Source organism: Drosophila obscura, unplaced genomic scaffold (genome assembly GCF_018151105.1).
Source record: "Drosophila obscura isolate BZ-5 IFL unplaced genomic scaffold, ASM1815110v1 contig_58, whole genome shotgun sequence".
NCBI lineage: Eukaryota > Metazoa > Arthropoda > Insecta > Diptera > Drosophilidae > Drosophila > Drosophila obscura.
Genome location: NW_024542848.1, coordinates 1,266,457 through 1,338,545, shown reverse-complemented (window position 1 = coordinate 1,338,545; position 72,089 = coordinate 1,266,457). Strand labels below are relative to the sequence as shown.

General features: G+C 39.6%; 2 protein-coding genes and 1 long non-coding RNA gene across 3 annotated transcripts; 2 read left to right on the top strand and 1 right to left on the bottom strand.

Moving 5' to 3' along the window:
- The first annotated feature begins 15,526 nt into the window (after positions 1 to 15,526).
- Positions 15,527 to 16,726, top strand: LOC121404938 (myb-like protein P). Its single transcript, XM_041595355.1, has one exon. The coding sequence runs from the start codon at positions 15,527 to 15,529 to the stop codon at positions 16,724 to 16,726; it is 1,200 nt and encodes a 399-aa protein (XP_041451289.1).
- A 6,409-nt stretch (positions 16,727 to 23,135) lies between these two features.
- LOC111082059 (DNA-directed RNA polymerase III subunit RPC1) lies at positions 23,136 to 65,725 on the bottom strand. Its single transcript, XM_041595400.1, has 7 exons — positions 65,615 to 65,725; positions 63,705 to 65,563; positions 63,483 to 63,628; positions 29,390 to 29,807; positions 28,890 to 29,325; positions 23,496 to 24,531; positions 23,136 to 23,429 (listed from the first exon to the last, which is right to left on the bottom strand). The coding sequence occupies exons 1-7, from the start codon at positions 65,656 to 65,658 to the stop codon at positions 23,223 to 23,225; spliced, it is 4,146 nt and encodes a 1,381-aa protein (XP_041451334.1). The 5' UTR covers positions 65,659 to 65,725; the 3' UTR covers positions 23,136 to 23,222.
- Positions 46,979 to 47,988, top strand: LOC121404968. Its single transcript, XR_005968296.1, has 2 exons — positions 46,979 to 47,099; positions 47,908 to 47,988. It is a non-coding gene; the product is annotated as an uncharacterized LOC121404968 (long non-coding RNA).
- Positions 65,726 to 72,089: the final 6,364 nt, after the last annotated feature.

Genomic DNA, 72,089 nt, shown 5'->3' with positions numbered 1-72,089 from the left:
TAGAAACTAAACTCTTAATTAAGCTCCAGAATCTCCAACTTCCTGTTCTCTTAAACATAAGTTTAAAGCGCTTTTACTCTTGCACTCGCTCACAGTCTCGAGCAACCCACCACGAACCCTAATATTGAAACGCTCTAGAATAGCTTGAATAAATTGCTGTAGTTACTCTTGTATTAGAAATCAAAGTGTGCAGAAGCGTTTTCGTTCCGCCCGTCCAACCAATTATGTTCCCGAAAGTTAAACGGAATAATTAAAAATTAAAGTTGCCTGTGCCTGTACCGGCACGTTCTCATGTTTATGATTTGCCAAAACAGTCACTACTCGAATCAAAAGATAACTGCGTTGCCGCAGCAAATAAGGGTGAGCTTGAAGAGTCCCTTCCTCAAGTATTTATTTACTAACATTGTCTAGAATATGAGAAATGCAAAAGCTTTTAATTTCGTTAATTTCATTTGGCTGCATACTTAAAGCTGGTGGGTATACAAAAAATGCAGATTTATGATACAAACCCAAATTAGTATTCCATATAACGTCAATGTTTGCAACAATAGTTTCCTTTATTGCAGCTATATCTACAGTGTTTGGGATACAAAGGCTTTTAGTTTTAAGAATATATGGGAAAACATAGCACAGCAATAGAGATTCATTTATAAAAATACTTTACCATATTTTTTCACCACTCTAAAAACATCTAATAGCAAACGATTTTTTCAATACGTTCAAAATAAATGTCTGCTACAATTAAGTCGTGTGTTCCCTTCTAATGTTTTAATCATTTTAGATCCCCGGTCAGTAATAAAACTGATTTTTCAATATTATGCGCTCCAAACTCATTAAAAACCCCTTTTAATTTTTCAGAAATGTTTGTACCTGTATACCTTGTAAAATCCATTGATTTCATTACCAAAACTACATCAACAAATTTTCCGTATTTTTGGTAGGGGAATGTAACTCCTAAGAAGTTTCGCTTGACATAGTTTTGCGTCCACATTTTGTAGCTGATGCTCCTCTGCTGCTCACTGTTCAGGTCAGCAGCTAGAAACAGTATCTAAATCATCATAATTATCATAAATAAACAACTTTTTCTGAAAGATTTGGGGCTTAGAAATTGTTTGATGTTTTTCTTTTCTATGGCAGAACTTTTTTTAAAGAGTTTTTAAAAGCTCATTTTTATTTGTATTTTTCGTTTTTGACTTTGCGGGAAATTGTCGTTGGATCAGGTAGCAAATCTTCCACATAAATTTGTTCTCAAAAGTTTCCCCAATCTTGATAAAAAAAACATCACCATTTAAATAAAGCCAGAACAATGAACAGACAATTCCATTAAAATTTCCATTATGAATCGTATAAATTTTGATAAAATCGACCTACGAATTTTGATGCAGGTGTTGATACAAAAAATGTTCACTCAAAAGCCAAGTGGAGCCGTATATGAACCCGCATCCGAAGCGTTGATTTGGCTGGCCGAACCCAACGTTGGGTGGCCGTGCACAAACGTACTAAAAGGTATACAAACAAAATCTATCATAAAATGTTCTGTTCTTGAGGAATGCCATAAACTGAAATGAAATAGGCTTTCAAACACACATTTTTAGGCAAAATTTGAGATTTTTTTAAAATTTATTTTTGAGGAACCTATTTATAGAAAAGTAATATAAAAGTAAAATAATATAGAAAAGTTATATAATATATAGAATAGAATATAGAATAAAAAAAATGCCACATTCTCTGGCTATCATTTAAAAAACCGCATCCAATTTGGTGCAAGCGTTGTGGAGAAATGAAATGAAATAGGCGTTCAAACACACACCTTTGGGACCAAATTTAAGATTTTTTTGATTAATTTTTCATTTCTGAGGAACCTATTTATAGAAAAGTACAAATTTGTTTGTGCAAACCATGCCACATTCTATGGCTATCATTTAAAAAAAACGAGAAGGAACGTGTGAGTCGCTTCTGGGGACGCGACTCTACTTATACCCGTACTCAGTCAGTATATACATTTTTGAGCTTATGATTTTTAAGAATTTTAGAAAAAAAAAAAATTTTACATTTTACATTTTTTTGCTACATATGATGTCTACATCTACATCTACAATGTCTATTCTACATCTAACATGTAGTTTGTACAAGTACCATTTAGATTCTACATCTCCTCCGCTAGGGGTTGCTCGCGCACTGAACGCGGCAGAATGTGCGAGCGAGAAGGAAAATGAGATGCGTTGTCGTGGGCGGGAGGGGGAGGGGAAGCAACTGAAAATTAATTTCTTCATTCTGGCTATAATTATGATCCGATCTGATTCAGATTCGGCAATCTGGTAGATATGGGCATTTTCTACGATACTGCGTTTTTAGTTTTATCGTATCTTTAAAACTGTGCCTGCCACAGATTTTCGTCCTTTGTGTGGGCGGAAGGGGGCGGGGCGAAATTTTGAAATACACTTGTAGCAGTGTGATATCACATGAGTCTGGAAACCAAATTTGGTTTCGCTAGCTCTTATAGTCTCTGAGATCCAGGCGCTCATCAAGACGGACAGACGGACAGACGGACATGGCTATATAGACTCGGCTATTGATGCTGATCAAGAATATATATACTTTATGGGGTCGGAAACGTTTCCTTCTCTGCGTTGCACACATCCACTTTTACCACAAATCTAATATACCCCTTAACTCTTTTTTGAGTACGGGTATAAAAACAGCATGCAATTTGGTGCACGCGCTGCGGAAATAGCCGCCTACACACAGATATTATTCTATTATAAGGTCCAGGGTTCCTCTAAAAAAAATTTGCAGATTTGCTGGAACTTAAGGTTCGGGACTGGCCTTGTATGACGGAAAGAGTGGTGTGCAAGGGGGAACGTTGGCTTACCAAAGAAATGACTCGATAACTTCAGTTTTGTATTTTGTTCTGGATTTATTTAGTTATCTTTATTCGTGTTACTTGTTTATTTACACTTTGATGATGTACTGCCTAGTTTTGTATATTGCGTTTGGTCTGGTGAACTGCCTAGTACATCCTCTTGGGTTCGGGCTGATTTACTGCCTAGTGCAGTGTCTTGCGTTCGGGCTGATGGACTGCCTGCTTCTTTGGCCGATCTTGGCCCTTTTAAGCAGCTGGCGATCGCACCAGAGACCGTGATTTTCCATGGTGTGTCTTTGACCCGGAAATAATTAATTACACTACTCGTCAAAATTGAACTTTTTATTTAGGCTGTGAACCAAAATGACTTTTTCTGATTTTTCAATTGCCTAATTGGCCTCAAGCAAGCTTGTCGTGTTTCTGCATCGCTCTCGCATTTTTCGCCTAATAAAAAAAAAATAAATAAAAAAAAATGAACTTATAAACTGTAATTAATTCAATTTGGTCTTAAGTATCGGAGTTACACACATATTCATATTTTATAAAGCTTGTGTATACGCAGTGTTTTAAATTGATTTATTAACTTATAATTTTTCTGTGGCTGCCGAACAAACATACATACATCTAACAGTGGAGCGTTGCATTGCATGGTTTTTGTTTAGACAATTGTTATTGCTATTCGATCGGTTGCTTTGCTTTGACTCATCGACTCATTGCTCTTTGGCGTTCACCGTTCTCGCGCATAATCCGTTGCACTGCCTACTCACTCTCTGGATTTCACGCGAGCTGCACTCTGGCTCTCACTCTCACCATACGACGCCTGCATTCTTCGTTTATGGACTAATATCTCGGCGCCTCTGCTTTGCTTTATTGGAGTTCGCCGTTAGCTTTCGTCACTTCGCTGCGCCGTCTGCCCGTTATATATGTACATACATACGTACATACATAACTGCTGATCATCGTGCTCTTTCTGCTGCTGCTGCCTGGTCTCTCATCTAGCTTGTCTTCTCAGTGCGTCTTTTTTCTCGCTGTGCACAGTGACCCAACAGCTGTTGAAAATGGCTCTTATCTGCAGTGCAAAGAAATGTGAATTTGGTGGCACCATTAACGGTGATTCCTACCTCAGCTGCTGGCTTTGTGATAATTACGCTCATATAAAATGTGCTGGAGGTGGTCACTTTGGACGTCTTAATGACTTAATATCGAAACGCATGGGTCTTACTTGGTATGTTTGGCCTGCAGGGAGATTGAGGCGGAAATGCGTACCTTTATGAGACAAACGAGGAATGGTTTCCAAGATGTTCGGAAGCAATTCAATGCTCTCAACGAGAAGCTCCTTACGTTGGAATCGCAATTTCTGGGCCTCAAACTCTTGAGCGAGTCACCAAGGAGGAAAATACCGAACAACAACCTACTGCTGGTCTTACCTAGTGGAACGCCTGCCTCTCACCTACAACCGATGGACTCATTTTCTACTCCTAGTGGCCAACCTTCACCGATGGATGTCCATCCGCCATCGGAGGATCCAGCCTTTCTCACGCCTAACAACATAGTAGTTGCCTCAAAAATCCATACCCATGTAAATTTAACTTCGGACTCAGTTGCCAGTGATGGAATCCCTAACAGTAACCAGCTTCCAGTTGCAAATGATTTGCCGGTCTCTGTTACATTGAATGGTGATGGATCGGCAGCCTCTTCTAGCTCCTCAGCTCCCGCCCTGAGACTTTTAGGAGTAGCTCCACTAGCTCGCTTTTCCGGTGTTCCACTCAGCGCGGTGGTCCCCCGCAAAGCAATCTTTGTCTCTCGTCTTATTCCCGAAGCCATACCGGATGATGTCAAACTACATCAAAGCTCTTATCTTCAATCGCCGCCGGATAACTTTATTATAACTAAATTTAATTTTACACATAAGCGTAATATCTCATCTTTCAAAATTCTTCTTCCCGATTCTCTTGTATCCAAAGCTTTGGAACCGGCTGCATGGCCTGAGCACACTATTATGCATGAATTTGTGCCTAGAGACTCTACCCAGAATCCTCGAGTTACTCTCCCTAAGATTTCAAAAAACTAAGGAACCATTTCTCCATCCAATATCAGAACGTACGCAGTCTTTTAGGTAAATTGTCTAAAATACATACGGACAGTGCCTCTTTTGAATTCGACGCTATCGCCATAACTGAAACCTGGCTTAACTCCTCTGTCTCCGATCACGAAATTCTCGTCCACAAGTTCACCACTTATAGAATGGATCGTCCATCATTCGCTGGTGGGGTTCTTATTGCAGTGAAAACGGCATTTGCATCCGAGCTGTTTCCATTCAACAACATCCATGGTTTCGAATTCGTTGCAGTCAAAATCCGTATTGGAACAGCATATATATTTTTGACCTGTTCTTATATCCCACCCAGATCTGATGCCGTTGTTTATGTGAACCACCTTTCTGCAATTCGATCTGTAGTTTCTGCTTTAGGCTGTGCTGATCAGATACTAGTTATGGGTGACTTCAACATCCCATCTCTATCTTCGCAACAGGATGATTCAAACATGTTGCTACCTGGAAGTCAACATGACGTCTCGCTTGCCCAAATTAACTCTGTCAGAAATAATAGAGATAGACTGTTAGATCTCATCTTTGTCAGCGATGCGTCTCGTACAACGATTTTAAGAGGCAATCCGATATCTTTTGCTGAAGATCCGCATCATCCTACTTTATCTATATTTTTCGAGGTCTCTATTACTAACACCATTTTACCTTCAAAAAGTCGTATAAAATGTTTTCGCAAAACTAATTTGATCGATCTTTGTCTACATCTCTCGCAAGTTGATTGGTCCTTTCTTCAGTCCTCATCTCATATAGAGCCTACTGTCAATCTGTTTTACGAAACATTATACTCTGCCCTCGATACCTACGTCCCTGAAGTCACCGTATTTGTTTCCTCTAAGCCTCCGTGGTTTTCCAGTTACAGTCTAAAACAGAAACTTCAGATCAAGGAATTGCAAATTTATTTGCCACCTTTTTTCAATCGACGTACTCCTCGGATACTTATGACTCCTCCACCCCTTATCCATATCATCTACCTCATGTTATTAACGTGTTTCTTCCCTTCCTTGATGAAAGTACAGTCTTCGAAGGGTTGTCATCAATTGACATCTGTTTCTCTGCGGGTCCAGATAAAGTTCCGAGCTGTATTTTAAAATACTGCGCTCAAGCCCTATCTCATCCTTTGACCTTCTTATCTAATTTATCCCTGGAGCATTCTTGCCTCCCCATGATCTGGAATGAATCCTACCTTATTCCTCTTCACAAGAAAGGGTCCAGATCTAATATCGAAAATTATCGTGGTATTGCTAAACTATCTGCCATTCCGAAGTTGCTCGAGCACCTTGTTACTCGTCAATTGCAACACGCATGTTCTAGCATTATATCCCCGACGCAACATGTTTTTTTAGATATCGATCAACATCTACTAACCTTTTAGAATTCTCGTCTCTAATCAACCGAGGATTTCAAAGTGGCTTGCAGACTGACGTCATTTTTACAGATTTCAGTAAAGCTTTTGATTCTGTTAATCATACTTTGCTGATCCATAAACTCTCTTTATTAGGTTTTCCCACAAATCTTGTAAATTGGATATCATCGTACCTGTCGAATCGCACACAGCGTGTTTTGTTTAACAATGTCTTGTCGAATGTTGTGAAAGTAACCTCTGGAGTTCCTCAAGGAAGTCATTTAGGTCCGCTTCTTTTCAATTTGTTTGTGAACGACCTGCCCCAAGTTATTTTGCACTCAGTTACTTTAATGTATGCTGATGACGTTAGAATTTGTTTTTCCTTTTCCGACTGGTACTTGCATACTCGCCTACAACTTGACCTTGATGAATTAAGCATTTGGTGTTCAAATAACCTACTTTTCTTGAACCATTCTAAGTGCAAACTTATGACTTTTCACCGCCGTGCACCACATTTGGTCTCCTATTTTCCAGGACACCATGTTCTGGATTGAATCTCCACATCAAATGACTTAGGAGTCCTTTTCGATCACAAGCTATGTTTTAATAGCCATATTGCTTCAACTGTTAACAAAGCTAAGGGAGTTCTAGCGTTTATTAAGCGTTGGTCAAAAGAGTTTGACGATCCGTATATAACTAAAGCACTGTACGTCTCGTTGGTTCGCCCGATATTGGAGTATTGTTCTTGTGTGTGGAGTCCACAATACAAGGAGCAACAAATTATTATTGAATCCGTTCAAAAACAATTTTTAATATTCGCCCTTAGACATCTAAACTGGGACTCTAACAGACTCCTTCCACCATACCTATCTAGGCTAAAACTAATGAACCTACCCACTTTTCACCATCGCAAAATTTGCAATGGCGTGGTATTCATGCATAAGCTCATTCTCGGGATTGTGAACTCCCAAACGCTTTTGGGACGAATCGATTTTTTTAATTAATTTAATTTAATTTTAATTTAATTTTTTTTTAAAGAACTTTTTAAATCTTGTTTTTTTTTTCAATGGTTTTTTTCAGAAGTTGTGCTTTTTATTTTTCACATAACTTAAGTATCTTACATCTGGTTGTATAGAACTGCTTTGCAGTTCTGAAAAGGTGCCCAATGCAACTATAAATCATATCCAGACACTTTGTATCTGCAGCTTAACGCCTGGAAGATATTAAGCTTTCAAATTTAAATTTCATCATTTTTTTGCGGTATTTTTCCAAAAATTTTGACTTTAATAACTCGGGAAAAGTCGAAAGAAAAACATTTCTTGGCATGCATTTTAAGTTTTAGATAGACGCATTAATTAAACGGTGTAGCTAAAATTCGTTAACCAAACCTCAAAAGTGAAAAAATAGACAAAAAATACTTTTTGGAAGGTTGCGGGCCCAACTGCCAATTGGAAACATAGCAAACGAAAAGGGGTTGAATTTTTGGTAAGAAGTATTTTTTGTCTATTTTTTCAGTTTTGAGGATTGGTTAACGAATTCGGAGCTGCAAAGTTCTATGCAAGCAGATATAAAATACTTAAGTTATGTGAAAAATAGAAGTACTACCTCTAAAAAGAAACAAAAAAATACCAGATTTTAAAAAATTCTTAAAAAAAAACTACATCATAAAAAAAAACCATAATTCGTTAAAAAATTTTAAGCCCCGAAATCTATAAGTATCTAAATTTTGGGCCAAATTTTGTGAATTTGGTTATTTTGTAATTGTGCTAAAGTGAAGTGACAGCAAGACGCAAGGGGGCAAAGTATAAACATGAGTCAAGTGGTATGTGTTGCGCATCAGGAAAAGTACAACTACCTGAAACTGGGACACCACCGGATTCATTGAACATCTTGGCACGGCACGGCTCCAGATTCAAACATCTTCCTGAAGTCAATTCGAAAGTTCAATTCATGCTTCCAAACGACATGGTTTGGAGCAACAAAAATATAAAACAATACTGCTGCAAATGGTCAACAATACAATTCCACATATAAAATCTAAGGACAAGTGTACCACAAAGTAGGCTCATTGCTGCCAATGCCAAACGAAGCACATCAGTTTTTACAAATACACCTGGCCCTCGCTTAACACGAACTCTTTTAATACAAACTTGGTCTTACACGGCTGCCTTTTCCTTTTTAACACCCTTAAAAGCTCGTTCTTACACGATTGCAAAATATCGAAATTAATTTTTGTATGCCTTAGTGTGTTTTTGTACGCATGGGGAGCGCGTGGTGAAGGAAAGCTCTCACGGAGCTCACGGAGATGTAGGTTAGGTTAGGTTGAGGCGGCTGTCGGGATTGTCAGAGACCCGACACACCTAGGCCGGTTTCGGCCCATTGTGATACCGCATATATCGTTCCCTTCTCCCTCGTGAGACCCTATGTTATCCATTATCCCATCCGGATGCCCTTATGAAGCCTGCGATCCGTCTGGGACTGATTGTAGACATGTCCGAAATGTCAATTAGAAAAGGAGCGCCCAAGTATTGAAGTCTCCTTCTACTGAGAGCCGGACAGGAGCAGAACAGGTGTTCCACAGTCTCCTCCTCGTCCTCATTTCTACAGCTTCGACAGAAGTCGTTATATGGGGCGCCCAGCCTGTTTGCATGTGTGCCTATTAGCCAGTGTCCCGTAAGGGAGCGTATGACTGAGCTGCACCTACTCCTACTGAGTTTGCAAAGCTCATCGGTGCGCTTCCTAATAATGTTATGCCATGTTTGCCGAGTTATGCGACATAGTGACACAGTTTGCCATCTGTCATTTATTAATCGCTTAAAATGTTCTTTTATTTTGAGCTTGCAGGTGGCCATTGGCATACGAATATCCTCCTTATCGTGGAGAAGAGGGATTGTTGTAATAAGGAGATGTAATAACGGTAGGAAAAAATCTTTAATTTTTGTTCCGCAATGAATCAAAATAAATTGTTCTAATAGATTTGTTGCCTTACAAATTTTTAAGGAATTTTGTGTTTTTTTTCATTGTTTATTTTCTGTTTTTAACTGAACCTTTAGTTTCGGCTCGATAAAAAACGAGAAGGAACGTGTGAGTCGCTTCTGGGGACGCGACTCTACTTATACCCGTACTCAGTCAGCATTTACATTTTTGAGCATATAATTATTTAGAATTAAAAAAAAAAAAACATTTGACATTTTACATTTTTTTGCTACATCTTTTATCTACATCTACATATACTATGTATATTCTACATCTAACATGTATATTCTACATGTACCATTCATATTCTACATCTCCTCCGCTAGGGGTTGCTCGCGCACTGAACGCGGCACAGTGTGCGAGCGAGAAGGATGGCGTGGGGCGGGAGGGGGAGGGGAAGCAACTGAAAATGAATTTCTTCATTCTGGCTATAATTATGATCCGATCTGATTCAGATTCGGCAGTCTGGTAGATATGGTCATTCTCTACGATACTGCGTTATTAGTTTTATCGTATCTTTAAAAATGTGCCTGCTACAGATTTTCGTCCTTTGTGTGGGCGGAAGGGGGCGGGGCGAAATTCTGAAATACACTTGTAGCAGTGTGATATCGCATAAGTCTGGAAACCTAGCTCTTATAGTCTCTGAGATCTAGGCGCTCAACAAGACGGACAGACAGACAGACAGACAGACGGACAGACAGACAGACGGACAGACAGACATGGCTATATCGACTCGGCTATTGATGCTGATCAAGAATATATATACTTTATGGGGTCGGAAACGTTTCCTTCTCTGCGTTACACACATCCACTTTTACCACAAATCTAATATACCCCTTAACTCTTTTTTGAGTACGGGTATAAAAACGAAACGGACTTATAATTTTGGTTTTACCGAAAAGTTTTAGTGCTTTATAAATTGTGATACGCTCATCGAAAGACGACTTGAGGGAGTTGGAAAAAATACTTATACCTTATAAAGAGCGTTACAAAGAAGTATCTTTTAACCACTAAACAATCTAAAATTACTGATTTCTTTGAAAAGCCAGAAGAGCCACTAAAAAAAAACATTTTGGTTAATTAAAAACAAATTTAAATAAAAAATGAAATCATTTTTTTTGCCTACAATTCTAGGAACGTTACCCCTTATTTTGTACTGAATCCATATATCAAAACCAGCTCAAAGGTAAATCTGGCCACCTAGTTTTTCTGACAATTTAATTTTTTCGGAGTGCTAAATTCGAATGATATTATGCATTTAATGGTTTTAAATTAGAGATAAAAAAAATAACTTAAGTTTACATCATTTAAATTTTCAGCCGTGCCAAAATTCTGCCGCTCCAATTATTTATATTAGGTGGCAACCCCAAGTGTGTTATCGTGTGCTAACATCAATGTCAAAAAGAAAAATAGTTCGTAGAGTAAGCGACAACATATTCACACGCACTATACTTTAATTATGTACATAACCACATTCAGATCTGGAAGGACTGGAAAAAAGGATTAAAAAGGAAATTGGCCGAGAACAAAAAAGAAACCAGGGCCACGGGCGGCGGCCCATACAAGCAGGAGACATTGACGCCCACAGAGGATGCGCTTGCAACGGCCATCCAGCCGAAGCAGGCCAAAAATCGAAGAGCAGTTGCCAACTGCAGGATCGGTGAAATGGTTGATGATGGGATGTCTTACCTTATCAAATTAAAAACCATCATGGAAGTTTCTTTGTCCACACGATAGTTATAACCAAAATAAGAAAATAAATAATCATTTTTTTACATGTTGCTTAAAAAACAAAAACCAACATGGAGTCAGAAGTAGACAACGGCTCTGACTTCGTTCATAACATCCTGCGTTCTATTCGTTCCTCTTGTATTTTCTTCCTTCTATGAAGATCCCTTGCTATTAATCCGGCGACTGGCATTTTTCTATAAAATTTGTTCAATTTAGAATGCAAGTAATTGACGTTTGCCAGGCCATTTACAGACAGCCGCAAAAAAAAAAACTTTATCAGGATTGTCATTCAACACTTTAATTGAGCGGGCAAAAAATTTAGATTTTATTGTTCAGAAAATGCTCAAAGATTATTAGCGAAGAGTGGCCAAATGCAAAAGTTGTTTTGGGTAACTTTATACAAAAAATTCCTTCTCAGATCCCTAATAAAAAACAATAAAATAAACAAAGACCAGCATTTCACAAAATTATTTTTGAAACACTACAACTCTGAGCTACAGTTCTCATTGTTGCCCGTGAACTCCGAAAAAAGTGTCCGAAAAATGAAATCTCTAGATATCCTGTGGCACCCACGGATTTTTCGGTTGATTTGACAAATCTTTCGAGTCAAAATCTCTAGAGATTTCTGTGGCAGCCCTGATATTGATTTTTTGTTAAATTGGCATCCATCATAAGTGCAACAGTCTCCTGAGCATCAGCTTCAGGGAAAGTTTGATTGGCATCTTGGGATATATTTCGTAAAGCATTTGCAGTCGACCTCATCGAACTCAGAAATTTTTCCTACTATCCGTTGCCTCGTTTTTTTAGACGATTCGATGAATTCTGACTTCGGACGACCGCGATGTTTAGCTTCATTCAATTTTTCGGAATTTTTCAATACGTTGAAGCTCTCCACTGTCTGAAGCCAATCCGAATGCCTCTGCAGAACTGCCTTCTTTGTACGGTTGCAGTTTTGCCACAGTTTGCATATTTTGTTGCAAACAGCATCGGCAAAAGCTAATAATTTTTCTTGGTCTGCAACATACCCTTTAGTTTCCAATTCTAGCTGTATCAAATCTACAACTAATCGAACTTTTTCAGCATTACTGCATTATTGAGCACCACGCAAAAAAAAAACCTATGCAGGATGGTACATTGACAAGAAAATCCTATAACAGTTACCAGAAGAAATAGTGTTAATTATAAATAAAACATATAAATTTGACATTTAAAACACAAATAAACAATAACAAACACATAAAAGAGTAATTAGTAAAAAAAAAAACAAAAATAACACAAACATATACCAGTTGCGCTCCGATCGACATATGGTACCGAAAAGGCGGCTAAAGGCAGATAGTTCTGGTTTTATTTTGATCTTAAAATATGCATCTATGATCAAAAATAATATGAACCTGGGAATCGGTGCGGAACACAACTAAAAGCTTAAGAGAAGCTATAACTGGAAATCGAAAAACACTCACAAGACATTTTGGTTTTTTTCGATTTTTTTACGACACAAAACAATCTAAAAATAGTTGTTTGATTTAAATTAAGCTTTATACCTGTATGAACGATATCCATATTACTTCAAAGTTATTGGCGTTTATTTTAAAAACATTTTTAATGTTAAAAGATGGGTTTTGTTTTCTAAAAAATCAAAACGCAATGAACTGCCGAGCACGTGGCCAAACTTTAAGTGGTTTGTTTTTGCAAAGAGCGAATAACAAACACTGGAAGAATTATTGGATTCAAAAAGAGATGAGATGATCAAAATGATTAAAATTGTAAAATTTCGATTTGGTTTTTTCTATTTTTGTCGTATGGGAGCTCGCCCACTGTGCGCTGTACCTTTAACGACATACAATTTTCATCGCCTACAAACTTCGCATTATAATAAACTGTAAATATTTCAAATCGAACCCGCTCGATTCGTTCATTTTCAATAGCGACTTAAAAAGCTCAGGTGATTGGTGATCCCAACGTAAATATAAGAAAACAATTAAATCACAAGAAACAAAAACTTTCTCGTTTAAAAATTCGTGTGAGCCCACGGAACACAAGTAACAAAACCGGTACTTGCGTCGTTTGGCTTGTGTTCTACTTTCGGTTCATGGTGCTTTTAGCACATGCGTTCCACTTTGCAGTCTTCTTTCTGATAGAAACCTTTCTAAAGCTTCTGCTATGGAAATTAGCTGGAAACAGGTCCTTTCCACATGAAAGGACGAAGAAGTCGAAAATTCGACTCCCGTTCCGCTTCTCGCCCGTGACTCTAAATCTTACGCTTGCTGAGGGAATCACACTTGGAAGTTCTCGTATGGATTCTGATAAGATTTTGGGCCATTCGATATAAGTAAATTCTCACCAGAGCGTTTGATTTTTTTGCCCAGGGAATGTTATTTGAAGTTGGATGGAGGCCTCGATGACATCGCAAAGATGGACTTGCGTCGGTTCCTGTTGATGTTCAGCCTGCGTTCCCGTTTTCGGCTCTTTAAACATTGCGGAGTTCCTTAATGCGCCACGATCCGCCCGATATTCGTTTTCGGGGGAACGAGCTAAACTAGTCTCTGCCAATAGACATAAATCTGGACATCGCGCTGGAACACGAGCTCTGCTGGACCTTCATCCCAATATTGGCCTTTTGGAGGAAGGGCGGCAAATTCGAATCATACAGTGATGGAAGGAGGAATGGCCCCAACAACAACAATCTGAGTTTGCTGAACCCCGTTTTAAGCTGTTAAATGTCAAGCTTTCAATGGGGGAGTATGTTTAGTCACCCAGCCTAATATTAGAGAGTAGTACATATACCATAGCCAGTGGAGCAGCATTAAAATAAATTCTATTATAAATACATTAAATAGAACCCGCTCGATTAGTTTACTTACTGAAAAGCTCAGTAGTTCAACAGTATTTTTGCCACACTTAAACGGTAGTCGACCCACACTGCCGCGCGAGTTACCGCACACATTGCTGCGGCCACACCGCCGCCCCCCAAACCTCAGCGACACAGTTGAATGGTCATTAACCCATTCACTGTATACAAAAACGCTGAGTTCGGACACCAGCGGAAGCGGAGCCAACCGCTTACCCAGCGGATCGTCAACCACGCGAGATCTGCCGATTAAGCAGATTCTCATTCTCATTCCATTCCATTTCATTTTCTGATTGTATTCCATTTATTCCATAAGTCGCTTCTTAGCTTGTAAACCAATAAACGAGCATTATAATTCTGACCAGAAAGGAAGAAGGTTGTCAATCTTTAAACGGAAAATCACCCTAGAACTGTAATTACATAGCTACTGCAACTGGATTCACTGGACAAAGTTCACCTTAGAACCGTAATTGGCGCAGCCGGCATCGGACCTGGAGATTCTAAAATGCTCCGACTCCTCATCATAATATATCTGTAAGACAGGTGAGTGAACGAATGGTTGCTAAATAAAGGAAAAAGAAGAAATGGAGTGACGAATAACAAAAAAAACACAACAACAAACAAGTTCATAAAAAATAGATATATAAAATATATATTTGCAAACAAAAATACAATGAAAAAAAAAAAAAACTAAATAAATTAAACACAAATAATAATAATGCATATTTTTGATATAAACCAATCCGTGAAAGTGTACAAGTGCTGGTGTTTGCCCAAGTTGCGACCGAATATGTGCACATCGAACTCCGATAAGGCACCGGGCTCGCATTTTTGGCAAAAAGTGACAGATCCAACACTAATACTCATATACAATATAAGATGCGTGACCGAAAATGTGCACATCAAACGCTGATATTGCACCGGGACCACGTAGTCAAAAGATTTACTCAAATTAAAACAAAAAAAAAATGCATACATATACATTATTTTGTGACCGAATATGTGCACATCAAACGCTGATAGTGCACCGGGACCACATATTAGAAATATTTACAAAAAAAGTGCATACATATACATTCTTTTGTGACCGAATATGTGCACATCAAACGCTGATAGTGCACCGGGACCACATATTAAAAATATTTACAAAAAAAAAAGGGCACACATATACATTCCTTCTGTGGCCGAATATGTGCACGTCAAACGCTGATAAGGCACCGGGACCACAGACCGCAAAGAGTCGGAAAAATAGAAATGTTTACAAAACTGAAACCGAAGCGAAAACTGCTGATGCAACACTTCGAGTGCAGATACAAACTCTGTCTGTACACTGAACAAAATCGGATCCAATAATTACGTCATACTTTTTCTTCGTCACATATACTCCTTCCTGTAGTAGCCACAAGTTCACTTACCTATGAAATATATATATTACCAAAATTTTAAACATATCACTAATCCCATAATTGTATACATACATTACAGTTAACACAACACAGAGAAGGGATACCACAAAAAAAAAAAAAAAACACACAACAACCAACCAACCTCTTTAAGAAAAAAGACATCTACGCAAGTTAATACGTACTAATAATAATCAATAATAACATACATTAAATTACAATAACACCCTTATAAAATAAGTTAGATCACTAGATGTTAAAAAAAGTTAACGCGGCAGGCAGAAGATTAGGCTTGAGAAGTGGAGCTAGCCTCCCAGACATAAGGGAACAAGAAGAACAGTACGACCAGGAAGCGCAAGAACCTCAAACCTCAAGCACCAACATGAACCATTTAGACTCTGGTAACGCTTCGGGCTCCATCAGCCCCACGGTTAGCAACTCGTTGACTATCGTCAACACTAACCTAAGCCCTAAAGATATATTGGCATTTGTTCAACATTTGCCAACCTACGAGGGCCCCTCCGACAACCTGGAAAATTTCATAACCAGTGTCGAGGAATTATTAATACTTATTCGGTCCGTGGACCAGACGCCGTACGGCCAAATGATCCTCAGGGCCATCCGGAATAGGGTAAAGGGCAAGGCACATGAAGCATTGACCCTTTGTGGTACACCACTCATCTGGGACGAAATCAAAGCAAACCTTAAACGATTGTACACTAGCAAGAAGACAGAGGCTATATTGATTCGCGAAATTCAAACCTTACCAACCGGACTCTCCATTAACAAACTATTCTTCGCGATAGCAAAGTTGAGAGGGCAACTGGTGTCATTGACTAATGATCCAAACCGTGATGCCCAAAACCCCACGGCAAAACACGCCTTATACTCCGACATCTGCCTCAACGCATTTATTGTCGGACTAAACGGTCCACTAAAAACAATAATTAGATCCCGAAATCCGGAATCCATAGAAAAAGCTTACGAAATGGCACAAATAGAACAGAATTTTTACTACCAAAACTCTAACGGTCAGCAGAATAATCATCACCACGAGAATTCTAACGACCTACGTAATAATCATCGCCGTGATAATTCTAATGATCAACAAAATTATCGCCACCGCGAAAGTTCGGGCGACCGAAACCGCCCGTATCAACGTAACCAGCAGAATCAGAGACAATCAAGCAACAACAACAACAATAGGAGAAACGACACGCGACAACAATCCCAAAACCGACAAGAGACCCATTCGTCTAGGACCCAGAACCCATTCCGAAATAATTCTGGATCAAACGACAATACCCCTACTGCCTCTTGCAACATCAACGATGGCGCAAATTTTTACAAGAAGCCTCGGACAACCAGTCGGCTTCTTAAACAAAAAATCCCATGGAAAATCTTTACCTTATGTCCTGTTATCTTCAAAATCCTTGACAACAAACCCGCATAAATTCCTCATAGACACCGGTTCCACTTACTCCTTTATAAAACCGACATTGGTCACAAAAGACCACATTAAAAAATTAAAAACTCATGTTAGCATTCATACCGTTCTTAATAAGTTTCAAATTCAGGAATATACAGACTCAATTATCTTCGAACAATTCAATACGACAGAAAAGCCAAAATTCTTTTTGTTTGACTTCCACCCACATTTCAATGGCCTTTTGGGCATGGATTTCTTAAGCAGCTTAGATGCAAAAATAAACATAGCTGACTCTGTCCTAGAAATGACGAAGTCTTCTCTACCGACACGACACACACCGTACCACTAAACACGAAGGTCAGATTGCCACTTCCCGTAAATGTAATGAAGGGGGATTTCTTACTCGAAACTACAACTTTAAATAATGACTTATCAATCACGGGTGGACTATATACCGCAATTGCGGGTTTTGCACACTTCGAAGTCTGCAACATGTCAGACTACGACCAAACATTGTACCTAGAGGAACTATTACAAGCGGAGACGGCCTCTATACAGGATTACGAGTATCTGAACTGCATGTTCGCGGGAGAAGCTCCACAGCCCACAGATGCACAGTCGAAATTAGATATTCAAACAGGACACTTGAACGATGAGGAAACACAAAACCTAGTTAAACTTTGCAAACAGTTCAGAAAACTTTTCTATAATGAGGATAACCAACTGACGTTTTCAAATGTTGTCAAGCATTCGATTCCCACAGTAGACGACGTCCCCATACACACCAAATCATATAGATACCCTTTTATACACAAAGAAGAAGTTCGGAAACAAATTTCAAAAATGCTCCAACAGAATATTATCAAGAATAGTCATTCCCTTGGAGCGCACCCGTATGGGTCGTGCCTAAGAAAACGGATGCATCAGGTCAAAAAAAGTGGCGATTGGTAATAGATTTCCGTAAACTAAACGAAAAAACCATTTCAGACAGGTACCCAATCCCCAATATAGCTGACATATTAGACAGTATAGGGAAAACAAAATACTTCACGACAATCGATTTGGCTAGTGGTTTTCATCAGATTGAGATGAACCCACGTGACGCAAACAAAACAGCATTTACCGTCGAAAACGGACATTACGAGTTCACGCGGATGCCTTTCGGTCTCAAGAACGCACCTGCGACGTTCCAGCGCGTTATGGACAATGTCCTGGGAGACTTAATAGGAAAAGTTTGCCTTGTATACCTTGACGACATTATTATATTCTCCCCTTCGCTACAGAGCCATATTACAGACATTAAGTCAGTGTTCACTAAACTACGAATTGCAAACTTAAAAATACAACCAGCCAAGTGCAATTTCCTCAGAAAAGAAATTGATTTCCTGGGACACATTGTGACACAGGAAGGAGTTAAACCTAACCCAGATAAAATCCAGGCAATCAAGAACTTCCCTTGCCCGAAAACCGTTAGGGAAATTAAGTCGTTCCTCGGCTTATTAGGTTATTACAGGAAATTCATAAAAGACTTCGCAAGAATAACCAAACCTCTAACTAGACAATTGAAAGGCAAGAAATCAATAGTGATCGACGACGAGTTTAAGGAAGCAGTAGCTTACTCAAAGAATCTCCTATGCAACGACCCGATACTAGTTTACCCAGATTTCACTAAACCATTTACATTGACTACAGATGCAAGTAATTACGCCATAGGGTCGGTATTATCTCAAGGATCAAACACCAACGATAGACCCATCTCATTCGCCAGTCGTACACTCTCTGACACGGAAGTTAGATACTCAACCATAGAAAAAGAGATGCTTGCGATCGTTTGGTCGGTAGGGCACTTCAGACCTTACCTTTTTGGTCGCAGGTTCAAAATAGTGACCGATCACAAACCATTAGTCTGGTTGGAAAACCTAAAAGGTCAAAACCCAAAATTACTTCGGTGGAAAACCACTCTGGCCGCTTACGACTACGAAGTAGTTTATAAAAAAGGATCCCAGAATGTTGTTGCTGATGCACTCAGCAGAATAGAACCAAATTTAAACATAAACGAAGACCCATCGAGAATAACACTTGTCCAAAAACCTCTTAATTATTTCAATATCCAAACAATTTTTCAAATCGGACCATCAATCCCAGTACAGTTAATAACGCCATTCCCCCATAAGATAAGACGTACCTTCTCGGAACCAGAATACACGTTAGACTCAATCACTAATATACTCCAGACTATTCTCAAACCGAACAAAACGCATGCCATATTAGCACCAGACAACGTCTATTGTATAATTGAAGAAGCATACAACAACTATTTTACAGGAAATAATCTGTATAACATTTGTCGTTGCTCATCACTTCTAATCGACCTTCCCGATCCAGAAGAACAAAAGAGAAGGATCCAATCGTATCACCTTAATAGCAATCACAGAGGAATTGACGAGACCCTTAACCATCTCAAAAGAGACATTTATTTCCCACGCATGAAAGAAATTATTACACAAATAATCAAAGACTGTGACATTTGCCTAACATTTAAATATGATAGACAACCTCACAGACCTTTCATGCAAACCCCACCTGCACCAACAGGGCCTTTAGATGTTGTTCATATTGACATCTATACAATCAACAATACAAATAATTTAACTATCATTGATAAATTTTCAAAGTTCGCACAGGCATATCCATTAACTAATAGGAATTCAATTAAAGTTATCGCAGCACTTTCACAATTCTTTAGTACCTTCGGCCTACCGAAGAAATTGGTCTTTGACCAGGGCGCGTAATTTTCGGGAAACTTGTTCACCGACTTCCTGACTCAATACAACATAGCTATTCACATTACCTCATTCCAACATTCAACGGGAAATGCACCTGTTGAAAGACTCCATTCGACATTCACAGAGCTATATAGAATAATTGATAACCGCAGAAAGGAACTTCAACTCCAATCTGACCATGCGGAGATATTTTCGGAGGTAGTGACAACATATAACAATGCAATACACTCTAGCACTGCCCATACACCGTTTGAACTTTTCCATGGCAGAACTCACATATTCGAAAAAACAGTAAAATTCGACAACCACCATGACTATTTGTCAAAACTCAACGAATTTAGAAGGGACCTATATCCCAAAATACAGGAACAACTAAATAACAAAACAGAACAAAGATTAACCAAGCTCAACGAAGACAGAGAACCGCCAATCCAAGTAGAACCCGACGATGTTATCTTTAGGAAAGAGAATAGGAGGAACAAACTTACACCTAGGTTTTCCTTGCACAAAGTCAGAACCGATAAAGGGGTTACATTACTAACCACTAGACAACAAAAACTACACAAAAAAAAAATAAGAAAAATAATCAGGAAAAACAATAACACCTAGTAAACCTACTTCATTCCAGAACAACCCATTCCGCCGCGCAGTCCTTCTCTTTAGAAAGACTCAACGGATCCTCACCTCTTGCATTCATTCATCTGGGAAACGCTCATATAACACAGAATCATAAAATTCTAACCCACATCGTAGATGTACAAGATTTCAAAGTTTGCCTTTCCAGAATAAGAAACACATTAAAAAGCCTTAGATTAGACGAAACATTCGAAATTTCGCTCGAAATTATACAAAGCAAACTACAGCAATTGGAGGAGAGAATAGACACTCTACTCCCACACGTGAGAAGAAAACGGGGTTTAATCAATGGCTTAGGTACTGTCTTTAAATCGATATCGGGTAATTTAGATGATAATGATGGTCAAAATATCCTGGCAGAGATTAATACGCTAAAAGATACATCCCACATACTAAAAAATGCCCAAGAAAAACAGGAAAATTTTGATAAACAGGTTATCATTAGGTTCAATAGTATCACCAACCATATTAATAGCGAGCAAACTAAATTACAAAACTTTCTAGATACAACCCAAAATACTATTTTTAAAGAGCTTAAAGAAGATAGGGAACACTTTTACGCACTACAATATATCAATAAGATAAACTTTCACATTGACACACTAGTAGAACATATTAACAATATTGCTGAGAGCCTTTTGGCCAGCAAATTGGGACTAATCCCAAAATTCTTGTTTAATAAAAAACAAATAGATACGATAAGAAATATATTAAACACCCAGAACATTCAGTTAAAACTAGATGAACACATTTATAACATTCTCACACCATCTTGCTATACTTTTAAGACAAAATTATTGTTTAGCGTTAAGATTCCAATTTTCGACACTAAAGTATATAAGTTCACTCATATAATACCACTGCCGGTAAACAATTCACACTTCATCATTTCACCTACATTTTTGGCCCACGACAACGATACTATATTGCAGTTTCGAGAAAGCTGTCAGAAGGTGGAACAGGAGTTCTTCTGCCAGAAGACCCACACAGATTTGGAATTTAACAACAAAAAATGCCTATCAGATATCATCATGAACGAAAAAGAGACAAAGTGCGACATGATAGATACAGAATATGGAACGAACATATTCGAGGCAGAAAAGGGGTTTATCTTCATTTTCAATGAAAAGAACGCTACCCTTAAATCGACCTGTTCCAATGACACCCACTTGAATGGCTCCTCCATAATACGATACAAGAATTGTACCGTATGGATTAACGGTGTGGAATACAGTGATGAGGAATTGACAGAAGAAGATCATTTCACCTTCCTACTTCCTCCGATTGCTAAGATATCAAAAAATAAAACGATCAAAGCGTTATCACTAGAGAGATTGCACTTAGAAGCCATTTCAACCGCTGGGAAGATCATCACCATGGATGTTGCAGCACACTACAAGTTCACGGCCTTATACTCGGCAATATCGTTGATCCTTATCCTCATCGCCATCCTTCAATATTGCCATAAACCGAAGACCATCTTCCTCCCACACCCTCCAACCCTACCTACTTTTGTAGAGCCGGCCATTCCTCCGTTGTGGCCCTCTCTCCACTCTAGGGGGGAGGAGTTACCGCACACATTGCTGCGGCCACACCGCCGCCCCCCCAAACCTCAGCGACACAGTTGAATGGTCATTAACCCATTCACTGTATACAAAAACGCTGAGTTCGGACACCAGCGGAAGCGGAGCCAACCGCTTACCCAGCGGATCGTCAACCACGCGAGATCTGCCGATTAAGCAGATTCTCATTCTCATTCCATTCCATTTCATTTTCTGATTGTATTCCATTTATTCCATAAGTCGCTTCTTAGCTTGTAAACCAATAAACGAGCATTATAATTCTGACCAGAAAGGAAGAAGGTTGTCAATCTTTAAACGGAAAATCACCCTAGAACTGTAATTACATAGCTACTGCAACTGGATTCACTGGACAAAGTTCACCTTAGAACCGTAATTCGCGCAAACGGACGCGAATACAAAACGGACAGGGAAGTAGTCTAGCTAAAGATGCTGTCGACGATCGCCGCGAGAGACATTGTCTGGAGAGCAAAGCGGAGAGAGCTCCGAATTCTAAATTACGGGACTTGCCCGAAAGCTCCATAAAAATTAGAGCGGAAGATAGGCTTAAGATGCTTCTAAACGATGCAGCGGCTGCACGTGAAGCTTTTATATCTTTGATGCTGACCGCTTTGCATGTATGATTGTATGCGTGAAATGAGATCGTTTACGTCACAGGTACACATGCTGCCGTGCTGCTTCTGCATCGTCTAGACCAGGTGTCGGCACGCCTACACTCTCATGTTTTAGTGCGTTTGTGTGACTTTAAAAACTCGGGAAAAGTCGAAAGAAAAATTATTCTTGGCATGCATTTTTAGTTTTAGATAGACGCATTAATTAGGCGTCGTTTAAGTTATTGTTCATTAAAATAGAAGCACTACCTCTGAAAAAAACCATGAAAAAAATACCAGATTTTAAAAACTCTTTAAAAAAAATGACACCATAAAAAAAATAAAGCACTACAAAAATTTGTAGTTTCACAGCCTAAATAAAAAGTTCAATTTTGTCGAGTAGTGTAATGATCCGATCTGATTCTGATTCGGCAGTATAGATATGATCATACGCTACGATACCGTGTTTTTATCGTATTTTTAAAATTGTGCCTGCCACAGATTTTCGTCCTTTGTGGGGGCGGAAGCGGGCTGGGCGAAATTCTGAAATACACTTGTAGCAGTGTGATATCACATAAGTCTGGAAACCAAATTTGGTTTCTCTAGCTCTTATAGTCTCCGAGATCTAGGCGCTCATCGAGACGGGCAGACGGACAGACAGACGGACGGACATGGCTATATCGACTCGGCTATTGATGCTGATCAAGAATATATATACTTTATGGGGTCGGAAACGTTTCCTTCTCTGAGTTACACACATCCACTTTTACCACAAATTTAATATACCCCTTAACTCTTCTTTGAGTACGGGTATAAAAATTACAGTAGACTTAGTCAGTGATTCCGTCCAACAATAAATGACAGCATGGGCATTTATTAAGGATCTTTCAAAAATATGATTTAATATATGTTTAAAAAAGTGTGTCTCCTACGTGAACGGTAGAAGATCCAAACCAATGCAAATTGTTTGGTCAATAATTGGAATTTGCTTGTCTTCGTGATGATGTAGTAGCTTAAAGATACCTGTACCAATGCCCGCCGGCATACCAAGTATAATCCGCTCCGATACTCCGTTAATAGTGTCCGTTTGGCCGTAATAAGCTGCATCAAACAAGTGATCTGCAGTCTTTTCAAACTATAGTGAGATTAAAAAACGATAAGTTTAGCTTAATTAAATAAAATTAATTTCTTTTGCACTTACCGACGCCAAATTGAAAACGCTTTCTCGCATTTTAGCAAGACCGTGTCGCGTGATACCCAATACCTCACCGCGGGCTGTCATTTGGCTGGCTAAAAGCATAATGTGCCGCCAGTCGACACTCATACCATGCCCCTCCATAACTTCCGTTATCTCGCTCATGATAATGGTCCGTGCTGCTTCAATGCCAAGGGTCTGGAATATTTCACAGATATTGTTACTACGAGTGCGTTCGCCGACTACGCCGTAAGTAGAAATGACCTCGCGAAGCCCATAGCCTTCAATACAAAGTTTATATGTGGCCGGCTGTCGAGTATCATCTACTGCAATGACGGCACGCGCAATGTTTGGCAGGCCCGCAACAACAACGTTTTGGAGGCAGAGCGCCAATCGCGCTAGCTCTGCGTTTATTGTTGAGGTTCGCGAAGCTTCAACACGAACAATAATACGCGATGTCCGGGCGGCAATCTCCACTTGTGCAGGCTTTAGTCGCATTCGCGACTTGAGTATACAAGCCACAATAGTCTCTAGGTTGATATGAAGTCCTAGCACCTTGATGCGCGACATGTCAATTCCCATGGCTAAGTGACAACTATAAGGTCCACACACGACCTCGACAAAAGAAGACAGCTCGCCCAACGTGGTTTTCTCAATGCGAGACTTCACCTGTCTCGCATATTCCATGCTATTGTTTTCTTGAAGCTCAGCAGTTATTATCGGCGTAGAAATAGTTTTTGTTGCATTGATTATCTCCACAATACGAGGCACACCCTGAGTAATGTTCATTGAAGCTACACCAGCAAAATGAAAAGTCTTTAGCGTCATTTGGGTGCCCGGTTCTCCAATGCTCTGGGCAGCAATTGCTCCTACTGCTGTACCGGGTTCGCTTACGGCGCGATTATATCTATCATTAATTCGACGTAAGAATTCCAGCAACTGTTCGGAAGTGATGCATTCGATCTGATGACAAAGATTTCCATATTCTTTATACTGTTGTTGCAGCCTTCCAATGCGCTTAGACGCAGTACTTAGGTGCTTCCTGTATTGTAAAAAACATGTAAGAGTTGACAGTTGTTAAGGGAGTATATGAAATACTTGGGGGCAACCGCTAGTCAGAGATATCACATAAGAGAAGGTCATAGATTTTTATAGTAGGTACTCGAAGAAATTGGGGATATATTAGTTTTGTGGTGGATGTGTGTAACACATCTGTGGTCTGTGACCGCGACTATACTTTCATACCCGTACTCAGTCAGTATATACAAGAGCGGACAAAGAAATTTGGACACTTCTGTTAAGTTACTTCAAACCGATGCACAGTGGGTGCATTGAAATGAAAATTTTACTGGGTGTCCTATGAAGTGTAAAACTTATAATATGCGAAAATGGGCGTGTTCAAACGCCACAACCACCCAGAGAATATTTTTGTTTCTAATTTTTCTTAGCTTATATGCTATTTAATTTACAATGTTAAATTTGTTTCCATCAAAAATCAAAAATAAAATGTAAATTTTTTTTTAATTCTACATAAATCTTAAGCTAAAAAATTTATATACTGACTGAGTACGGGTATAAGTAGAGTCGCGTCCCCAGAAGCGACTCACACGTTCCTTCTCGTTTTTACTCAGATTCTGAAGCTCGTATTTCAACAAACAAAACATAACGTTGATAAGAAAATTGTACCACTTTTCACAGGATTTTTGATTCGTGGTGATAAAATGGATATACCTGAAGATATTAAAATTGTGGCTGCCACAGATTTGTGCGGGCGGAAGGGGGCGGGGCGAAAATTTTGAAATACACTTGTATCAGCGTGTCATGTCGTACAAGAGTCTGGAAACAAAATTTGGTTGCTCTAGCTCTTATAGTCTCTAATAACTAGGCGCTCATCGGGACGGACGGACAGACATGGCTATATTGACTCGGCTATTGATGTTGATTATATATATACTTTATGGGGTCGGAAAAGCTTCTTTCTCTGCGTCACACAGAGTTTCATAAAGTTTCATAAAATAGAAAGAAATCATTGAAACCAGATGTTTTTTCCTAAGCACACCGAATATGGTTTCTGCAGTCCGTTTTCAGATATTAATAAAGAAGTCAGAGACGTCTATGTCGACATATGGGAATTTCTCTGACAAGGTCCACCGAGACCAAAAAATTAAATGTCTATAAAAACACATGTCCATATAATTATGTTGCAATATTATAGTCTAAATTTACTGAACGACAACTAGTTTACCCTATTGGCATATATGTTATTTCATTTACTTTGATGTTAAAACCTATTCAAATAAGCAATAGTTGACTTTTTCGGTATTTTTGTTATTTTTCTAGTCTTTTAGTCATGTTTTCTATTGCTAAGTATTACCGCTTATAAAACATATGTTTATTGAGAAAAGTTAATCCACAAAATATATCAATCTAAAAAATATACCAGAAAATGGTTCAATCTCGGCTAACGGTATATTTGTAACTTTTTTTACCTAGGAATTTTTGTCCAGTGCGACATGTCCCGTGCGAAAATGGTGTATAACTATAACATTTTTAAAGAGACATGAGACATACACAACATGAACAAAAATTTGCATCAATATATTGCTTCAGTTCCTGGAAAAGTGCATAAAACATACTTGGAGAGTCAAAGCAGTTTAATATGTTGTACAGACATTATTGAGTGCTAGCAACGGCAATAACGGGATCGGAACCGCTTGAGAACATACTAGGGGTGCTAATTATTTTTCTGGCCTTTTTCGCTTCTAGTCGTATTAGGACCAAATGGTCAGTTGCATAAAAAAGTTTGGAGTTTTATGAATTATACATACAATTTTTCATGTACGACCACGTTTGATATCGATTAACAATAATCAAAAATTCATCTCGGACAAAAATTTTAATTTAGACATGAAAATGTCTTTGTCATGATTTTCTACCATATTTGAGGTGAATTTTTTAGCCACAAATGCTTACATCAGCTTAGTTCAACTTTTATTGATGAAGCACCATGCATTGCCAATGTAAAAATCAGGTATCGCGAATTCAACCGTGGACGTCCTTCGTGGCAGGACGAATTTCGTGAAGGTAGTTTAAAATTAATTTTTGTTCCACAAAATATCGATGCGGTGCGCGAAATTATTGGGCAAGATCGTCACATACTGTGAGATTGAGGTATCCTTGGGCATTATTATGACAACCATTAATAAGATTTTCCATGATCTCGTGGTAAAAAATATGTCTTAGCGTAAAAACCCACAAAATTAAAAAAAGAATGTAAAAATATTAAATCGAAACATAATCAATAACACTAGTCAACACGATTTTTCCTCAAGGAACAAAACCAACTTTTTCTTAAAGATTTGGGGCTTAGAAATGGTTTGATGATATTTTTTTTTTCTTCTATGGCAGAAATTTTTTTTAAAGAATTTTTGAAAACTGGTATTTTTTTAAAGCTTTTTTCAGAGGAAGCGCTTGTTTTTTTCAATTAACTCAAGTATCTTACATCTGGTTGTAAAGAACTTTGCTATTTTGAAAAGATAATTAAAACCGCTAGCTAAAATTCGTTAACCAAACCTAAAATATGGAAAAAATGAACAAAAAATACCTTTTCGAAGGTTGCGAGCTCAACTGCCCATTGGGAATTGGGATCGCGATCAGGTACCAAATGTACAACCCTTTTTTGTTTGCTTTGTTCCCAATTGGCAGTTGGGCCCGCAACCTTCGAAAAGGTATTTTTTGTTCATTTTTTCCATATTTTAGGTTTGGTTAACGAATTTTAGCTCCAAGGTCTCTCCATAGATTTTAATGAGCGATACCTGGAACGACGCCAAATTAATGCACCTATACTTTTCGACTTTTCCTGAGTTTTTAAAGTCAAAATTTCGTAAAAAATACCGCACAAAAATCATCATTTTTGCATTTCAATGCTTTATATTTCCCAGACGGTAAGCTGTAATCACAAAGTGCTTAGGCTTAACTTCTAGCGGTTTTAATTACCTTTTCAAAATAGCAAAGTTCTTTACAACCAGACTTAAGATACTAGAGATATGTGAAAAAAACAAGCGCTTCCTCTGAAAAAATCTTTAAAAAAAATACCAGACTTCAAAAATTCTTCAAAAAAAAGTTCTGCCATAGAAAAAAAACCATAATTCTTTAAAAAATTTAAAATCTCCATATCTATCAGAAAAAGTCGGTTTGGATCCTTGAGGAAAAAAAAAGTTCGATTTTGTCGAGTAGTGTAATCGACGGTATGGATGTTTTAAAGCGATTAAGGCCTGTTTTAGAAATACTTTTTCTGAGTGCCAAAAGTGTTGTGAAAATAGGTTCAAATGTTTAACAAAGGGTTTCTATTCCTGGAGAACGTTGTTCAAAAAAATAAAACCATTTTCAGACGCCTAAGTTGTGTTTTTAATAGTTAGACCAGAAACTTAAATAGCATATAGCATATATATATTCCGTTGCATTTTCGGTTTTTGCCCTCTGTGCCGGTGCAAACATCACGTCCGCCTCGGAAGGCACACCGTCGATTGACGCTCCAGTTGGTGAGGTGGTCACTAGTACTGATCTAGCGATACACATTCACAAGCTGGAGAGCTGTGGTGCCGCGCTTATTGCGCACGAAACGGCTTGAATTTTTCGTTAATCAAATCGTCGAGAATAAAGCCAGAGAAATGCCCATATACATATGTGCCTTCCCGTATACACCTGGCCCTCGCTTAACACAAACTCTTTTAATACGAACTCGGTCTTTCACGGCTATAAATTTGCTCCCTTCTCCCTTTTAACACGCGCAAAACCTCGTTCTTACAGGATTGCAAAATATTGAAATTATTTTTTTTTTGTCATGTGTGTGCATCACTGCGCATAGGGTGCGCGTAGTAAAAGGGAAAGCTCTAACGGAGCTGTCAGATGTAATAACACTAGGCAACAAAATTAAATTTTTTTCCGCTGTGAACCAAACTAAATTTTTCTAATATATTTATAAATTCTGATCCGCTCATTGAAAGACGACTTAAGTGAGTTGGAAAAAATACTTTTATCTTATAAAGAGTGTTACAACGAAGCTTTAAAAGCCACTAAACAATTTAAAATTACTGATTTCTTTGATAAACCAGAAGAGCCAACACAAAAAAACATTTTGGTTAATTAAAAATAAATTTGAATAATAAAACAATTTGTTTGCCTACATATGCCTGAATTCTAGTAACGTAATTTTGTACTGAATCCATATATCCACTTAACACGCTTTCGCTTAACACGCTTTCGCTTAACACGAGGTTTTCCATGAACATAACCCCCGTGTTAAATGAGGGCCGGGTGTACAAATAATCTTGGTGCCTTTACCTTTGTCCTTCATTTTCGAACACACTTTCAGGGAATCATTTCATCCAGGCTACTTACTTGATATCCATCTTAAAATCGTCGCGAGCGTCAGTAAACTCTGAATTCTTCAAAAGCGATTCTAAAACGACAGGAATCTCGGCGGCCGGTAGAGCGTGTTGCACGCGATGCGGTATTTGTGCCCGCAGATTGTTGTATTGATGAATTAAATCGACTGGCTTGTTTCGGGTTTCCATTGAAACAGGGTCAAGGCCATCACCACCATATATGGTATCTACCATCTCACTGACAGCATTGCGAACAGTGCCATCGTAGTGCACTACCAGATCCTCAAGGCACTTGACCAAACGCCTTTGCAGATATCCTGTCTCTGCAGTTTTCACCGCCGTGTCAACCAAACCTTCGCGTCCGGCCATAGTGTGAAAAAAAAACTCCGTAGGTGTTAGGCCCGAATAGAAGCTGTTCTGAACGAAGCCCCTAGCCGCGGGAATAGCAGCTGAAATGTGAAAAAGTCCGTTTATTTATTTTGCTTGTTTGTTTTTAGATCAGTGTCTACTCACAGTGCCTGTCAAAGTGGGGCAAAGCGCGATTCTCAAAACCGTTAGGAACTCGTTTACCACTAATAGCTTGCTGTCCTACGCAAGCGATCATCTGAGAAATATTGATGTTTGAGCCTTTGGAGCCACTCAGAGCCATTATAAGAGCGCTATTGGTGGTGTGCAGCTCGGCGAAACAAGTTTTGGCTGCTTGCTCGCGAATGCCGGATAGCTCACGCAACATTACCGATTCCAAGGTCTCCTTGGGCGTACATCCAGGTTGGCACTGTAGTGTTCCGGATTTTAAATTTTCTATATATTCGTTGCACTTTGCGTAGCCGCGCTCCAACAACACCTCCTTGTGGTGCAGAAGTTTTTGGCTAGGCGTCACATCACTGATGCCGAAGGAGAACCCAAGGTTCTGTATGAAGTAAGAGGTGATCTGCAACATATTTGAGGATTTATTTAAAAGACAAGGCTCTATAATGGCTCTAAAACTAATTTCAGGGGGAAGAAAAATAAATAGGGATGAAACAAGGATCAACGAAATCCTTGTTTCATCCTTATTGTTTCTTTAAGTTACTGATTTCTTTAACTCCGCATTTCCATTTTGAATTCATTTACTGAACAAGGACGACTTGTGCTGTATATATTTTATAAACATGTTCTCAAATATGTAAACACACAAACAATGATGTTTTGGAAAACCTCACTTTCCAAACGATCTCAAAGATTTTTATTAATTTTATTTTTTATCACGTTCATTAAATACACAAACCATGTTAAACTTAACATTAATTAAATAAACAAATGTAAAAGCTCAATACTTTAAACTTTCACGGTCTGCAGAGCTCACATCAAAAATCTTCAACTCAGTCTTGAAATAACCTTTACTCAATACAATATAATTAATTAACGAGAAGAAACGTGCGAGTCAGTCAGTATATAAATTTTTGAGCTTATAATTTTTTATAAATTTAAAATTTATAAAAAATTTACATTTTACATATTTTGCTACATCTGTTATCTACATCTACATCTAACATGTAGATTATACATGTAACATTTAGATTCTACATCTCCGCTAGAGGGCCCTCGTGTACATAATGAGGCAGAGTGTGCGAGCGAGAAAGAGTATGAGTAGCGGGTTTCAGGCTGGTGAAGGCGGGGGAAGCAACTGAAAATTAATTTCTTCATTCTGGCTATAATTATTATCCGATCTGATTCAGATTCGGCAATCTGGGAGATATGGTGATTCTCTACGATACATCTGTTATCTACATCTACAATGTATATTCTACAAACATTTGTTTGCTACATCTGTTATCTAAGTCTACATATACAATGTCGATTCCACATATAAAATTTAAATTATACATACACAATGTAGATTCTACATAATATCCGCAAAGGTTACGCACTGCACTGGCCAGAGTGTGTGCGAACGAGAAAGAGAATGAGTAGCGTGGTCTCTTGCTGGAGGAGGAGGAAGCAACTGAAAATTAATTTCTTAATTTAACTTTCTGGCAATAATGCGTTTTGTTGCTCTGTTATAGTCTTTTAGATTTAGGCGCTCATTGAGACGGACAGGCAGTCAGATAGACATGGCTTTATCGACTCTGCTATTGACGCTGATCATGAATATATATACTTTATGGGGTCGGAAACGCTTCCTTCTGTGCTTTGTACACATTTTATTCGACCACAATAAACTCTTCGAGTATCGGGTATAAAAAGTTGTATTCAGAAGTATACAAGATTATGTTTACATTTTGTACATATAGCAAAAAATCAAACTTTGAAATTCAATTAAAAAAGCACCATGTCCGACCGGGTCAATAATTGCTGTACGTGAATTCTTTACAAATCGAGGGTATATTTTTCGAGATTTTAGGAGCATGGCCCGTATATCGCACATTTACACTTTTCACAATAAGTCTAGTCTAACTTATCTACGGTAGCGAATCGGAACGAGTTCGCGAAGACCGAGACAGATGCTGTATTGAGCTTCCGCTTTGCCCTAAGCTTCAAGGAATAACAATTTAAACAAAAAGATAGATACAGAATTGTGGTGCGACGTGATAGACGGGGCTTAGCAATCCATTGCTAAAGGCGCCAATGGGTGGATGGACCTTCGAAACGCCGCTCCACAGCTCGCCATAAATTTTACGAGCCTGACCTTTCCGTCCTGCCAGACGAGCCACTGTAAAGGTGGTGGGTTGTCCTAGGCGCCTATTATTTTCAAGCCTAGCACATACTTCAGCACCATCGCTGCCAGAACATTTTCCTGCCTTACGAGACAAGCCGCCATCGCTCTAAGCAGCTAAGAACCTCCTGCTCCAGAGTACTGAATGTGCTGAATGTCAATACGTTCTTGGGATTCAATGCGTCTACGTCGCATGGGTCTGGGCTTAGTGGTCCAGCGAAGTCGAGTTTAGCACCACCTCGATCCCGACCAGCATAGTCTGCAGCAAAGTCCGCCTCTGCCTACATCCTTCTCCTGAGTTCGCTGAAGTGGCTTTTCGCTCCGACGATGCTTGTCGCGTTGTCGCAGTGTGCGGACATCCTCTGCGACCTATGGAATGCCAATAAGTAGAATGCCAATAAGAAGGAGTAAGACGTCAGATTAGTGAAAAGTTGCCCAAGTTAGGTCTGCAGTCGAGGCTTGCATTTAAATACACCTTCTGAGCATTTGCTATTCAAGTAAGCTCTCTAAATCAGAGGCCGGCATCTCATACGAACTGTGCATAGAAAAATGCTCGGGCAGGTCGGCATACGTACAACGTACAAGCTTTGTGTAGATCGGCTGCAGCGGCAGAGAACCAACTTCGTGTGCCGCTGTTGCTCGGCTGCCGCAGCGGCAGAGATATAAGTTGACGTATTTGCCTTCGTGTCTGTTGTCTTCGCACACAAATGCACTAAAACATGATAGTGTCTGCGTGTCGACCCCTGCTCTAAATACACTCACTTGAAAATTACTGAGAGCGTTTTGTCAATAAAAACGGAAATATGGCATTTTATGACATAGGAATGCAAATCGTCCCCCAACTCGCATCAATCAAACACATCATCTGCGTCTTCATGAATAACGGGATTCAACCGCTGACGGGGCCCTAACCTTTTGCCTATATGAACCCCTTCAATATCGTCCTGATACTTGCATCTTTGTACAACCGCGAACATTTTTCGAAATGTCTCGTTGTATTCAATCCGATCTCAATAACTTTCAATCATGGTGTTGTGCAAATATGTTACACCTAAATGCCTCGAAATGCAAAGTAATGACATTTCATCGCTCCAGCCCCCTATTGGCTCCTTATAGCCTCTGCGGTGGTTCTCTTGAGAGAATTACCTTGGTTGATGATCTTGGTGTTAAATTAGACACAAAGTTGAAGTTTTCTGAACACATTTCTACCATGGTAAATAAGGCCATGGGTGTGCTTGGGTTTATAAAGAGGTGGTCAAAGGAATTTGACGACCCCTATATAACGAAGACTCTCTATATCTCGCTTGTTCGTCCGATTTTAGAATACGGCTCTTGTGTATGGTGCCCTCAGTACAAAGTACACCAGGACCGTATAGAATCAGTCCAGAAAAACTTTTTACTTTTTGCTCTGCGTGGCCTTAACTGGGATGCAGGTGTGAGACTGCCATCTTATCCTCGTAGATTGCTTTTAATAAACCTTCCAACCTTAGTTAGTCGTAGAAAAATGCTTGGTGTGATTTTTATGCACAACCTGATCAAGGGTGATGTAGATAGCCCTGACTTGTTGAGCCGCATAAACTTTACGATTCCTATTAGATCTACTAGAAACTTCATTCCTCTTTTCCTTCCGCTTTGTAGATCGAATTATTCCTTGCACGAACCATTTAGGGTACTTTGCTCGGACTTCAATTCCCTTTACTGTGTAATATCAACTACTAATTCCCTTCCTCTTCTTAAATCACTAATACTAACATACCTTTCCCGTAATTAGTTATATTTTTTAGCTATCTTTGCATGCTTAGCTCTTTGAGTTGTGTTTAGCTCTAATTTTCCTCGAATTTTAGTCTAACACCTATCTTTCCTGCATGCTCGCGATCGGTTCGGTAACACGCGTCGCGCGTCATGCGGCAGCGCCCCTCGGTCGGTTGGGCGGGAGGAGGGCTGCGTTTCTGCCTGGGTTCCGCGCGTAACAGGCTTCGGCTTGGTGTCGCATGGGCCACTTGATGGTGCAGTCATTGCATATCAACGTCCAGACATTCTAGTGATGACGATGTTACTTCAAATTTGATATTTCGGATTTTACAATTTCGGATATAACAAAAAAAAACTTCTAAAAGTTTAAGGTCTGCCAGATATCCCTCGTATCATTCGATTTAGCCGGCACGGCATTTGGTTCGAGCGCTGTCTTCCTGGTTTCCCTTTTCAGCACTTCTTCGGTAAGCAGAAAGTGGACCAGCTCTCTTCTTCATCCTTCAAAAACGCTGGTGAACTAAACCAGATCGACTTAGCCTTTTTCTGTACGTCTTAGCCTTAACCTGAATATCCGCTACTCGCTTCATTACGAGTGTTGAAAACGACGAAGGGTGCCACCGGATCCAATGAAGGATAATTTCCGAATCTGACCAATATACCATTCGTTCGATTGGCACCTTGAGTAGTAATTTTAGTCGGTGACAGAGATCTGCGAGAAGGTGAGTCGCACATAGCTCAAGCCTTGGAAGCGTTTTCGTCTTGAGCGGCGCTACTTTCAACTTTGCAGTCAACAACGAGACCTTGAAACCTTCTGCACTCTTACTACGGATATAGACGCATGCTCCATATGCTCTTATGGAGGCGTATGTACTTGAATCTGTGACATGGGATTAGTATGCACAAATCGAGGTACGGCAATCTTTTCCAGCTGACCCAAGGATTTTTAAATAAGTTCCATGCTGTTTCCAGATTCATTGGAATCGACTCATCCCAAACTAGTTTATTAAGCCAGAGCTTCTGCAGTTGTACTTTATTTCACCGATAAAACTACCCGACACAATTTATCCTGAAGGAACCAAACCCACTTTTTCTGTTTTGTTTTTTTTTCTACGCCATACCATTTTTTTTAATTTTATTAAAATGGTATCTTTTTAAGTAATTGAAAATTAATTTCTTAATTCTGGCAACCTGGCAGATATGGTCATTTTCTACGACACTGCGTTTTCAGTTTTATCGTATTTTTTAAATTGTACCTGCCACAGTTTTCGTCCTTTGTGGGGGCGGAAGTGGGTGCGGCGAAATTTTAAAATACACTTGTAGCAGTGTGATATCACATGAGTCTGGAAACCAAATTTGGTTTCCCTAGCTTTTATAGTCTCTGAGATCCAGGCAACAAACAAGACGGACAGACGGATAGACAGACATGACTCCATCGACTCGGCTATTGATGCTGATCAAGAATATATATACTTTATGGGGTCGAAAACGTTTCCTTCTCTACGTAACACACATCCACTTTTACCACAAATCAAATATATCCCTTAACTCTTTTTGAGTACGGGTATAAAAAGTCAGGAAAAGTAAAAAAAGAAATATGTGCACCGTAACTGTACACACCGGTGGAAGTGCCACTATACTCTCCTCGTGGGGGCGGCTGGAAACAGATACGGTCAAGTCTCTGCCATGGATGCTGGCTAATTAAAGTCGGGCGGAGAGAAGACAACTCTCGTAGTGAAATTACCCCAATCCACGGTGAAACAGGATTTTCTAATGGATATATGCGAACTCTGGATACCTGCCGACCTTCAGTTTTAATTAAGGCTTCCCGGGGCAAGCGGGCTATGCCTCGGGTGACTATTCCCTTCCCGCCTACTTGTGGGAACAAATATGTCAAATACAAATATTAAGCCAAATAACCTAAATCAGCTCGGTACTCCTCCTAAAGTACCGGAGGGCAAAGTACCCGGAAAGTACCGGGGTGGCTGCCAAGCAAAGCGTAATCGCGGCTGGAAAGCGCCCTGTGACCGGGGAACCCCCGTCAACCTCGGTAGGTGGAGGTACTGCACCACAGGGGAAGAAGCCGTACTACCACGACAGGAGGCGCGCCAGGCTAAACAGCCAGGCCAAACCCAGCAAGCCAAGCGGGCGAAAACCAACCCGGCGAACAGATCGTTTGCTGAGGTGGCGAGGGGCAAGACCCTAATTGGCGTACTGGACAGGGGCGCCAAGGACGGTAATGTCCCTCGGGACAAATGGCATCTGGTCGATGCAGAGCTCCAGGACAGATTTCTGGAGGAGCTTGCGGAGAATGGCGGGCCACCGCCTATATGTGAGGACGCCGGGTGGCATCAAGCCATCGCCTGCCAAGATGCTCGCTCGGCGGCCCTCTACACGAAGGCAGTGGCGGCGCTCAAGGGAGGTCTACCCAGGGGTCAAACTGGAGGCCGTCAAATGGGAAGACATCCCCAGCCGACCGAGGGCCAGAGCGTGGGTCTTGGTGAAACCTGCAGAACCGGAGAAGATCCTGAAGGTTCTGCAGGTCTGCAACCCCCACCTTCCTACAGCCGATTGGAAGGTGGCCAAGGTGGATGAGGTTACTGGACAGAGGCGCCAGATAATCCTCGTCCTTAATTAGGAGTCTCTTGAACTCCTGAAAAAGTCGGACGAAGTAGTGGACTATGGCTACCGGAAGGTCACCATAGCCCCCTACAAATCCGACTCTAAGGGCAGGCGAGCAGAGATCCAGCCAGATCTTGAGCTGCCAGAGGTCCCGGAAGCGGAAATCCAAACCGCGGAGTTGGACGTAGCGTCGGTGATGTCGGACGACAGCTTGGACCGCTACGAATCGGGTGCAAGCGACCTAGCTAGGGGTCTTGGACGCATCTATGTCGGAGAGGATACGGTCCCTGACACTCCTGCAGATAAACCTCCACCTTTGTAAGGCAGCATACGCTGCCCTACCTGTCCACCTAGCCAAGGGTGGAGCCGATATAGTCCTCATTCAGGAGCCCTGGATCCTCGGAAACAGGGTTTCCGGTCTGAGGACTCAAGACTCTAAGCTATACGTAGCTGACACCACGTAAAACCTGTACCTGCATTCTTGCAAAAAGAGGGTTACACATATTTTTGCTCCCAAATTTCAGCAACGAAGATGACACAGCGGTTAGCCTCGAAGGCCAGGAGAGCTCACTGAGTATGTGCTCCACATACATGGGTCACGACCAATCTGACCCCCTCTACACGCGCCATTAAGGGCTCTCACCGCAGACTGCGAGGCCAAGGACATCGGCCTAATTGTGGGATGCGACGCCAACGCACACCACAGTCAGTGGGGAAGCACCGACACCAATGAACGGGGTGAGTCCCTTTTCAGCTATATACTGACCAGTCAGATGGTCTTATTAAACCTTTATTATTAAAAATCGCGAGGATGTCCTGGACTTCACACTTCCTCTCGCAAGATACAGAATAACAAAGTATCCTGGACGGTCCTTGAAGAACACTACTTCTCGGACCACAGGTACGTGGAAACTGTTTTCTTATTCTCCATATCGAGTCCAGTCCAATTCCGGAACCTCAGGCGGACAAACTGGACTCGTTACTCAGACCACCTGGGCGGTGTTCTCCTTGTCCCAGTGGGCAGACAAATGCGGGCTAGGTGTTAATCCGTCTAAAACGGAACTAGTACTCTTCACCAGGAAGCACAAGATTCCTCTGTGGGGAAGCGCTAGTTTTTAGCAATAATGCCAAGTATCTTGGTCTGATCCTCGATAGGAAGCTCGATTGGAAACTGAGCATAGAGGATAGGGTAAAGAAGGCCACTGTGGCCCTCTATACCTGCAGAAAAACCGGACTCAAATGGGGAATGACCCCGTATATAGTCTGGTGGCTATATACCGCCATCATACGACCAATCCTAATGTACGGAGTGGTGGTGTGGTGGCCAGCACTGGACAAGAAAACTTGTCTTAGCAAACTCAGTCGCGTCCAACGCATGGCAAAGCAATGCATGACGGGCGGACCACGCACAACCCCAGGCGAAGCCCTCGATACCCTGTAGAACTATTAGGAAAAAAAGGTGACAACTCTTTCCGCTCTCAGAATGAGAGAATCCAAACTCTGGAAAGCATCCACGTTTGGACACTCGGGAATCTTGACGAGACTCCCGCAACTATCCGAGGGGACAGATTACTGTATACCGAGTGATCACGTCTCGACACCCTTCCAGGTATCAATCCCACTCAGGGAGGACTGGGAGAGGGGCGTACCTGGACGCGCAAATGCGATTCACATAAACACGTATGGCTCAAAGTTAGACGGCCGTGTGGGTGGTGGCGTCTACTGTAACGAGCTTAACATTAGTCATTGTTTCAGAGGAGGTTGTTTCCAAGCGGATGTTGAAGCAATAAACGAGGCTATTTCTATCGTCTCCAAACCTTCTTTAGACAGACACTCTGTGTGCGTCTTTTCAGACAGCCAAGCAGCTCTCAAAGCACTTGGCTCAATATCGTCGAACTCTACGACTGTTAACATATGCCGCAGGTATCTTAATGAGACCGCAGAGCATTTAGATCTCTCCCTAATATGGGTATACACGCTACCAGACTGTCAATCCACCATAACGAATTCTGTAGAAGCTGCAAGGACGAGGAGGAGGAGGAGTCGGTCCCCCACTTCTTCTGTCACTGTCCGGCCCTGCTCCTTTCCTCAGCGACATTTCGGACTTGTCCGAAATCAGACCAGGGATCTTGTCCAAATACATCCAAACCCCCGGATGGGACTGCCCTTAACTCCGCAATCAGATTGCTCACCACGGTTTAGGGGGAGAAAGGGTACACGCCCATGCGGCATCAGAACGGTCCTGTAGCAGGACCAAGTGAGTTGGGGTAGGGGGGATTTCCCCTCTCTCAAGCTACCGCCTTAACCTAACCTAAGGTATTGTTCATTAAAATCTCTGGAGAAACAATGGAGCCAAAATTGGTTGACCAACCCTCCGAAAATCACATTTTACCGTTGCTGGCCCACCAAGCTATGCTTGTTTTTGACATTTTTGAATTTTACATGTAACAAAATTGGAATTACATACCAAGTAAACAAATATTGCTTCATCTTAAATGGGATACAGTTACAGAAAATAATGCACTGTTGGCATTCTTTGAACAATTTTTTTTAATAGTAACTGTCGGGCATATGCCTACGCCTGGCAGCGGCTGTTCTGGCAGCTATTTCTCTCGCTGCTTTGGTCTTGCTGCTGCACCTGCTGCGTTTATGCAGCTCTCTCGTTCGTCATCTACCGTTCATGCTCGGAAGCCGCGCCGAGCTACGCCATAATGCTCTCACGCTCGCGTTAAAAAGTTATGTATAGGGCAGGGGCAGTCGGCCCATTTTGCGCTGCCATTTAGTCTGATACTGATCTTCGTAAACTTCGGTCTCTATACTTGTACCCATAATATACTTACGCGAACTGCCTCTACTACATGCCAATAAACTATTATTTTTATTAAATCTTCTCGGCCCTTTTTTATTAAAATTAAGAAATTGCTATTAAAAACGCTTAATAGCTTAACAGTAGCTTATTTTGTTAAGAATATAATGCCGCTAAAAAGTTCATGTCTGAAAATAAAACAATACCTTAGCAAAAATTTTTTTAAAAGGTCAAATTTGCAGAATCTGTAAAAATGCTTGAAACCTTCAACTTTGATTCGCTATATCTTCATGCATATCTATTCTATCACCACGAATCAAAAATCTTGTGAAGGGTGGAACAATTTTATTGTTAACGTTATATCTATTGTTGATATTTGAACTTCGAATTTTGAGTAAAAATTATGAAAGGGCCAAAAACGTTGAGCCAGCAACGTTTCAAGCGGTAAAATGTGATTTTTGGGAGGGTTGTCGCCATAAATTTTAAGGAACAATACTTTAAGCCACGGTGCCCAAAATCAGCTTACGGCGGAGCACCACCAATACTCACAATAAAAAACACAAATACCATTAAGGGAAAAGTGCAAACTCGAAGAAAAGACAACAACAAAAGCATAACAAAAGTCGGGTAACAAGCAGAGAAGAGACAAAACCGGTTTTTGCTGGACGGATCGCATACACACAAAGATGTTTGCATGTCTTGGGCTTTCGGTATGCTGGTACACAGCACAAACTGTGTATTCATACAAGAATTTTCGTATGGTATGTTATGTTTCCTATGCTGAGGGCAATTACAAAAACAAAAGGGATCGCAGGGCAATGGGCATCGCTGCTTTCGAATTTTCCTGAGTTTTTTAAGTAAAAATTTAAAAAAAAACGAGAAGGAACGTGCGAGTCGCTTCTGGGGACGCGACTCTACTTATACCCGTACTCAGTCAGTATATACATTTTTAATCTTATGATTTTTTAGAATTTTAGAAAAAAAAATTTTACATTTTACATTTTTTTGCTACATCTGATATCTACATCTACATCTACAATGTATATTCTACATCTAACATGTAGATTGTACAATGTACATGTTCCATTTAGATTCTACATCTCCTCCGCTAGGGGTTGCTCGCGCACTGAACGCGGCAGAGTGTGCGAGCGAGAAGGAAAATGAGTTGCGTTGTCGTTTGCGGGAGGGGGGACAGGGGAAGCAACTGAAAATTAATTTCTTCATTCTGGCTATAATTATGATCCGATCTGATTTAGATTCGGCAATCTGGTAGATATGGGCATTCTCTACGATACTGCGTTTTTAGTTTTATCGTATCTTTAAAAATGTGCCTGCCACAGATTTTCGTCCTTTGTGGGGGCGAAAGGGGGCGGGGCGAAATTTTGAAATACACTTGTAGCAGTGTGATATCACATGAGTGTGGAAACCAAATTTGGTTGCCTTAGCTCTTATAGTCTCTGAGATCTAGGTGCTCAACAAGACGGACAGACAGACAGACAGACAGACGGACAGACAGACATGGCTCTATCGACTCGGCTATTGATGCTGATCAAGAATATAAAAAAGGGGTTTACTGTATTTCGTTGTGCCCGTACAATTACAAATGATGCCACACATCCTGAACGCCCAGTTATGGTCTTATACCCGAAGAAAATGAACAAATTCACAATGGTGTTGGCCGTTCGGAGATTGAAATCGGTAAATATTTTGAAGGCATAGGCAACTACATGGCTAAGTGGTTTTAATTATAAATGATCACTTGTGTATGAAAAAACTATGCGCAATATGGCTCGCGTTTGCTCACAATCGACAAAAACGCACTCGTGAGACAACTTCGAAGGAGTGTTTGGAGATGTTTAACCACAATAAGGACGAGTTTTTTTGGCGTTTCGTAAACGTGGATTAACCGTGAATCAATCACAACCCATCAGAGACCAAAAAAGACAAAACAGTTAGTTGCTCAGGGTGATTCTAGGCAAAAGAAGGTTCAGGTAGGTTTTTACACCCGTACTTAAAAAGAGTTAAGAGTTGTGGTAAAAGTCGATGTGTGCAACGCAGAGAAGGAAACGTTTCCAACCCCATAAAGTATATATATTCATGATCAGCATCAAAAGCCCAGTCGATATAGCCATGTCCGTCCGTCGTGCTTGACGCCTAGTTCTCAGGGACATTAGTTCTAGAGCAACCCAATTTGTGCAGGCACCTTTTATATGACACTGAATCAAGTTTGTTTTCAAAATTTATCCACGGCCAATACCCCTTACACAAGGACGAAAATCTGTAGCAAAGCAATTTCAAAGATACGAGAAAAAATCAGTATCATAGAGAATGACGATATCTAGAAGATTACCGAATTTGGCAATCCAGCTCTTCCAGCTCTTACTCATTCTCTCTCTCTCTCTCTCTTTCTGGCAAAGCAGAGCGAGATAGAACGGCTGGTGTTGGTGTAAGACAGAGAGAGACATGTGTAGCGGAATAACAACAGTTGTGAAATGGGAAAAAAACACGGAAAGAAACGCGGTCCTCCTCTCTTTTTCTCGATGACAAGTGCAAGAAAATTTGAGAGATTTTTAAGAGATCGCTACTCCCCGCCTTAATTAACAAATTAAATTCCTAAATTAAATTGATCATACAAACAAATTGAAAGCTAAAAAATAAACGTTAAAAGCTATTCTAAAGCTTTTTGCAAGCTTTCAAAAGTAAACCATCTGTTAGCTGATTACACTACTCAACACGATTTTTCCTCAAGGATCCGAACCGACTGTTTCTAATAGATTTTGGCTTTGAAGTTGTTTGATGACAGTATTTTTTGTCTAATATGCAATATATGTACATACATACATATACACATTACTGGTCGTCGCTGTTATCTTCCTTAATGGTGGTTTTTATACCCGTACTCAAAAAGAGTTAAGAGTTGTGGTAAAAGTGGATGTGTGCAACGCAGAGAAGAAAACGTTTCCAACCCCATAAAGTATATATATTCATGATCAGCATCAAAAGCCCAGTCGATATAGCCATGTCCGTCCGTCGTGCTTGACGCCTAGTTCTCAGGGACATTAGTTCTAGAGCAACCCAATTTGTGCAGGCACCTTTTATATGACACTGAATCAAGTTTGTTTTCAAAATTTATCCACGGCCAATACCCCTACACAAGGACGAAAATCTGTAGTAAAGCAATTTCAAAGATACGAGAAAAAATCAGTATCATAGAGAATGACGATATCTAGAAGATTACCGAATTTGGCAATCCAGCTCTTCCAGCTCTTACTCATTCTCTCTCTCTTTCTGGCAGGGCAGAGCGAGATAGAACGGCTGGTGTTGGTGTAAGAGAGAGAGAGAGACATGTGTAGCGGAATAACAACAGTTGTGAAATGGAAAAAAAACACGGACAGAAACGCGGTCCTCCTCTCTTTTTTTCTCTATGACAAGTGCAAGAAAATTTGAGATTTTTTAGAGATCGCTACTCCCCGCCTTAATTAACAAATCAATAAACAGATATAAATTGCACTCTGCTTCAGAAGTCGATTTTTTTTTGGCATAAAGTCGAAGTTTTTATGTTCAGTAGTTTTGCTATTAAATTCCTAAATTAAATTGATCATACAAACATATTGAAAGCTAAAAAATAAACGTTAAAAGCTATTCTAAAGCTTTTTGCAAGCTTTCAAAAGTAAACCATCTGTTAGCTGATTACACTACTCAACACGATTTTTCCTCAAGGATCCGAACCGACTGTTTCTAATAGATTTTGGCTTTGAAGTTGTTTGATGACAGTATTTTTTGTCTAATTTCCAATATAATTTCCTATGCTGAGGGCAATTACAAAAACAAAAGGGATCGCAGGGCAATGGGCATCGCTGCTTTAAACGATGCTTTATTTATTCACCTATACAACAAAATATAAGGACACAGGATATCATTTTTTTCGAATTTTCCTGAGTTTTTTAAGTCAAAATTTAAAAAAAACGAGAAGGAACGTGCGAGTCGCTTCTGGGGACGCGACTCTACTTATACCCGTACTCAGTCAGTATATTTAATCTTATGATTTTTTAAAATTTTAGAAAGAAAAAAAAATTTTACATTTTACATTTTTTTGCTACATCTGATATCTACATCTACAATGTATATTCTACATCTAACATGTAGATTGTACAATGTACATGTTCCATTTAGATTCTACATCTCCTCCGCTAGGGAATGCTCGCGCACTGAACGCGGCAGAGTGTGCGAGCGAGAAGGAAAATGAGTTGCGTTGTCGTTTGCGGGAGGGGGGACAGGGGAAGCAACTGAAAATTAATTTCTTCATTCTGGCTATAATTATGATCCGATCTGATTTAGATTCGGCAATCTGGTAGATATGGGCATTCTCTACGATACTGCGTTTTTAGTTTTATCGTATCTTTAAAAATGTGCCTGCCACAGATTTTCGTTCTTTGTGGGGGCGAAAGGGGGCGGGGCGAAATTTTGAAATACACTTGTAGCAGTGTGATATCACATGAGTGTGGAAACCAAATTTGGTTGCCTTAGCTCTTATAGTCTCTAAAATCTAGGTGCTCAACAAGACGGACAGACAGACAGACAGACGGACAGACAGACATGGCTCTATCGACTCGGCTATTGATGCTGATCAAGAATATATATACTTTATGGGGTCGCAAAATGTTCCTTCTCTGCGTTACACACATCCACTTTTACCACAAATCTAATATACCACTTAACTCTTTTTTGAGTACAGGTATAAAAAAGGGGTTTACTGTATTTCGTTGTGCCCGTACAATTACAAATGATGCCACACATCCTGAACGCCCAGTTATGGTCTTATACCCGAAGAAAATGAACAAATTCACAATGGTGTTGGCCGTTCGGAGATTGAAATCGGTAAATATTTTGAAGGCATAGGCAACTACATGGCTAAGTGGTTTTAATTATAAATGATCACTTGTGTATGAAAAAACTATTCGCAATATGGCTCGCGTTTGCTCACAATCGACAAAAACGCACTCGTGAGACAACTTCGAAGGAGTGTTTGGAGATGTTTAACCACAATAAGGACGAGTTTTTTTGGCGTTTCGTAAACGTGGATTAACCGTGAATCAATCACAACCCATCAGAGACCAAAAAAGACAAAACAGTTAGTTGCTCAGGGTGATTCTAGGCAAAAGAAGGTTCAGGTAGGTTTTTACACCCGTACTTAAAAAGAGTTAAGAGTTGTGGTAAAAGTCGATGTGTGCAACGCAGAGAAGGAAACGTTTCCAACCCCATAAAGTATATATATTCATGATCAGCATCAAAAGCCCAGTCAATATAGCCATGTCCGTCCGTCGTGCCTGAGTTCTCAGGACATTAGTTCTAGAGCAACCCAATTTGTGCAGGCACCTTTTATATGACACTGAATCAAGTTTGTTTTCAAAATTTATCCACGGCCAATACCCCTACACAAGGACGAAAATCTGTATAAAGCAATTTCAAAGATACGAGAAAAAAGCAGTAATAGGATGACGATATCTAGAAGATTACCGAATTTGGCAATCCAGCTCTTCCAGCTCTTACTCATTCTCTCTCTCTCTCTCTTTCTGGCGTGGCAGAGCGAGATAGAACGGCTGGTGTTGGTGTAAGAGAGAGAGAGACATGTGTAGCGGAATAACAACAGTTGTGAAATGTGAAAAAAACACGGAAAGAAACGCGGTCCTCCTCTCTTTTTCTCTATGACAAGTGCAAGAAAATTTGAGAGATTTTTAAGAGATCGCTACTCCCCGCCTTAATTAACAAATCAATAAACAGATATAAATTGCACTCTGCTTCAGAAGTCGATTTTTTTTTTGGCATAAAGTCGAAGTTTTTATGTTCAGTAGTTTTGCTATTAAATTCCTAAATTAAATTGATCATACAAACAAATTGAAAGCTAAAAAATAAACGTTAAAAGCTATTCTAAAGCTTTTTGCAAGCTTTCAAAAGTAAACCATCTGTTAGCTGATTACACTACTCAACACGATTTTTCCTCAAGGATCCGAACCGACTGTTTCTAATAGATTTTGGCTTTGAAGTTGTTTGATGACAGTATTTTTTGTCTAATATGCAATATATGTACATACATACATATACACATTACTGGTCGTCGCTGTTATCTTCCTTAATGGTGGTTTTTATACCCGTACTCAAAAAGAGTTAAGAGTTGTGGTAAAAGTGGATGTGTGCAACGCAGAGAAGGAAAAGTTTCCAACCCCATAAAGTAAATATATTCTTGATCAGCATCAATAGCCGAGTCGATATAGCCATGTCTGTCCGTCGTGCTTGACGCCTAGTTCTCAGGGACATTAGTTCTAGAGCAACCCAATTTGTGCAGGCACCTTTTATATGACACTGAATCAAGTTTGTTTTCAAAATTTATCCACGGCCAATACCCCTACACAAGGACGAAAATCTGTAGTAAAGCAATTTCAAAGATACGAGAAAAAAGCAGTATCATAGAGAATGACGATATCTAGAAGATTACCGAATTTGGCAATCCAGCTCTTCCAGCTCTTACTCATTCTCTCTCTCTCTCTTTCTGGCGTGGCAGAGCGAGATAGAACGGCTCGTGTTGGTGTAAGAGAGAGAGACATGTGTAGCGGAATAACAACAGTTGTGAAATGGAAAAAAACACGGAAAGAAACGCGGTCCTCCTCTCTTTTTCTCTAAGACAAGTGCAAGAAAATTTGAGAGATTTTTTAGAGATCGCTACTCCCCGCCTTAATTAACAAATCAATAAACAGATATAAATTGCACTCTGCTTCAGAAGTCGATTTTTTTTTGGCATAAAGTCGAAGTTTTTATGTTCAGTAGTTTTGCTATTAAATTCCTAAATTAAATTGATCATACAAACAAATTGAAAGCTAAAAAATAAACGTTAAAAGCTATTCTAAAGCTTTTTGCAAGCTTTCAAAAGTAAACCATCTGTTAGCTGATTACACTACTCAACACGATTTTTCCTCAAGGATCCGAACCGACTGTTTCTAATAGATTTTGGCTTTGAAGTTGTTTGATGACAGTATTTTTTGTCTAATATGCAATATATGTACATACATACATATACACATTACTGGTCGTCGCTGTTATCTTCCTTAATGGTGGTTTTTATACCCGTACTCAAAAAGAGTTAAGAGTTGTGGTAAAAGTGGATGTGTGCAACGCAGAGAAGGAAAAGTTTCCAACCCCATAAAGTAAATATATTCTTGATCAGCATCAATAGCCGAGTCGATATAGCCATGTCTGTCCGTCGTGCTTGACGCCTAGTTCTCAGGGACATTAGTTCTAGAGCAACCCAATTTGTGCAGGCACCTTTTATATGACACTGAATCAAGTTTGTTTTCAAAATTTATCCACGGCCAATACCCCTACACAAGGACGAAAATCTGTAGTAAAGCAATTTCAAAGATACGAGAAAAAAGCAGTATCATAGAGAATGACGATATCTAGAAGATTACCGAATTTGGCAATCCAGCTCTTCCAGCTCTTACTCATTCTCTCTCTCTCTCTTTCTGGCGTGGCAGAGCGAGATAGAACGGCTCGTGTTGGTGTAAGAGAGAGAGACATGTGTAGCGGAATAACAACAGTTGTGAAATGGAAAAAAAACACGGAAAGAAACGCGGTCCTCCTCTCTTTTTCTCTAAGACAAGTGCAAGAAAATTTGAGAGATTTTTTAGAGATCGCTACTCCCCGCCTTAATTAACAAATCAATAAACAGATATAAATTGCACTCTGCTTCAGAAGTCGATTTTTTTTTTTGGCATAAAGTCGAAGTTTTGATGTTCAGTAGTTTTGCTATTAAATTCCTAAATTAAATTGATCATACAAACATATTGAAAGCTAAAAAATAAACGTTAAAAGCTATTCTAAAGCTTTTTGCAAGCTTTCAAAAGCTAACCATCTGTTAGCTGATTACACTACTCAACACGATTTTTCCTCAAGGATCCGAACCGACTGTTTCTAATCGATTTTGGCTTTGAAATTGTTTGATGACAGTATTTTTTGTGTAATATGAAATATACATATGTATGTACATACATACATATACACATTACTGGTCGTCACTGTTATCTTCCTTAATGTTGGTTTGTATAATTTTAATTAACTAATCAGAAAATTGCAATTTCATACTGCAAACGATTTTACATGTACATAATACAAAAGCGGATCAATTAGTCCGAGACCTTTTGAATTTCCCTTCACATTGATAGCAGTTTCTCGTGCTTTGAAGAAAAAAGTAAAATTCGTGTTCGCATTAAGCATTATTTATTGTGGAAAACACCACCACTGAAACCAAGGAAAAGCTTGATAAGTACAATGGGATCTATTCTCCATCGATTTCAATGGTAAAAAAGGGGTTTACTGTATTTCGTTGTGCCCGTACAATTACAAATGATGCCACACTTCCTGGACGCCTAGTTATGGTCTTATACCCGAAGAAAATGAACGAATTCACAATGGTGTTGGCCGTTCGGAGATTGAAATCGCAAAATATTTTGAAGGCATAGGCAACTATATGGCTAAGTGGTTTCAATTATAAATGATCACTTGTGTATGAAAAAACTATGCGCAATATGGCTCGCGTTTGCTCACAATCGACAAAAAACGCACTCGTGAGACAACTTCGAAGGAGTGTTTGGAGATGTTTAACCACAATAAGGACGAGTTTTTTTGGCGTTTCGTAAACGTGGATTAACCGTGAATCAATCACAACCCATCAGAGACCAAAAAAGACAAAACAGTTCGTTTCTCAGGGTGATTCTAGGCAAAAGGAGGTTCAGGTGGGTTTTTATACCCGTACTCAAAAAGAGTTAAGAGTTGTGGTAAAAGTGGATGTGTGCAACGCAGAGAAGGAAACGTTTCCAACCCCATAAAGTATATATATTCATGATCAGCATCAAAAGCACAGTCGATATAGCCATGTCCGTCCGTCCTGCTTGACGCCTAGTTCTCAGGGACATTAGTTTTAGAGCAACCCAATTTGTGCAGGCACCTTTTATACGACACTGAATCAAGTTTGTTTTCAAAATTTATCCACGGCCAATACCCCTTACACAAGGACGAAAATCTGTAGTAAAGCTATCTAGAAGATTACCGAATTTGGCAATCCAGCTCTTCCAGCTCTTACTCATTCTCTCTCTCTCTTTCTGGCAGGGCAGAGCGAGATAGAACGGCTGGTGTTGGTGTAAGAGGGAGAGAGACATGTGTAGCGGAATAACAACAGTTGTGAAATGGGAAAAAAACACGGAAAGAAACGCGGTCCTCCTCTCTGTTTCTCTATGACAAGTGCAAGAAAATTTGAGAGATTTTTAAGAGATCGCTACTCCCCGCCTTAATTAACAAATCAATAAACAGATATAAATTGCACTCTGGTTTAGAAGTCGATTTTTTTTTGGCATAAAGTCGAAGTTTTGATGTTCAGTAGTTTTGCTATTAAATTCCTAAATTAAATTGATCATACAAACATATTGAAAGCTAAAAAATAAACGTTAAAAGCTATTCTAAAGCTTTTTGCAAGCTTTCAAAAGCTAACCATCTGTTAGCTGATTACACTACTCAACACGATTTTTCCTCAAGGATCCGAACCGACTGTTTCTAATAGATTTTGGCTTTGAAGTTGTTTGATGACAGTATTTTTTGTCTAATATGCAATATATGTACATACATACATATACACATTACTGGTCGTCGCTGTTATCTTCCCTAATGGTGGTTTTTATACCCGTACTCAAAAAGAGTTAGGGGGTATATTAGATTTGTGGTAGAAGTGGATGTGTATAACGCAGAGAAGAAAACGTTTCCGACCCCATAAAGTATATATATTCTTGATCAGCATCAATAGCCGAGTCGATATAGCCATGTCTGTCTGTCTCGATGAGCGCCTAGATCTCAGAGACTATAAGAGCTAGGGCAACCAAATTTGGTTTCCAGACTCATGTGATATCACACTGCTACAAGTGTATTTTAAAAAATTTCGCCGCGCCCCCTTCCACCACACAAAGGACGAAAATCTGTGGCAGACACATTTTTAAAGATACGATAAAACTAAAAACGCAGTATCGTAGAGAATGACAATATCTACCAGATTGCCGATTCTCTATACCCGTACTCAAAAAAGAGTTAAGGGGTATATTAGATTTGTGGTAAAAGTGGATGTGTGCAACGTAGAGAAGGAAACGTTTCCGACCCCATAAAGTATATATATTCTTGATCAGCATCAATAGCCGAGTCTATATAGCCATGCCCGTCTGTCCGTCCGTCCGTCTTGATGAGCGCCTGGATCTCAGAGACTATAAGAGCTAGAGAAACCAAATTTGGTTTCCAGACTCATGTGACATCACACTGCTACAAGTGTATTTCAAAATTTCGCCCCGCATCCTTCCGCACAACAAAGGACGAAATATAAGAGGAGCTCATTTGGAGGTTTAAAACAGCGATTGGGAGAAGAGTTGGCTGCCATCTGTACACAGGAGTCTCTGCCGGTTGCCGGTTGCCGGTTGGTGTGAGCTGTGCTGTGTGAGCGGCAGCGTGCAGCGTATTTGTACCTTTTATAATAGAGGGCTTACGCCTGATTTAGCTTTCCACAGTGGGAATCGTTTGCTAGTTGGGGAGAGTTGCTCCATATAGGATATTTGAGCTCGGTTTTTTCATCTTCTAGGGCTCTGCGTAGTAGGTGGTTGGCTATTTTTAGCCGCTCTTTCGAGGCAGGTGATCTGTGTGATTGCCACTCTCGGCGAAGCCTTCTTTTATCGCGTAGCAGCTCTTCAATGTGCCTAGAAATACGACTGCTGCTGGAAAGTTTATTAGGTGATAATATTTGTATTGAGTGTTTTGCCGCCAGTGACATTCAGGATACTAATGCTTCGCCTGACCTATCAATGTCATCTTCACAATTAATGTTTGGGCAGCTATCAATATGAGAGCTTATGTACTTCCTGTATTTGAGCCAATATTTTTTGCTAGAAGTTAGAAAGTGTGGGCGTTCCGAAAGCTGTAGATGGTCGTTAAGGTGAAGTAAAATGGTGATCTACATGAATCTGAGCTTGCAGCACTCTTCGCAAAACTGCAAAATCATTCAAGTCGGGTTGCTTAATTGGTTCTGTGGGCCAATATGTAGGCTTACCCGGAGAGATAGAGTCTAGCTTGTTTCGTGGCGTTATTATAGCGTTATATAGTTGTCTTCCTTTCGGGTTGGTAAGTCGAGATCCCCAATGAGTGTGCTTGGCATTGTAGTCACCAGCTGCTATAAATGGGTCAGCTAGTAGGTCGAACAATTTTACCAAATTCTGTTTCGGAAATGCAGAAGCGCGGTGGGCATTATACTGCGGCTTAGTTTGGGTAGCCGCTCTGAATTTCAATATGAATTGATGTTGCCTGTAGATAAGGTGTAGCAAATGATGGCAATGGATAATGCCTGATGCGATGCTTGATCAGAACGCCAGCACCTCCTTGTGCCTAATCATCACGATGATTTTTCGCATAGAAGTTATAGTTATCTGAGCATGGCGTCCATGTCGTGTTGAGCGAGGAACTGTAAGAGCTCGCATTTGTGCTGCGAAATGCCATTTGCATTCCAGAAATATATATTTAGATAGTCCATTTAAGCAGATTTCTGTTTGATTAGGAGCTCCAGGAGAAGGAATTGGTTACGCATAAGCTCCTGCATCGTTTGTTGTATTGCTACCATTGTGTTTGTTATAGTAATCAGGACTCAATTCCACTAGGAAATTGGGATGGGGATTGCAGGAGTATGCTGGGCAGTAATTTCTGGGATCTGATTAGATCCCTGATGCTGCATTATTCCTGCAGTGGTTGGTTGAAGTGTTGGCTTAGAGACTGAGGCGTTCGACCCGTTGTTGTAACTTAACGCCTGAGCAAAAGAAACTCCTGGAGTCGTAGTTGATGGTATATATGGTAAGCTTTGTCGGATGACCGGGTTTCGAGCTGCAGTTATTTTTTGTTGGCTTAGGGAAATTTTTCAATTCTTTATAGACAAGACAACCTTTATAGTTGGCAGTATGGTTTCCCCCACAGTTGCTACATTTTTTGGCAGATGGGTCCTCCCTATTAACGGGGCAGGCCTCAGTGAGATGGACATCCCCACAGGCCACGCAGACTGCCCGTAGAGTGCAATAAGTTTTTGTGTTTTTTTCCTGGCAATTTGAGCATTGGACTAGTTTTTTTGGTTCCTCAACGGTGATCCTACGGTGAAGATTGTAGATTTTCTTTTTATACTTTTTTACACTTTTTTTTTTTTTTGCTACTTCTGTTATCTACATCTACATATACTATGTATATTATAAATCTAACATGTAGATTATACATGTACCATTTAGATTCTACATCTCCTCCGCTAGGGGTTGCTCGCGCACTGAACGCGGCAGTGTGCGAGCGAGAAAGAGAACGAGTGGTTGGTTTCTTGCAGGAGCGGGCGGCGGAAGCAACAGAAAATTTATTTCTTCATTCTGGCTATAATTATGATCCGATCTGATTCAGATTCGGCAATCTGATAGATATGCTCATTCTCTACGATACTGTGTTTTTATTTTTATCGTATGATTAAAATTGTGTCTGCCACAGATTTTCGTCTTTTTTGGGGGCGGAAGGGGGCTCCCTTCCTTCCTTACCCCTTAACTCTTTTTGAGTACGGGTATAATGAAAGCTTGCAATAGTATTTCTTACAAATGAAAGAGTTAGCTTCACGCGGGAAGATCGAAGACAGTGCGCTAGTTCAATATATAATTGAGAATGCTAAAAAAATACAAGATTTCAAGGATAAACTAAAGTCTTACGATATTATTCGCGGAAAAGAAAAAAATGAAAACAAAGGTCAAGGCATGTTAAACAAAAATAAAGAAAAGCGCGAATATACAAATCAAACGATACAAGATAAAAATGTAAATAAAGACAAAGATGTTACAACTTTGGCTCGAAAGGGCCTACATCGGCTGACCGTGAAAATAAAAACAAGGGTAGAAAGTGTTTTGGGTGCAACAATTTTGGACACATTGCAAAAGAATGCCCAAGCAAAGGTAAAAAGTTTGACTCAAGCAATACACGCATACATACAAGTCACATTAGCGCACGAGTTTATGTGCAAAGAAGTCACGATAAATAACAATAAATACACGGCCCTAATCGACACCGGCAGTAAATATAACTTAATACCTGAATCGACATATATAAAATTACGTAAGCCAATTTGGAAAGAGTGCAACATATACTTAATCGGGTTCGGAAAGAAAACTCAATCCAAAGTAAAGCCATTGGGCTCATTTAAACAGCAATTGCTGATTAACGTAGATGAGTTCAAAACTAATTTTCTGCTGGTAGACTCGCAATTCCTACATGAAGAAATGGTACTTGGTGAGGAGTTTTGCAAGCAAGCCCCAATTTCAATAAACAATAAAGGTGTGACAATTTCCAAACCGCAAATTTCTGAATGTAATGTAAATGTAATTTTCTGAAGACCAAGACCGAATATTTAGGCCACATTATCAAGTATCAGCGAGTGAGTCCGTTCCCAACGAAGACGAACTTACTCACTTTCCGATTCCAGGCAACCTTAAGCCACTCCAAAGTTTTCTCGGGCTAGTGGGATACTTCAGAAAGTTTATCGCCAATTCTTCACAAATCGCGAAACCACTCTAAGATCTTACCAAAAACGATGAAAGGATTCAGTTTGGAAAATCGAGTTAGCTGCATATAACCAACTAAAATTGCTCATCACACAAAAGCCAATATTGAAGATCTTCCATCAACAGCATGAAACCGAACTGCACACAGACGCCTCAATTGACGGATTCGGCGCAGTTCTCTGCAGATGTCAACTGATGATAAGCAGTGGCACCCTGTCTATTATATGAGCAAGAAGACGTCCGATGCCGAAAGAAAGTTCACGAGTTACGAGCTGGAAATCTTAGCAGTCATATTCGCTCTGAGAAAATTCCGTGTTTATTTACTGGGTCTACACTTTAAGCTGATTATAGACTGTAACGCGCTAGCAAAAACAATCGATAAATAATCGATATGTACACGTGTAGCTCGCTGGGTCCTAATGCTACTAGAATTCAGCTACGACGTCGAGCACAGAGCCGGAACACACATACGCCATGCAGACGCATAATGACTTTTTCATGAAATCTGGTCTACTGCATAAACTGGTCAACGATAATGAGCTAATTGTAGTACCTATGGGATTACAGAGGGAAATTATCAAGCAAGCACATGAGCGGGGAGAAAGTTCAGAAACACATAAGTTGCTGCATCCCATGCATTGTTTCCAACCGGAAACAAGGAAAGAAAGAAGGAGAACTGCATCCACTGCCCAAGTAAGAACAACCATTGCAGACGTACCACATCGACTTTCTAGGTCCGCTCGAGTCGACGCAGAAGCAATATAAGCACATATTCGCAGTAATAGATAGTTTCACCAAAATTTTGTTGGCTCTATCCGAAACGAGAAGGAACGTGCGAGTGGCTTCTGGGGACGCGACTCTACTTATACCCGTACTCAGTCAGCATAAACATTTTTAAGCATATGATTTTTTAGAATTAAAAAAAAATTTTACATTTAACATTTTTTTGCTACATCTGCTATCTACATCTACAATGTATATTCTACATCTAACATGTTGATTGTACATGTTCCAATTAGATTCTACATCTCCTCCGCTAGGGGTTGCTCGCGCACTGAACGCGGCAGAGTGTGCGAGCGAGAAGGAAAATGAGTTGCTTGATTGCGTCAGGAGGGGGAAGGGGAAGCAACTGAAAATTAATTTCTTCATTCTGGCTATAATTATGATCCGATCTGATTCAGATTCGGCAGTCTGGTAGATATGGGCATTTTCTACGACACTGCGTTTTTAGTTTTATCGTATCTTTAAAAATGTGCCTGCCACAGATTTTCGTCCTTTGTGGAGGCGGAAGGGAGCGGGGCGAAATTTTGAAATACACGCAATAGCGACAGGCCTACCATGGGCTAATGGCTAAGTGGAGAGACTTAATACGACGATCATTGCAGTTTTGTCAAAACTCTCAATTGAAAATCCTGGCAAATGGTATTTGTTTGTTAGCAGCGTACAGCAAACTATCAATTCAACATTCTGTAGAAGCACATAATTGACGCCATTCGAGTTACTTACTGGCACAAAGATGCGCATAAAAGCAGACATCAAGATCAAAGAAATGATAGACGACGAGATGATATATATTTTCAACGAAAACCGAGATGATCTCCGAAAACAAGCCAAACAACATATTCTCCAGATGCAAAACGAGAACAGAAAGAGCTACAAGATATTTGATTAATATAATTCGTTGTTTCGTCTTTTCGTCTTGATTTGTTGAGAGCGTCGTTTCTCGTGACCGTTGTATGAAGATGATCTAGTTATATCTATAGAAAGTATCCAAACAATGAATAAGTTCAAATCTTATTTGATGGAAAAATTCAGAATGACTGATTTATCAGATATTAAATATTTTATAGGAATACAAATTGACAGAGAAGATGGTCAATTACTTTTAAGTCAATCTGTCTATATAAAAATAGTTCTATCTAAATTTAATTTTACATGAGTGTAATCCGGTGAATTCGCCACTTCCCTCTAAACTTAATTATGATGGCTTAAACTCTGATCAAAATTGTGAAGCACCCTGCCGTAATTTGATAGATGTTTAATGTACATAATGTTATGTACAAGACCAGATCTCAGCATATCTATTAATTTATTAAGTTAGTTCTCTTTCGTAGTGACCAGACGTGTTTTTGTATTGCGCTCCGCATTTTCCTTTTATTTTGCTTAAACAGCCGGTGTTTTTATCTTTTTCCATCTTTAAATTAACTCTCCTACTAACTAAAATGAAAATCAATCTCTACCGCGGGTGCATGCCTAATAATTGTGTAAAAACACAACTTATTTGATTTATTTTGTGCGTCGGTTAGTCGTGTGTTTGTGTTGTTGCTTTTCGTAAGTACGCCCTCTCATTACATTTAGCCGTTCTTTGTCGTAGCTATTGCCGTCTATCACTCTCTCTCTAACACCTATTTCTCAATAACTGTTCTTTCTCTCTCGCTCTTGTAACTTTCTGTGCAGTAACGCTCTCACTTATTGGCTGTTGCTGCAACCACTCTCCTCTCTCATCTTATTTCTACCGATTTCGCTTTAAGCATTGCTCTAAGCATCTGCTCTGCACATTGGTCTGACTGCTATTTGTTTTGAACTTTTTATACCCGTACTCCAAAAGAGTTAAGGGGTATATTAGATTTGTGGTAAATGTGGATGTGTTTAACGCAGAGAAGGAATCGTTTCCGACCCTATAAAGTATATATATTCTTGATCAGCATCAATAGCCGAGTCGATATAGCCCTGTCCGTCCGTCCGTCTTGTTGAGCGCCTGGATCTTAAAGACTATAAGAGTTAAAGCAACCAAATTTGGTTTCCAGCCTCATGTGATATCACACTGCTACAAGTGTATTTCTTAATTTCTACCCACCACCTTCCACCCCCACAAAATACGAAAATTTAAAAAATATGATAAAACGAAAAACGCAGTATCGTAGAGAATAACCATATCCAGATTTCTGAGTCCGCATCAGATCGGATCATATTTATAGCCAGAATGAATAATTAATTTTCAGTTGCTTCCCCCCGCGTCCTTCAGCAGAGACCAGCTCATTCTCTTTCTCGCTCGCACACTCTGCTGCGTTCAGTGCGCGAGCGACCTCTAGCAGAGATGTAGAATCTAAGTGGTACATGTATAATCTACATGTTAGATGTAGAATATACTTTGTAGATGTAGATAACAGATGTAGAAAAAAACTGTAAAATGTAAAAAATTTTAAAATTCTACATAAATCATAAGTTCAAAAATTTATATACTGACTGAGTACGTGTATACAAGTAGAGTAGCGTCCCTAGAAGCGACTCACACGTTCCTTCTCGTTTCCTTAGGCTTCGTGTCATTAAATTATAATCTTTAATTATAATCTTATAGTTTCAGCACTAATTTAAAAACTTAATTTTAATTTTTAAGGCTGTAGCAGGCAGCACCTTGTCAACTTGCCTGTCGTAAAGGTTGATCGCGAGATTTGCTTTATGGTTCTTATTATCATTTCTGATCATAATAGCTAAGCAACCAATAGTATTTAGCATCTCGACATATTACTTTCCTTCTGAAACAAGCACAAACGCTTTTAGTTTTATCGTATCTTTAAAAATGTGCCTGCCACAGATTTTCGTCCTTTGTGGAGGCGGAAGGGAGCGGGGCGAAATTTTGAAATACACTTGTAGCAGTGGGATATCACATGAGTCTGGAAACCAAATTTGGTTGCCCTAGCTCTTATAGTCTCTGAGATCTAGGCGCTCATCGAGACAGACAGACAGACAGACAGACAGACAGACAGACAGACGGACAGACGGACAGACAGACATGGCTCTATCGACTCGGCTATTGATGCTGATCAAGAATATATATACTTTATGGGGTCGGAAAATTTTCCTTCTCTGCGTTACACACATCCACTTTTACCACAAATCTAATATACCCCTTAACTCTTTTTTGAGTACGGGTATAAAAAGACAACATCAGCTAAAGATAAAATGGGAAGACTTCAAGATCAAAGCAAGGTGTTCGGAAATACTCTACAAATTATTTCCCATAAAGGGTCAGCATTCACATCCGACGAATTCAAGCAGTACTGCGACATCGAAGACATTAATCATCACGCAATAGCGACAGGCCTACCATGGGCTAAAGGCTAAGTGGAGAGACTTAATACGACGATCATTGCAGTTTTGTCAAAACTCTCAATTGAAAATCCTGGCAAATGGTATTTGTTTGTTAGCAGCGTACAGCAAACTATCAATTCAACATTCTGTAGAAGCACATAATTGACGCCATTCGAGTTACTTACTGGCACAAAGATGCGCATAAAAGCAGACATCAAGATCAAAGAAATGATAGACGACGAGATGATATATATTTTCAACGAAAACCGAGATGATCTCCGAAAACAAGCCAAACAACATATTCTCCAGATGCAAAACGAGAACAGAAAGAGCTACAAGATATTTGATTAATATAATTCGTTGTTTCGTCTTTTTCGTCTTGATTTGTTGAGAGCGTCGTTTCTCGTGACCGTTGTATGAAGATGATCTAGTTATATCTATAGAAAGTATCCAAACAATGAATAAGTTCAAATCTTATTTGATGGAAAAATTCAGAATGACTGATTTATCAGATATTAAATATTTTATAGGAATACAAATTAACAGAGAAGATGGTCAATTACTTTTAAGTCAATCTGTCTATATAAAAATAGTTCTATCTAAATTTAATATACATGAGTGTAATCCGGTGAATTCGCCACTTCCCTCTAAACTTAATTATGATGGCTTAAACTCTGATCAAAATTGTGAAGCACCCTGCCGTAATTTGATAGATGTTTAATGTACATAATGTTATGTACAAGACCAGATCTCAGCATATCTATTAATTTATTAAGTTAGTTCTCTTTCGTAGTGACCAGACGTGTTTTTGTATTGCGCTCCGCATTTTCCTTTTATTTTGCTTAAACAGCCGGTGTTTTTATCTTTTTCCATCTTTAAATTAACTCTCCTACTAACTAAAATGAAAATCAATCTCTACCGCGGGTGCATGCCTAATAATTGTGTAAAAACACAACTTATTTGATTTATTTTGTGCGTCGGTTAGTCGTGTGTTTGTGTTGTTGCTTTTCGTAAGTACGCCCTCTCATTACATTTAGCCGTTCTTTGTCGTAGCTATTGCCGTCTATCACTCTCTCTCTAACACCTAACTCTCAATAACTGTTCTTTCTCTCTCGCTCTTGTAACTTTCTGTGCAGTAACGCTCTCACTTATTGGCTGTTGCTGCAACCACTCTCCTCTCTCATCTTATTTCTACCGATTTCGCTTTAAGCATTGCTCTAAGCATCTGCTCTGCACATTGGTCTGACTGCTATTTGTTTTGAACTTTTTATACCCGTACTCCAAAAGAGTTAAGGGGTATATTAGATTTGTGGTAAATGTGGATGTGTTTAACGCAGAGAAGGAATCGTTTCCGACCCTATAAAGTATATATATTCTTGATCAGCATCAATAGCCGAGTCGATATAGCCCTGTCCGTCCGTCCGTCTTGTTGAGCGCCTGGATCTTAAAGATTATAAGAGTTAAAGCAACCAAATTTGGTTTCCAGACTCATGTGATATCACACTGCTACAAGTGTATTTCTTAATTTCTACCCACCACCTTCCACCCCCACAAAATACGAAAATTTAAAAAATATGATAAAACGAAAAACGCAGTATCGTAGAGAATAACCATATCCAGATTTCTGAGTCCGCATCAGATCGGATCATATTTATAGCCAGAATGAATAATTAATTTTCAGTTGCTTCCCCCCGCGTCCTTCAGCAGAGACCAGCTCATTCTCTTTCTCGCTCGCACACTCTGCTGCGTTCAGTGCGCGAGCGACCTCTAGCAGAGATGTAGAATCTAAGTGGTACATGTATAATCTACATGTTAGATGTAGAATATACTTTGTAGATGTAGATAACAGATGTAGAAAAAAACTGTAAAATGTAAAAAATTTTAAAATTCTACATAAATCATAAGTTCAAAAATTTATATACTGACTGAGTACGTGTATACAAGTAGAGTAGCGTCCCTAGAAGCGACTCACACGTTCCTTCTCGTTTCCTTAGGCTTCGTGTCATTAAATTATAATCTTTAATTATAATCTTATAGTTTCAGCACTAATTTAAAAACTTAATTTTAATTTTTAAGGCTGTAGCAGGCAGCACCTTGTCAACTTGCCTGTCGTAAAGGTTGATCGCGAGATTTGCTTTATGGTTCTTATTATCATTTCTGATCATAATAGCTAAGCAACCAATAGTATTTAGCATCTCGACATATTACTTTCCTTCTGAAACAAGCACAAACGCTGTTCCGCTCTAGAGTGTTTTCCACGCCCCATGATACCGGCACTAAATGACCAAAAACAAAACTTAAAAGCTTGAAACCGTTCAATAAACTATTCAAGTATTGTTTAACAATGAAAGCCTTGCTAAAAATGAAGTAGATTTAATAATTTTCAAAACTTTCTGTAGCACTACTATTATTTTGACCGCATTAAACTGTAATGTAGATATTTAGCGAAAAATGTCGAAATTTATCGGAAAGAAAAGGGAAACGCTACTATAACTTTATATTCTATTGTTGAAGAAATAGAAAAAAAGGCAATATGTAAACCCAATAGTAGCACTACTATTAATTGACCGCAACTGTATCAACAAAATACATAATGTTATAAAGAAAATTTTACCACCTTTCAACGGATATTTGATTCGTGGTGATAAATTGGATACCTGAAGATATAGTGAATCAAAATTGAAGTGTTTTTTGCATTTTTACAGTTTCTGCAACTTAAGCCTTTTAGAAAAAATTGTTCGTATAGTACCGTTTTATTTTCAGAAATGAACTTTTTAAGCCACTAATAAATACAATTTTTCAAAGAATGCCAATGGTAATTGAATTCCCGCCATCGGCTTAAAGATAGCTAACATGAGTGTCTTTTGCTTTGCCATTCTGAAAAGCTTATAATGATTTGCCATTCTGAAAAGCTAATAAATTCAGCAATAAATTGGACCTGAAGACTTTGAAGCGTTCGCTTACCATCTAGGAAATAAAGCTTAATATGAACTACTGATTTTTTTTTAATTGACTTAAGAAAGTCCCGACGGTAACACTAGTCAACACGAGAATTAGGCTGTGGCCCAAAATAACTTTTTCTTATAAATTTCGGGGTTTAAAATTTTTAACGAATTATGGTTTTTTTTTATGGTGTAGTTTTTTTTTTAAGAATTTTTTAAAATTTGGTATTTTTTAATGTTTTTTTCATAGGTAGTGCTTCTATTTTTCACATTACTTAAGTATCTTATATCTGGTTGCATAGAACTTTGCAGTTCTGAAATGCTGACAAATGCAACTATAAATCAGAGCCAGACCTTTTGAATCTGCAGCTTAACGCCTGAAAGATATTAAGCTTTCAAATTCGAATTTAATCATTTTTTGCGGTATTTTTTTTCGAAATTTTGACTTTAAAAACTCGGAAAGAGTCGAAAAAAAATAATTCTTGCCCATCATTTTTAGTTTTAGATATACGCATTAATTAGGCGTCGTTTAAGGTATTGCTCATTAAAATTTATGGATAAGCCATTATGTCTGCAAGCCTGAGCATTTTTGATTTGGAGTAGTATCATTTTAAACAAGTGAGACAGCTATTAATAGCACTATCCGACACCATTTTTTCGCTGCTAACCAAACAAACTTTTTTTGATAGATTTCAGGCTTTAAACGCGCTTAATGATAATTTTTTTTTCAATGGCCGAACTTTTTTTTAAGTATTAAAAAAAAATGGTATCAACGTTCCGAACGGTAAAATGTGATCAGACTTCCTCCATAGCTTTTAAAGAACAATACCTTAAACGACGCCTAATTAATGCACCTATACACAAAAAATATAAGGATAAAGCAAAGTAGCACCAAAGTGTTCAGGTCTACTTTATAGATGCATTTATCAGCTTTTTAGAATGGAAAAGTTCCGTACAAGATATGGCGTATGTTGGCGTATTTGATATATTCTTCGTGTCACTGTTCGACGAGAAAGAGGTATTTGTTGCACAATTTGGCTCATTTCCACACCTTTCTCATCTAGGCACTTCAACATATCCATGCAGGTAGATTAAAAAAACTCTCCGTCCAATAAACATTTTTGAGCTTTGGCTCCGCTTTTAGAACTCAATTAAATGTTCCCAATTGGCAGTTGGGCCCGCAACCTTCCAAAAGGTATTTTTTGTTAAATTTTTTCATTTTTTAGGTTTGGTTAACGAATTTTAGCCCCAAAGTCTCTCCATAGATTTTAATAAACAACACCTTAAACGACGCCAAATTAATGCACTTATATACAAAAAAAATAGAGGATATAATTTTTTTTCGACTTTTCCTAAGTTTTTAAAGCCAAAAGTTCGTAAAAATACCGCACAAAAATCATCATTTTTGCATTTCAATGCTTCAGATTTCCCAGACGGTAAGCTGAAATCACAAAGTGTTTCGGCTTAACTTCTAGCTGTTTTAATTATCTTTTCAAAATAGCAAAGTTCTTTTTACAGCCAGACGTAAGATACTAGAGTTATGTGAAAAAAACAAGCGCTACCTCTGAAAAAAGCATTAAAAAAAATACCAGTTTTCAAAAATTCTTTAAAAAAAGTTCTGCATAGAAAAAAAAAATATCAAATCTTTAAGAAAAAGTTCGTTTTGTTCCTTGAGGAAAAATCGTGTTGACTAGTGTTATTCGTACGGTGCGTTAAATATTTGCTGTTTTGAATAAAAACATAATTTTTTTTAATATTAATATTGTGTAACATCTCCTTTGGCCTCTACAACACATTTACAACTCTTTGGCATAGATTTTAATAAATTCTGGCATTGTTCTTTTGAAATAGAGTCCCACATCCCACATCTCTTGCAGTTTTATTTTTAGGTCAGAAAGTGTTCTTTGAGGCTCATTTTTTAGGTTTCTTTTTATTATGCCCCATATACTCTCGATTGGGCTTAGGTCTGGGCTATTTGATGGCCAATCTTAGACCCCAATTTCCTTATACTGCAGCCATGATTTGGTTCTGCTGAAATGTATATTTACCACAGTCAGCCAGTTTTGGTATTGATGGCAGCAAACTTTCCTCTAATATGTTAACGTATTTTCCGCGTTAACTATCTCAATAAAGTGCAGTTGTCCTACCCCTTTGGCAGACATACAACCCCACACCATTATGCTTACAGGGAACTTAACTGTCCTTTTCAGGCAGTCTTTATGGTACGCTTCAGTTTTGTTACGGATGATTCTCCTTCGCGCATCACCGACACACACATCAAATTTAGATTCATCGCTAAATATGATGGTGTTCCATTGCCTTTGAGTCCAAGACATTCGTTTCCGAGACCATTGTAAACGCTTCTTCTTTTGACGAAGCGTAAGCAATGGTTTTTCCTTGGCCTAAGAGTAAGCTAAGCTATTGAGTATGTAACATATATAATCACTATACATACTTTATAGAACTTATATCCAATATCTCGCAACTGCAGGCGCGTCCATTCACGCTTCACACTTTTTCCGATTTTATCAGACCAATCGGAGGCTAAATTTCTCAAATTTTGTTGACGATCAGACCTCACAATTGTGGCCAGGGTTCTTTTGTCCCGAGATGTTATTGCCGATTTTCGGCCTCTATTTGCGATATTATTTTCAATATTGCCATTTTTCTTAAAATTGTTTACAATGCCTTGAACGGACGACTTAGCCAGATTTAATTGCTTGGCTATTTCACCAAAAGTGTTCCCCGATTTATAATAATCAATAACTAAACTTCCTCTTTCGTTGCAAATCGGCTTACCACGTGCCATCGTTGCTAAACTTTGACTAATTTGAAGCAATTACACATTTCTTACATTCTGCATTGTATGACTGATTCCAGATTATGACTAGATAGTGATTATGTTACGCTGTTTGCTTTTGTTTTGATCTTCTTTCAATTCTAAGCTAAGCTAACGCACCGTACGAATAATTAGTGGTCATATTTTCTTATCAGTTAAGCAAAGCATTCAAAGAAATGTTTGTTATTGTTGTTGTTGTTGAAGTACAACAAAACTTTTTATACCCGTACTCAAAAAAGAGTTAAGGGGTATATTAGATTTGTGGTAAAAGTGGATGTGTGCAACGCAGAGAAGGAACCGTTTCGACCCCATAAATTATATATATTTTTGATCAGCATCAATAGCCGAGTCGATATAGCCATGTCTGTCAGTCCGTCCGTCCGTCCGTCTTGTTGAGCGCCTGGATCTCAGAGACTATAAGAGTTAGGGTAACCAAATTTGGTTTCCAGACTCATGTGATATAACACTGCTACAAGTGTATTTCAAAATTTCGCCCCGCCCCTTCCGCCCAAACAAAGGACGAAAATCTGTGGCAGGCACAATTTTAAAGATACAATAAAACTAAAAACGCAGTATCGTAGAGAATGCCCATATCTACCAGATTGCCAAATCGGAATCAGATCGGATCATAATTATAGCCAGAATGAAGAAATTAATTTTATGTTGCTTCCCCTCCCCCTCCCGCCCACGACAACGCAACTCATTTTCCTTCTCGCTCTCACACTGCCGCGTTCAGTGCGCGAGCAACCCCTAGCGGAGGAGATGTAGAATATGAATGGAACATGTACAATCTACATGTTAGATGTAGAATAGACATTGTATATGTAGATGTAGATAGCAGATGCTATCGAAAAAAAATTTAAAATTTTTTTTACACTGTATATACTGACTGAGTACGGGTATAAGTAGAGTCGTGTCCCCAGAAACGACTCACACGTTCCTTCTCGTTTTTTTTTTGTGTGCCTGCGCAGTGGCTCTTCCCGTTAGATCTCGTGCCCATGGCTGCTTTAAAAGCTTTTTAATATCTACAGGTATGTATATTCTTTACAGAAAGTCAAATTAGTGTGTGCTTCAGCACACGAAATGAGATACTGATTCTATCTTAAATGTTTAACTAGAATTTCTACGGCTTTAGGTAATCCAGAGTTAAGTAATTGGTAAAAATACTGTTTAACAGGTTACAAAAAGTTAATGGGCACATTGTGTTAAAATACAAACCCTCGCCAATCGCCACATTGCCTTGGTAGCGTGAGCCTCACCAAAGTCCCTCAGTAGTAAGTAAAAGATGCATTGCTTTGTACCCGAGCCCATTGTTGCCTTATCCATTACACCACACATCAGCTCAGAATTTCGGATGTGAATCCCTAAAAGCAAAGCACAAAAAGTTGACTTTAGTTGTAAGTTCATTTGTGAGATGAGGTATAACAAAAAGTAACATACAAGAGTCATTGTTACATAGATCCATGTTTTTTGTATAGTTTCGGCCCTTGTTCACCATATTGAGGCGAATATGCGAGTCACTGTTTGGGCGAATGAGCAAACTGAATATTTGTTTTCCCGTCCAGAGTCGTCGTGGTTTAAGAAGAGCAGGAGTCGGTATCTGAATGTTCATGGTAGAGTCCTCGTTGGCTAAAAAGCATGCAGCTAACTGCATGGCTTCTTCTTTGGTGAGAAAAACCTCTTTTTGTGTAAGCAGATATCCACCGGTTATAAAGTCCTGCGTGGCCGCAATCAAAATCTCGCCATTTTTGGGCGTAACCAAGTTTGACTGATTGCCCATAAGAATTAACGCCTCGGCTCTGGCTTCCTCCGTCTGTGGCAAGTGGAGATTCATCTCATCACCGTCGAAGTCTGCGTTGTATGGTGTACAGGTGCACTCATTAAAGCGAAATGTTCGTTGCGGTTGTACTTTGGCACGATGACACATAATTGACATTTTGTGGAGCGATGGCTGGCGATTAAATAGAACGATATCGTTATCGCAAAGATGCCGCTCTACAATATCCCCACATTTAAGCTCCTGCGCAACCTTTTCACGATTGCCATATGCCAGGTACTTTTTGAAACTTGAGCCCCGCTGCTGAACGTAGTTGGCCCCAGGGTGCGTGCAAGGCCCATTGCGTACCAGTTGCTTCATGTGACGAATGTTTGCGAGATTTACACGTTCCGGGTATGTAAGAATCTTAGCCACACGCACTGGCACTCCAACCTGATTTATCATCAAGTTGGGGTCCGGCGAAATGACGGTACGGCCGCTGAAGTCTACACGTTTGCCAGATAGGTTGCATCGGAATCGTCCCTGTTTTCCTTTCAAACGCTGAACAATGCCCCGTGTAGTTTTCTTTGGTGCCATGTTTATTGGTATTCCACTGATCTCGCTATGGAAGTAAAGTGCCACATGCAGTTGCAAAAAGTCCCAGTCTTCATATATAAGCTCTATTTTTCCACCGGTAGCCATGTGACGCTGGATCACATCATTAATTAGCAAGATCTCGCTCTGTTTCATAGTCAAATCATCTTCTGTAGTGCCGGCCTTTACTTCTGATAATACCGATGGACGAATGCAGGCAGGAGGCACAAATACACGCGTCACAATTAGATGCTTTGGATGGGCACCGCGAGAGCACATTCCTAATAAGGCTACATCACTCTGTGGGATCTGTTCAAAAAGGTCTAGCACCATTAATGGAGTGAGCTCCTCAGCCGTGCTGTAATTGCTGAGCGTAAGATTAAGGTCGCGATTAAACTCTGTCGAGCGAAGCATTTCATCCATGTTGCTTGTAAAAAGAGAATCTACCTTGCGCCCTTTGTATGGATCATACAGAATTTTCAGAAGCCCGGGACCCTTCTTTACGCCACCATTCGCCGTTCCACAGTGTGGGCATTTTGTGACTTTCTTGGCTTTGGCCAACATCTGCGCATGCAAAGCCTTTTTTCCCAGATATGAGAAATTTGGGTTATGTAGTTTTTTCTCAAATAAGAGTCGGTCCTCTAACTTAAGCATCACTTGGGCACACGACTTGCATATCATCTGTAGAATATTAATTGTGGCACGGAAGTGGCCTATGTGGAAAACGGGGAGCGCTAAGTCTAGATAGCCAAAATGTCCGATGCACTCATTCAGACCATGACCACATGTTTCACATATAGCATCTTTTGTGCTAATGCCCATTCGGCGATCCAGAACGCCAGAAGGCACCGGTTGTCGCTGTCCCTGATATAGGTTTTTTGAAGTGATCCTCACCAGCGATTCCTGCTGAATCTCATCGGCGCCACTGATTCCAAACTGGACATGTGAACTGCGGAAACGGTGACTTTAACCATTAATAATGTAAGGTGGGGACACTTACATTTTTTTGTTCAACGCCGAGGCACGAAACTGTTCCTTGGGCATATTTTTTGGGAATAAAATATATTAGATAGGTGTGAATATATATTAATTGTAAAACTTAGGGCTGCACAACCATATCGATAGTATCGATATTTTCTAATTTAAGGATAGGTATGGATTTTTTTTTCGTCCGTCGATATATCGCTCAGACTAGTACTTAAGCCCAGTAATCTGACTAGCAAAATTTGTTGTTAACAACATGTGCCATATTTTTCGCTCAAGGAAGACTTGACCAGTTGTGTATGCTTTACGGTTATACATTTTTTGTTTGCTTAAGCCTAGTACTCACATCCAAAAACTGTTTGTTAGCAAACAAATGTCATATATTCTTCTAGCTGCCAGTGGTGTGACCAGAGGTGTGCACTGCATTCCGTACGGTTACACTGCTCAGACCGCTGCTTGGTTTTGTTTAAAGTTAAAAAATGCAATTATTCGGTTGGGGTAGCTCTTCCCCAGGCATATCCTGGGCTCCCCAATATTTTATTCGCAAGCTAATGTGTCTGACTATCAGCAGCAGCAGATGGCGACGCCTCCCGTGCCGACCACCATGAAGAAAAATATTTTTTAAACAATATTTTTTTTATATTCATGAAAATTAATGAAACTAATATATATCATAATATCCATATAATTGTCCTTCATATAATGCTGCATTTATTAGATTCTATTTGTCTTCATTATTAAAATATTTCATTCGGGATTTAAAAATTTGTGGAGTACTTTATTTTTTTTTATGGTGTAATTTTTTTTTAAGAATTTTTAAAATCTGTTATTTTTTTCATGGTATTTTTTCAGAGGTAGTCCTGCTTCTATTTTTCATAAAACTTAAGTATCTTATATCTGGTTGCATAGAACTTTGCACTTTTCTGAAAAGCTGACAAATATAGCTATAAATCCGATCCAGACCCTTTGCATCTGCAGCCTAACGCCTGAAAGATATTAAGCTTTCAAATTCAAATTTCATCATATGTTGCGGTATTTTTTTTTTCCAAATTTTGACTTTAAAAACTCGGGAAACGTGGAAAAAAAAGTTCTTAGCCAATATTTTTAGTTTTAGATAGACGCATTAATTAGGCGTCGTTTAAGGTATTGCTCATTAAAATCTATGGATATATGGTTAACTTGCAGCCGTTTGACCAAAACGACTCAAAACTAATTTTATCTGAAAAATACCGTTGCTGGTCCAATGCCAAAGGAACACGTTCACGTACCAAAAATCCAACCCCTTTTCGTTTGCTTTGTTTCCAAATTGGCAGTTGGGCCCGCAACTATCCAAAAAGTATTTTTTGTCTAATTTTTCACTCTTGAGGTTTGGTTAACGAATTTTAGCTCCACCGTTTATCCATAGATTTTAATGAACAATACCTTAAACGACGCCTAATTAATGCATCTATCTATAACTAAAAATGCACGCCAAGAATTGTTTTTTCTCTCGACTTTTCCCGAGTTTTTAAAGTCAAAATATCGGGAAAGAATACCGCAAAAAAATGATTAAATAGAAGCACTACCTCTGAAAAAAAACATTAAAAAAATACCAGATTTTAAAAAATTCTTTAAAAAAAACTACACCATAAAAAAAAACCATAATTCGTTAAAAAATTTTAAGCCCCGAAATCTATAAGAAAAAGTTATTTTGAGCCACAGCTAATTCTAGTGTTGACTATTGTAATTAAACATTGTTATAAATTTGCGAGAAAAAAAAAAGAACAATGTTTGAGATGCCAAGCTTTTTTGGCACCTATATATTTCCAAATGAATTAAAACAACTAGATTCGAAACGCCTGTTTAATTATACAGGCGGCTAGTGGAAGCCGATTGCTCGATACATTAATATTATAAAATCGACACTTAAATAGTCGCTGGACCGAACAATACCCCTCAACTCTTTTTGAGTACAGGTGTAAAAATATGAAAGGAAATCATGAAAAATAACGAAAAACTGCTGGCATAAAGAACAAAAAAGATTACACGTTTTAACATTAATCATCGTAATCAGAATCGCAATGCTTGCATTTGAAGAAGCTGCCATGAATATCAGAGCACTTTAAATGCTCTACATTCATTGCATTTAATGGAGTTTGTGGCGGTCCATTTCCTTAGCAGAAGGTGCATACAGATGATACAAAAGTCGTTATCATCGTCAGATGATAGAGCCTTGTAGCGCTTGCTGATGGCTTAGATGGAGTTTCTTTGGTGCCCTTAGTGGATGGTTTGGCTAGTGCTGCCACGTTGTTGCTGCCACGCTTTTTCTGGGAAGAACCAGATGCCTACATATTTTGTATCTTAGCGTCTGTTGAGCTTTTGAGCATTTTCAATGGATTTTCGGGAAAGGGCAAACAACTCAAGAGCGCAGAGACAGGTAGGCAATGATGTGCGTAAGAGATTAGTTCTGCTCTCTTTGCGTTGCCACGGGCCAGCGCTTAGCCGAACAGCATATTTCTTAGCTGCTTTTCCCTTTAAAGAAACACGGCATTCAGGAGAAGTAAGCACGGATCTTTCCATTGGCTTTCTACCACGATTCGAATGCTTCTGTGGTGTAGCCGTTTGCAGAGGACCAATTTCTTCCAAGGTGATAGGCAGCTTGTTGAAGATGCACAGTGGTCTAAATGTTATTTATTTGTACTACATTACCATTAACAATGATAGTATAGTTTCTCAACCAAAAACACGCATTAAGCATAGTATCCAGCACCGCGGAATCTAAAAATTCCTGTCAAACTTCATATAAAACGAGAAGGAACGTGTGAGTCGCTTCTGGGGACGCGACTCTACTTATACCCGTACTCAGTCAGTATATACATTTTTGAGCATATAATTATTTAGAATTAAAAAAAAAAAAAACATTTGACATTTTACATTTTTTTGCTACATCTGTTATCTACATCTACATATACTATGTATATTATACATCTAACATGTATATTATACATGTACCAAACATATTCTATATCTCCTCCGCTAGGGGTTGCTCGCGCACTGAACGCGGCAGAGTGTGCGAGCGAGAAGGAAAATGAGTTGTGTTGTCGTGGGCGGGAGGGGGAGGGGAAGCAACTGAAAATTAATTTCTTCATTTTGGCTATAATTATGATCCGATCTGATTCAGATTCGGCAGTCTGGTAGATATGGACATTCTCTACGATACTGCGTTTTTAGTTTTATCGTATCTTTAAAATTGTGCCTGCCACAGATTTTCGTCCTTTGTGGGGGCGGAAGGGGGCGGGGCGAAATTTTGAAATACACTTGTAGCAGTGGGATATCACATGAGTCTGGAAACCAAATTTGGTTGCCCTAGCTCTTATAGTCTCTGAGATCTAGGCGCTCAACAAGACAGACAGACGGACAGACGGACTGACAGACATGGCTATATCGACTCGGCTATTGATGCTGATCAAAAATATATATAATTTATGGGGTCGGAAACGTTTCCTTCTCTGCGTTACACACATCCACTTTTACCACAAATCTAATATACCCCTTAACTCTTTTTTGAGTACGGGTATAAGAAACTGTGCCAGAAAAACCTCTTTTACGTTTTCCTGGAGTGTGTATCCAGCAACACGACCGGAATCCACAGATTTATATCGATAGTTGCCTATCGGGACCGTGTGTGAACTGAGAGAACAGCTGACACCCAGCTCAGGAATATATACTTTACAATTCTTCCTGAAGTGAATGGTGCAAGATGTAGGCAAAAACTGTCTGCAAAACCAAAAAGAGAGATGAAAATTATTCTTTTTTGTTTTGCAACAATATATGCCGCCACCAACACAATCACTTCATCATTTTTTTTCCTTTTTTAGCAGAATTTTACAGTTGCCTCTGTTTACAAAACACAGCTGATTCATCAACCCGGTTTTAGCTATGTTCCACACCGTCACGGAATAACTAGCAAATTCCTTGCCGCAATTTTCCGCGGTGCTTGAGACAGGCCTTTAAGGCCTCTAAACTCTAAAATTTAAAGTTGTTATTTGTTTGTACTGTGTGTATTTACAGTGGGGACTCAGCCGAAAAGAGGTGGCAAAACTAAAAAATATTTTATGAGCGCTTTGAATAAAATAAATGTACACATCTAGTAGAACATTTTCCAGAGCTTTAGCGAATCTAATTTTCAAGATAATTTTAGCTTAGGAGTTATGAGAAGAGATATCATCCTTTATTTTTATATATTGTATATATTTCCCAACCCCACCCACTCTGCCCAATCATCATTTATGTTGCGGCAGGTCAGCTCAGGTCGCTACATCAGCCCTCAAAACAAAACGAAAAACCGAAATTCAGTTCAAGCGGAAAAAATTGTAGTGCCCACACAAAAGCATAGTATGGGTGAATGGAACATGGCACACAAACATTTACGTAACCTGGAAACGAAACTCAAAACAAACTCAAATCGGTTTCGGAAAATAAGAATTGATAAATAATTTGTCGTGTCTGTTTACACACGCAAAAGTGAGTACAAGTTAACAAGAGTTAACTGAATTGTCCACTGGGTGGGACGAATTCTGCAGTATTGCAAAATAAGCAGTTTCGTCACCCGTGGGATCGCCGTCGTCGCGATCGCCGGATGCTGGCCGCATCCGGCACGAGGCGCAAGGTCAGCACTTTGGAAGGCAGCTAAGGGTTCGAGGTTGGGGAGTTTAGAGTTTTAAGTTTGGTCTATAATAGTTAGCCGAGTGGCGAAGACATGCAACGTCTCGCCTTGCAACGTTAAATAAAGAACAGTTTATAATACCCGTGAATGCATTTAAACATTACTGGCGCCCAACGCGATCGAACAACCACCCCCGAGGGAGTAAATTAGTGCGGAGACAACGCCCGCTAAGCGAAAATCGGTGAAAAGTGCAGAAAAAATAAACCAAAAGACCAAAGAACATCGAGTGCGGAGACAAAGCCCGCTCGAGAACAAATAAAAATAAAAGGCATTTAATCAACCCCAAGCTGTTACACCAGAGCGGACAACAACAACGGCGGGCAACAACAACGAGATCTGTGTTTGAGGGAACTTGAATTTGATTCCAGAAGAGAATAAGCTGTAACAACGGCCCGGCAGAGCTGGATCTGACCTACGACAAAGACAAACGAAACGCTAGGGGCCGACCGAGAAAAAATCCGTTTATGCCCATTTCTGATTTAGAGAGATTGTTCGGCGGACTCAGGTTAGACCGTGAAATAGAACCCGAGGGAAGAGTAGAAAGAATGGACCCTGATCAGATAAAAGCCATTATAGAGGCGGCGGTCAGCTCTGCGCTAGCAATACAAAAAGCTGATTTTAATCGGCGTTTGCAGGCTTTAACTGACCAGCTGCAGGCTGCAAGAGTTCAGACCCCTGAGGCCAAGGCCTACGAGGCGGTCACCTTGGACCGAACGGTGAGGTGCGATGAAGCTCTGGATGCGGTAAAAACGCTGCCGGAATTCAACGGGGCCCAGGAGCAGTAAGTTTCCTGGCGCCAGGCAGCAAAAGCTGCCTATAAGCTATACGAGGGTTTTGTAGGAAGTTCAAAGCACTACCAAGCGGTCTTAATAATCAGGAACAAGATTAGAGGGCCCGCTGACTCACTCATAGCGTCGTTCAACACAGTGTTGAACTTTGAGGCAATCATAAATCGCCTCGATTTTACATATTCGGACAAGCGTCCGATACACTTGCTAGAGCAAGAGCTTGCCACACTTCGGCAGGGTGGACTGTCCATCACTCAGTTCTACGAGGAGGTCGAGAAAAAGCTCACCCTTCTCACAAATAAGACGATCATGTCACAAGACGCCGCACAAGCGCAATACATTAACGAAAAGTATAGGGCTGACGCCCTATCATGATGATATGACGCCCTCAAATACCCCTTCCAAGCAGTTTCACTTCCTCTTCTCCGAGAAGACCCGTCACAAGATTGACTTTGCCAGTCGAGACACACTTCTTGCGTCCATCAAAGAAGTGGTAAAGCCTGGAGTCGTTAACGCCATCCACTGCACTCTGCCAACTTTGGCGTTTGTGCAAAACGATCTAGTAAAAGCCTTTCCGGACACAAAATTTCGATTTTGCAAGACCTTGGTGACAGACATCACCAACGACGGGGAGCGAAGAGAGATAATGACAGCTGAACACAATCGGGCGCACAGGGCAGCCCAGGAGAATGTGAAACAGGTACTGCGTGATTATTTTTTTCCAAAGATGGAAAAAATCGCAGCAGAAGTGATAAATACAGGATATGCCAGAAAGCCAATTATGACCGGCACCCTAGGAAGCAAGAGTTAGGGGTGACTCCAATTCCGGCAAGGATAGGCGAGTTGATTCATATCGACATCTTTTCCACCGAAAGGAAGTACTTCCTCAAAGTTTGCAATAACGCAGCAGATTGCTTCACGCACGATCACAGACGTAAAAATACCAATTTTACAGTTGGTAAACACCTTCCCAGATATTAGAACCATCTACTGTGACA

Excerpts from the sequence above, each read along its gene's own strand:
- LOC121404938 (XM_041595355.1), top strand. The coding sequence starts at position 15,527 with ATGTTAAAAAAAGTTAACGCGGCAGGCAGAAGATTAGGCTTGAGAAGT.
- LOC111082059 (XM_041595400.1), bottom strand. The coding sequence starts at position 65,658 with ATGCCCAAGGAACAGTTTCGTGCCTCGGCGTTGAACAAAAAAAT. Across the intron at positions 65,564-65,614 it reads TCGGCGTTGAACAAAAAAAT|TTCACATGTCCAGTTTGGAA; the intron begins GTAAGTGTCCCC and ends CCGTTTCCGCAG. Across the intron at positions 23,430-23,495 it reads GCGTTTTCAATTTGGCGTCG|TTTGAAAAGACTGCAGATCA; the intron begins GTAAGTGCAAAA and ends ATCTCACTATAG.